This window comes from Microchirus variegatus, assembly GCF_963457635.1.
Source record: "Microchirus variegatus genome assembly, chromosome: 12".
In the NCBI taxonomy this organism is placed as follows: Eukaryota; Metazoa; Chordata; class Actinopteri; order Pleuronectiformes; family Soleidae; genus Microchirus; species Microchirus variegatus.
In genome coordinates this window covers 27,755,124-27,827,212 of record NC_139813.1, presented here as the reverse complement: position 1 = coordinate 27,827,212, position 72,089 = coordinate 27,755,124, and the positions used below count along the sequence as shown (strand labels likewise).

The following is a 72,089-nucleotide window of genomic DNA, read 5'->3' as shown; positions in this document are numbered from 1 at the left end:
AGTGATTGAATGAATGAGTGAATGATTACCCTGTCAAACCCTAAACCTTATATTCTTTTAAACCCTGTCTTCTGTGAGTAAACCTCTGTCTCTAACTCACTCTGACTGACGACCTCCTTCTTACAGATATTGTCTTTCCAGACGCGGTCGCCCTGAGGTGAAATGTGGTAGTGGAAAAACTCTCTTCTCCTCCTCCTCTCCTCCTCCTCTCCTCCTCCTCTCCCCCTCCTCTCCTCCTCCTCCTCCTCTCCCCCTCCTCTCCTCCTCCTCCTCCTCCTCCTCCTCCTCCTCCCCTCATCTGTTCTGCTGCTGCTGCCTGTTCATAGAGACTGATGGAAAATGATATCACCCTGGACTGTGACCCATCAGCCCCTTCACCGCCAACACTGCCTCACTCTGCACTCAGAGAGCTCCACTGCCCCCTGGTGGCCACTGTGTCCCAGATCTTCAGTTTTCTATAAAAACTGTCGTCTCAACACTATTTTATTGTATTTATTACTAATGTTTTTGTTTACATTAGTGTTTGCAGATGATTTTTTAACATTTTAACATAGTTTTTTGTGATATTGTTGCCGATATTGTGGAGTTATTTCATTAACTGCCTGCAGTTTTGGCTAAAAACGAGAAAAGCTACATAGATTCTAGTCACAACGAAAACTAGCTACTATTTGCTAGCTAGTTTTAACTTGCTAAGAAGCTAAGACACAAGCTGCTATTTGCTGAAAAGGTAGAATCTGGTCGTTAAGAAACTAGGTACTACTTGGTACAGAGCTAGCTTTAACCAGCTAAGAAGCTAAGACACAAGCTGCAAGTTGCTGAAAAGCTAGATTCTAGTTGCTAACAAACTAGGTACTATTTGATACAGAGCTAGCTTTAGCCTGCTAAGAAGCAAAGAAACAACCCGCTAGGTGCTAAAGCTGGATTCTGGTCGTTAAGAAGCTACTAAACTAGCTACCATTTGCTACGGAGCTACCTTTAACCTGCTAAGAAGCTAAGACACAAGCTGCGAGTTGCTGAAAAGCTAGATTCTAGTTGCTAACAAACTAGGTACTATTTGATGCAGAGCTAGCTTTAACTTGCTAAGAAGCCAAGAAACTTCTGGTCGCTTAGAAGCTAAGAATCAAAGAGGCTGAGAAACTAACTGCTATTTGCTAAGAAGCTAGCTGCTAGTTGCTGCTAGCCTGAATTAATTAATTCAAAGACTGTTTATATAGATGTAATGATCCATGTATTTGTTGTTGTGTTTCTTGTTTTATAACTGATTAATACTTTATATATTTTTTGTTGTTGCTAACACCGCTAACAGACGGCGAAGCTAATAAAGCTGCAGTGTGTTTGTCTGTGGCCTGAAGCTGGAAACATGGGAGTTAGTGGGATCAGTGACCTTTGACCTTTTGTTTACTCGGCAGACGTGTGTGTGTGTGTGTGTGTGTGTGTATTTCTTTTACTTGCGGCATACTGAGGACCAGTGAGGGTTTTTAACCAACAAAGTGAGGCCCTTTTTGCTCTGGGGCTCCACCTGCAGACATTTTATGGTACTGCAACAAGTAGATATTTGTAATTGTGCTGATTCATAAATGCTGGTCCTCACTTTGTCAGCAACCCAGTCCTCAGTATGCAGCAAGTACAAGAATGTGTGTGCGTGTGTGACCTGCAGGTCTTAAAAATATCCTCCTTCTTTTTTTAACCTTTGACCTCGAGGACAAGTTGAGGCAAATGGACCTGAAACAGGTTAAAAAATTCTCTTTTTTACACTTTTCTAGAGGATTGAAGCGTTTTATTAGTATTTTAATCTAAAATTAGAGTCAATAAAAGTCAATAAAGTCAATTTTAGTGTATTTTTTGGGTGTTTTTTTGTCCGTAACGTTGCGTCGCTGCCTCGTCTCTTCTCTCCATTCCAGATCTTGTCCCTTGTTTAACCCAGAAGCGAAAATGAAATCATGATTCCTGTTGATTTGTGTCTGTTGACGGTTTAGACTCGTGACCAGATCAGAGGCGTCGGGATCTTCGCGGAGCGCATGAAACCTCACGGAAACCACTTCCAGAAGCACAAGGTTAAGTTAAGTACATGTTTACGTGCTCTTGAGGAAAATGAACGTCTTCAATCTCCTCCAGCTGAATATGAACAACAGCAGTGAGTGAATGATGTGAAGAACCACACACTTCATCAGAGTCAGATTATCTCTCACTGTTTCACTGTAATGGATGCGTCGTGTTGAGTAACATCGTGGTTCACGATGACGTCCGTGTTTCTCAGCCACTTTCTCTCCTCGTACGTTTCTACGAAACCACAGAAACGCGAGTTCGCGAGTTTCACCGGAAAAAACATTTGTGATTTAGTTTCTCGTCGCATCGTAACATAATTTGCATAAAAACACAACAAAGACGACGTTTGGTTTTGCTGCTCCTCTGCCGTTATCATAACAACCTGTGTTAATCCCGTTCAGTTAAACTAAGAATAATCTGAGAATCCTCACTGTAATCTCAGAGTTCTGACTTTCTTTAATCTCCAAGTTCTGACTTTCTCTAACTTCCGAGTTCTGACTGTAATCTCAGAGTTCTGTTTTTAATCTCAGAATTCTCCCTTTAATCTCAGAGTTCGACTTTCTTTAATCTCAGTCAGAACTAATCTCACAGTTCTGACTGTAAACTCACAGTTCTGACATAAAAAGAAAAATCTGAATATTTACATGAGATAATAATAATAATATAATTATACGTTTGAAAATATAACACTTTTCACATTTTAATGACGTTTTAATTAGGATTTTGATGATTTACATAATAATGAAAAGGAGATTGTTGTTATTATTTTATCAATAACAACAGATATGTTACATGTCGTCTACTTCAGCTTTAAGAGTCGAGTCAGTTTCTCAGGATGAAAACAAAGCAGTTTCACATGAGTTATTATGGTATATTATATCATTATATCACACTTGTGTTCACTCTGTGGCTTTGACTCTTTAACTGTTTCAGACTGTGCGTAATTATACTTTACAACAGTTTAAGTGATTACAGTTCGACATTTAACTGTTTTATTACACTGCAAAAATCTGCCTCGTACAAACAGGACAAAATAATCTGAGAAAAAGAATCTGACAGTGAGTTCAGGGAAGTTTACCTGGTTAGAATTATTATTATTATTATTATTATAATAAACTTTTACACGGTAAAGTTGTAATCTTTTGAGAATAAAGACTTAATCTTTTGTGAATAAAGTCGTAATCTTTCGTGAGAATAAAGTCGTAATCTTTTGTGAATAAAGACTTAATCTTTTGTGAATAAAGTCGTAATCTTTCGAGAATAAAGTCGTAATCTGGTGAGAATAAAGTCATAATCTTTCGAGAATAGTCGTAATCTTTTGAGAATTAAGTTGTAATCTTTCCTAATAAAGTCGTAATCTGGTGAGAATAAAGTCGTAATCTTTCGTGAATAAAGTCGTAATCTTTCCTAATAAAGTCGTAATCTTGTGAGAATAAAGTCGTAATCTTTTGAGAATTAAGTCTTAATCTTTTCTAATAAAGTCGTAATCTTGTGAGAATAAAGTCGTTATCTTTCGTGAATAAAGTTGTAATCCTTCGAGAATAAAGTCGTAATCTTTCGTGAATAAAGTCGTAATCTGATGAGCATAAAGTCGTAAACTGATGAGAATAAAGTTGTAATCTGATGAGAATAAAGTCGTAATCTTTCGTGAATAAAGTCGTAATCTGATGAGAATAAAGTCGTAAACTGATGAGAATAAAGTCGTAATCTTTCGTGAATAAAGTCGTAATCTTTCCTAATAAAGTCGTAATCTTGTGAGAATAAAGTCGTAATCTTTCGTGAATAGTCGTAATCTTTTGAGAATTAAGTCTTAATCTTTTCTAATAAAGTCGTAATCTTGTGAGAATAAAGTCGTAATCTTTCGTGAATAAAGTCGTAATCTTGTGAGAATAAAGTCGTAATCTTTCGTGAATAAAGTTGTAATCCTTCGAGAATAAAGTCGTAATCTTTCGTGAATAAAGTCGTAATCTTTCGTGAATAAAGTCGTAATCTGATGAGAATAAAGTTGTAATCTGATGAGAATAAAGTCGTAATCTTTTGTGATTAAAGTCGTAATCTTTCGAGAGTAAAGTCGTAATCTTTCGAGAGTAAAGTCGTAATCTTTCGAGAATAAAGTCGTAATCTGATGAGAATAAAGTCGTAATCTTTCGTGAATAATGTCGTAATCTTTCGTGAATAATGTCGTAATCTTTCGTGAATAAAGTCGTAATCTGGTGAGGTTTAAAGAGTTTAAAAACATAAGTCAAAAACAAACCGTCTGAACTGATTTTTAAAGGAGTTTAAGCTAAAGTTTGAATTCCAAACGCTGATCGTAACCAAACCCACAAACATCCCATAAACTAAATGGAGCGTTGATGATCGTGAACACTCACTCACACGCTTCACTCTCGCTTCACTTACACATTTATTGTTTGGATATTTGTCGGTTAATTATCGCAGAGGGCGATGAAGACGAGGATCATGTGTGGACTCAGAGGGCGTCGCTGGAATCAGACGCTCGACGTGTCGCTGAACCACCGCGGTGACGCTCATCCCACCCACGTCTAAGCAGAAGTTACAGAGTTACAGCGTGACACGAGTGACATCTAACTTTTTATCGCAATAAAACACAATTACAGACAATTTATTCACTTTAGTTTACGTGAGGTGGACCGTAGATACGATCGCAACAGAGAAAAGCATTCTGGGAATTTAACATTCGGTCGATTTTAGGCATAAATTATTTTAGAATGAAACAAATTTAAAGATGTAAAACTTAATATAAATTAACAAAATAACAAATTATCTGCCGTGGAATATTACGGCCAAAAAGTCGTAATCTTATGAGAATGAAGTCGTAATATTGGGAGAAAAAAGTCGTAATCGTTCTCATCAGATTACGACATGATTATCAAAAGGTTACAATTTAATTTTCGAAAAATTACGCCTGTATTTTGGTATTATTACGACTTTATTCTCATAAGATTACGATTTTATTATCAAAATATTCCGACTTTATTCTCACAATATTACGACTTTATTCTCACAATATTACGACTTAATTCTCGAAAGATTACGACTTCATTCTCATAATATTGCAACTTTGTTTTCGAAAAATTACGACTTTATTTTTGTATTATTACGACTTTATTCTCGAAAGATAACGACTTTATTCTCGAAAGATTACGACTTTATTCACGAAAGATTACGACTTTATTCACGAAAGATTACAACTTTATTCTCGAAAGATTACGACTTAATTCTCGAAAGATTACGACTTCATTCTCGAAAGATTACGATTTTATTCTTCAAAGATTACGACTTTATTCATCATATTGCGACTTTATTCTCGAAAGATTACGACTTTATTCTTGAAAGATTACGACTTTATTCTCGAAAGATAACGACTTTATTCTCGAAAGATTACGACTTTATTCTCGAAAGATTACGACTTTATTCACGAAAGATTACGACTTTATTCACGAAAGATTACAACTTTATTCTCGAAAGATTACGACTTAATTCTCGAAAGATTACGACTTCATTCTCGAAAGATTACGATTTTATTCTTCAAAGATTACGACTTTATTCATCATATTGCGACTTTATTCTCGAAAGATTACGACTTTATTCTTGAAAGATTACGACTTTATTCTCGAAAGATTACGACTTTATTCTTGAAAGATTACGACTTTATTCACGAAAGATTACGACTTTATTCACGAAAGATTACAACTTTATTCTCGAAAGATTACGACTTCATTCTCAAAAGATTACGACTTTATTCTCGAAAGATTACGACTTTATTCTCAAAATATTACGACTTTATTCTCAAAATATTACGACTTTATTCTTCAAAGATTACGACTTTATTCTCAAAATATTACGACTTTATTCTTCAAAGATTACGATTGCTTATTAGTCTTTTTGTCAATCAAACCTCATAATTCAGACTCGCAGATTAAATCTTCTCTGTGAGATTACACACTCTTTATTCTGAAAGGATTCTCTGGACGCAGACATGTACGAGGCTCAGGAGACGTTGATCTGTTAAAACTGTGATTCTGGGAAAACGGTCGTACTTTTTCCTTCTCCTGTCTCTTTTGGACCAGTCTGACTATGAATCACACGATCCGGGTACGTTAGTCCGACTAAGACTGGCTGGATTACAGTCAGACTAAGGTGTTTAACGTCACTCTGTGTGACATCGGTACTTGAAGTGTTTCTCTGTGACAGGACAAAGGGAAACTACAGTAAGACGTTGTCATGACTTTAAGCTCTGACTCATTCACCTCAGACCATGACTCAGCAGTTTTACAGGCAGAGAGAGAGAGAGAGAGAGAGAGAGAGAGACTTTTCCATGACTCGTCGTCTTCTTCTGAGAAGCCATATTTCTGCCGTGTCAGATCAGCGGTGATCCACGACTCATACTTGGTCTGTTGAGCTTAAAGGAAGACTTTTCCACGGTGGATGTTTATCGCCGCGTCATCGTCTCCTCGCACGACTCTGGAAACTTTTGGTTTGAAAAATGTTTCTGTGATAGAACGTCATGAAAGGAAAATGTGTTTGTGGCCACGAGACGAAAACATTTTGTCTACAGGATTACGTTTCACTGCGTTTTAAAAAATCCTTCATTTTGATTGACCTCAGTGACACAAAGTGACCACACGAGGCAGCCGTAGACCAGCAGCTCCTGTGAACTCCTGTGAGCTAAAATCACTGATTTTCTCTATGGGCTTTGGTGTGGGAGAGTGACAAAGTCTATGTCCGTTTAAGTCTACGATTAGCGCTGTGCAATAGGTTAACGCACGATGCGTTTCCATGACGCGCATGACGTCATGTTTACGTGCCGCGACACCGGAGTCCAGGCACCGTTTACCGGCTAGCTCCGTTAGCTGCATTAGCTCCTTTTAGCGCCGGTTAGCGTTAGCCTACAGTGGAACTGGAGCGGTCGGTTTAACTAGCATATCCGTGTACTGCGTCTGTATGTCTCTGTTTTTAAAGATTAGCGCTTCTTACGTAAACATGACGTCACACGCGTCTTTTTCCGGTCAGTCGTCATGGAGAACGCGCCGACGCCGTTTAACGCCGTTGACGCGTTAACGTTTGACAGCGCTATCTACGATGTTTTTAAGAAACTGAAGTTTGTAAACCGCTCACTCTACCACACGAAACCCCATAGAGAAAAACAGGGATTTTAGCTCACGGGGACACAGGAGCTGCTGGTCTACTGCTGCCTCGTGTGGTCACTTTGTGTCACTGAATGTTAGCAGCTAGTGTAGCATCTACATTTGTCATTAACTGCAACTGGAGCCAATAAAACCCTGACATTAGCATTAAATGTTAGCAGCTACTGTAGCATCTGCATTTGACGTTTCCAGCTACTACTTTAGCATTGGCACTGAATGTCCTGTGAGCTAAAATCACTGATTTTCTCTATGGGCTTTGGTGTGGGAGAGTGAGTGACTTTGGTGTGAGAGAGTGAGTGACTTTGGTGTGGGAGAGTGAGTGACTTTGGTGTGGGAGAGTGAGTGGTTTACAAACTTCAGTTTTTAGCCACTTAGCGGAAATATATCAAATTAAATCTACGTCGGTTTTAGTTCTACATTAGTTGTTAGGTTTAGTGTGTCTCAGGGTGGTCCTCGGTGCAGCAGGGGGCGCTCACAGCACAGTCCGTGTACCTCGTCCTGGTTTTCCGAGCTCGAGCTCCAACAAAGTGACATAAATGGCGGCGCTCGTGTCTTCTGCAGCCTCTGGAGCGGCCGTTTACGTCTGCTGCCACATGTCAGAACCATTGATCACCTCAGACGTTCTCAGAAGACCAGACTCTGCAGAAATCATAAAAAATGTTTCATGTAACAGAGAGAAGGGGGGGGGGGGGGGGTGTAGCGTAGCGTAGCGTGCTTTCTATCACAGTGATGTACTAAAGCAGCGCAGTAATCCGCTGCTGCTCTGTTGTGGTTACAGTCTCTGTGGTGGTGGTGGTGGTGGTGGTGGTTTTGCACTCAGTATCAGGAGATCAGCCAACTTTTTTCAAACTCAAACATGAGTTTTCAGTCTGTCTGAAGTGATTCTTACAAAGTGCTTTTACACACACACAGGAAACGCTGACAATTGGCTCTTTAGTTTAACCCAGAGCAGCCAGAAACACCAGCAACACTTCCTGTTCTGTCACGGCTCACTGGAGGTCAACGCCGTGACAGAGAAAACATCTTCAGACCATTACGCTCATGTATGTAGGGGTTCAGGATCGAGAGGAGACCGAGAACCAGACCGAGAACCAGACCCTCACAGTGTTCAAGGAACAGATAAATGGAACGGGCTAACAAGTTTTGTATTTAGCATTAGACGTTAGCTTCTACTGAAGCTATAAGATGATGTAGCATCAGCAATTTTAAACTAACTGCGACTGGAGCCAATAAAACCCCGACATTAGCATGTAATGTTAGAAGCTAATCTAGCATCTACACTTGTCATTAACTGCAACTGGAGCCAATAAAATCCTGACTATTAGCATTAAATGTTAGCAGCTACTGTAGCATCTGCATTTGACGTTAGCAGTTACTACCTTAGCATTGGCACTGAATGTTAGCTGCGAGTATAGCATCTACATTTGTCATTAACTGCGACTTGAGCCAATAAAATCCTGACATTAGCATTTAATGTTAGCAGCTACTGTAGCATCTGCATTTGACGTTAGCAGTTACTACCTTAGCATTGGCACTGAATGTTAGCTGCAAGTATAGCGTCTACATTTGTACACTGCGACTGGAGCCAATAAAATCCTGACATTAGCATTTAATGTTAGCAGCTACTGTAGCATCTGCGTTTGACGTTTGCAGTTACTACCTTAGCATTGGCACTGAATGTTAGCTGCGAGTATAGCATCTACATTTGTCATTAACTGCAACTGGAGCCAATAAAATCCTGACTATTAGCATTAAATGTAAGCAGCTACTGTAGCACCTGCATTTGACGTTTGCAACTACTACCTTAGCATTGGCACTGAATGTTAGCAGCTAGTTAAGCATCAACATTTGACATTAGTAGCTAGTGTCGCATTTCCATTTGAAATTAGCAGGTAATGCAGCAGCTACAACCTTAGCACTGACATTCAATGTTAGAAGCTAGTGTAGCATCTCCATTTGACATTCGCAGCTCATGTCACGTCTACATTTGAGGTTAGCAGCTAGTGTAACCAGAAAAAACAGCATTGGCATATCATGTTAGCAGCTAGTGCAGCATCTGCATTTGAGGTTAGCAGCTAGTCTAGCCAGAAAAACTTAGCATTGGCATTTAATCTTGGCAGCTACTCTGGCGAGACTCTGTGGCATCTGTGTTTGATGTTAGCAGATACCATAGCCAGATGCCGTGGCATTGGATTTTACTTTACTTGCAGCTACTATAGCATCTGTGTTTGATGTTAGCAGCCAGAAAAACATAGCATTGGCATTTAATGTAGTCGCTACCATAGCATCTGCGTTTGATTTTAGCAGCTTGTGTAGGCACAAAAGCATAGCACGGGCATTTTAATGTTAACGGCTAGTGTAGCAAGACTGTGGCATCCCTGTTTGACGTTAGCAGCTAGTACCTTAGCAGTGGCATATAATTTAGCAGCTAGTGTAGCATCTGCATTTGACGTTGGCCACGCGTGGAGCCAGAAAATGCTAACTAGTGATGTCGGCTAACAAACATGGGAATTACAGCTTAAGTTAGCGGTTATATTCATATGAAACGTATGATGTTAGAGCTTCACGTGCTTTCTCGCTTCATATTTATTGAGGTTTTCCGTGACAGCGCCCCCCAGAGGCTCGCTCAGTGTCTCAGCTGTGAAAACCCTGCGCTGTGCCTTTAATGCTGTGTGAATGCAGGGTGTGGCTCTGCTTTGGTGCTGATGCCAGATCAGCGCTCAGGCCAAAAACCTATCGATTGTGACTGCGTCGTATTTATTTCAGAATAATGATGATGAATCGCTGAGAGCTTCTTGTTTTGACGCTCGCATCATTTGATTGATTAGAGTTCGTGGTGTTTTTGGACCTCCTCCTTCACCGTCGTTTAAACGCAGGTGTGTGTGTGTGTGTGTGTGTGTGTGTGTGTGTGTGTGTGTGTGTGTGTGTGCGACCCCCGCGCCTCGCCGTCGTAAACACAAATCTGTCGGGCTTGTGTAACGAGTTTCTGTGACCTTTGACCTCGCCCTCTGCGGCCGTCTGATTTATGGAGCGCTGCCGTAAAAATCCACGTTTAAAGCTGCAACGTCGAGTCGGCCGTAAAACTGCAGCTCGTGTGTGAACCACGTGAAGACTCGGCCACTTTGTATCCTCTTAAATATTCACATTATAAAAGGTTTTCCATTTATAGGCGATACTCGGAATTTCCAAAATCATGGGACTCGGATTTCCAACCCCGACACCGGACTCTGAAATGTCTTCCAGCGTACAAACGCTGCTACTTTTGACATTTGACATTAGCAGCTAATGTAGCATCTACATCTGACATTAACTGCAACTGGAGCCAATAAAACCCTGACATTAGCCTTTAATATTAGCAGCTACTGTAGCATCTGCATTTGACGTTAGCAGCTAGTTTAGCATCTACATTTGACATTGGCAGCTAGTGTAGCATTGCCATTTGACATTAGCAGCTAATGTAGCATCTACATTTGACATTAACTGCAACCGGAGCCAATAAAACCCTGACATTAGCATTAAATGTTAGCAGCTACTGTAGCATCTGCATTTGACGTTAGCAGCTACTACCTAAGCATTGGCACTGAATGTTAGCAGCTAGTTTAGCATCTAATTTGACATTGGCAGCTAGTGTCGCATTTCCATTTGACATTAGCAGCTAATGTAGCATCTACATTTGACATTAACAGCAACCGGAGCCAATAAAACCCTGACATTAGCATTTAATGTTAGCAGCTACTGAAGAATCTGCATTTGACTTTGGCCGCTACTACCTTAGCATCGGCACTGAATGTTAGCAGCTAGTTTAGCATCTACATTTGGCATTAGCAGCTCGTGTCGCATTTCCATTTGACATTAGCAGCTAATGTAGCATCTACATCTGACATTAACTGCAACTGGAGCCAATAAAACCCTGACATTAGCATTTAATGTTAGCAGCTACTGTAGCATCTGCATTTGATGTTAGCAGCTACTACCTTAGCATTGGCACTGAATGTTAGCAGCTAGTTTAGCATCTACATTTGACATTGGCAGCTAGTGTCGCATTTTCATTTGACATTAGCAGTTAATGTAGCATCTACATTTGACATTAACTGCAACCGGAGCCAATAAAACCCTGACATTAGCATTTAATGTTAGCAGCTACTGAAGAATCTGCATTTGACTTTGGCCGCTACTACCTTAGCATCGGCACTGAATGTTAGCAGCTAGTTTAGCATCTACATTTGGCATTAGCATCTAGTGTCGCATTTCCATTTGACATTAGCAGCTAATGTAGCATCGACATCTGACATTAACTGGAGCCAATAAAACCCTGACATACAAACGCTGCTACTTTTACCGTTAATTTCACTTTCCTCGCATTTGTTTCACGGTAAATCAGTCGTACACATAGTACAGTTTGATTTTAACAGTATAAAACGTCTTTATTTCATTGTTAGACTGACTTTTCCTGATGATTGTAAACCACTCACTCTCCCACACCAAACTCCATAGAGAAAATCAGCGATGTTAGCTTGTTTTAAACATCACAGTTCACAGGAGTTGTTGATCCACTGCTGCCTCCATCGCTAACTTCAAAAGCCTTATTTTGTCAATTCGGCTTTTGAAAACCTTAATTTAGATTTATTTCAGTGACAGTGACACAAAGTGACCACACGAGGCAGCAGTAGACCAGCAGCTCCTGTGTCCCCCGTGAGCTAAAATCACTGATTTTCTCTATGGACTTTGGTGTGGGAGAGATTGTTTTTTCTTTTTATCGAACAGTGAGATAAAGCAGGTTAACACAGTCTTTCGTGTCTCAGCAGCAGCAGCAGCAGCAGGGGGCGCTCATACACTCACACTTTATACAATATACAGTCGGCCTGGCTTGGCCTGGCTCGGCCTGCTTGTGTGAAACCTTCACTGATTCCATATTTCCCTCATTAACGCTCGGCTGCTCCATCTGACTCACATTAACAGTTGCAGCCAGAGCGACTCGGTGTATTCTGACTGCAGCTCGTGTGAAAGGCGTCGATAAAAAGTTTCCCCTTGTTAACCTTAGTGTGTCGTGGAAAGTCGTCTCTCTGTCCCTGAAGCGACACTGCCACCCGGTGGTGCGACTGGGAACAGCAGGCGGAGGATGGGAAACTCCACCTGTGTGATTAAAATCAACAAATATACACATTTTTTATCCTTTACAAGGAATTCTTTGTCATATTCAACTTGATACATCAAATATTGAGCAGGTAAATATATATGTAGTTGTTTCATTTTCTTCTCTTTCATTGATTTTAGTCATTTAACTAAAGACAGTTTAAGTCTACGACGTCTTAAGAACATGTTCACGTCTTTATTTCACTGTTAGACAGACTTTAACAACAGGAAACTGATGTTTATAAACCACTCACTCTCCCACACCAAAGCCGACTGAAACGTACTAAACTACTACTAAAAGTACTGCTTAAGTACTACTAAAACTACTACTGAACTACGACTAAAATTACTCCTTAAGTACTACTAAAACTACTACTAAAATTACTACAAAAACTACGACTGAACTACAACGAAGATTACTAAGTACTACCTAAAGTACTGCTTAAGTTCTACTAAAACTACTACTAAAATTACTACTAAAACTACTACTGAACTACGACTAAAAGTACTAATTAAGTACGACTAAAAGTACTACTAAACTACTACTAAAATTATTCCTTAAGTAGTACTAAAAGTACTACTAAACTACTACTAAAAGTACTCCTTAAGTACTACTAAACTACTTAAATTATTCCTTAAGTAATTGTAAACTACTACTAAAATTACTCCTTAAGTACTACTAAAAGTACTACTAAAATTTCTCCTTAAGTACTACTAAAAGTACTACCAAACTACTATTAAAAGTACTACTAAACTACTACTAAAAGTACTACTGAACTACGACTAAAAGTACTACTAAACTACTACTAAAAGTACTACTAAACTACTACTAAAAGTACTAATTAAGTACTACTAAAAGTACTACTAAACTACTACTAAAAGTACTACTGAACTACGACTAAAAGTACTAATTAAGTACTACTAAAAGTACTACTAAAAGTACTACTGAACTACGACTAAAAGTACTAATTAAGTACTACTAAAAGTACTACTAAAAGTACTACTGAACTACGACTAAAAGTACTAATTAAGTACTACTAAAAGTACTACTAAACTACTACTAAAAGTACTACTGAACTACGACTAAAAGTACTACTAAACTACTATTAAAAGTAGTGAATTCAGCTTTTTAAAACCTTCACTCAGATTGACATCAGTGACACAAAGTGACCACACGAGGCAGCAGAGGACCAGTAGCTCCTGTGTCCCTGTGAGCTAAAATCACTGGTTTTCTCTATGGACTCTGGTGTGGGGGAGTGAGTGGTTAACTTAAGCGCAGGTTAACCAGTCTAACTTTAACTGAACAGTGATAGTCGTCTTACCTCACATGTGACAGTGTTCCATCATCACCATCACCATCATCATCATCATCATCATCATCATTTTGCTGAGTCATGGTCAGAGGAAACAAAGACATGATGAGACAAACTTGTGAGGAAGAGTCCAATCAGAGTCAGAGTGAAAACATGTGTGAGAGGATGATTCTGATGATGACCTTTGACCTTGTTTTCATCATGTTTTCATCATGTTTTCATAAGAATCCTTTTCCTCCGGTAACAATAAGTTGGTCTGGACTTCATTATGAAGAGGTTTTTATTCTCATGTTTTTATCAGCACAGTCCACCTTCGTCTAGTGGGAAGGGAACTTGACTTGTAACAGAGCGATGGTGGTTTGAATCCCTATGACGGGGAGTTCTAAATCCTGGTCCTGGTCCTGGTCCTGGTCCCCAGTGTCCTCCATGTTTGAGATGTTTCACTGCTCCAACACACCTGACTCACATGGTCCGCAAGTTAGGTGTATGGAAGTCTAAAAGTTTTAAAGTCTAAAAGTTAAAAAGTCTCAAAGTTAAAAAGTCTTAAAGTAAAAGGTCTAAAAGTCTAAAAGTCTTAAAGTCTAAAGGTAAAAAGTGTTCAAGTCATAAAGTAAAAAGTCTAAAAGTAAAAAGTCTTCAAGTCATAAAGTAAAAAGTCTCAAAGTAAAAAGTCTAAAAGTCTTAAAGTAAAAAGTCTAAAAGTAAAAAGTCTAAAAGTCTTAAAGTTAAAAAGTGTTCAAGTCATAAAGTAAAAAGTCTAAAGGTAAAAAGTCTTAAAGTAAAAAGTCTAAAAGTAAGAAGTCTTAAAAAAAATCTTAGGGCCTTAAAGTGTAAAAGTATAAAGTCTTAAAGTAAAAAGTCTTAAAGTGCTAACCTCATACCTGCTAGCCTCAGCTCTGCTAGCCTCAGCTCTGCTAACCTCATACCTGCTAACCTTACTTCTGCTAACCTCAGCTCTGCTAGCCTCATACCTGCTAACTTCATACCTGCTTACCTCATACCTGCTAACCTTACTTCTGCTAACCTCATACCTGCTAACATCAGCTCTGCTAGCCTCAGCTCTGCTAACCTTATACCTGCTAACCTCAGCTCTGCTAACCTTATACCTGCTAACCTCAGCTCTGCTAACCTCATACCTGCTAACCTCAGTCTGCTAACCTCATACCTGCTAACCTCAGTCTGCTAACCTCATACCTGCTAACCTCAGTCTGCTAACCTCATACCTGCTAACCTCATACCTGCTAACATCAGCTCTGCTAACCTCAGCTCAGCTAACCTCTGAAGCCACCGCGGCGCGTCGTTAGCGTTTACCCCCTTCGTGACTTTGATTGTGTCGTGGATTTATGGCGTTCCCGCTCCACGAGGACTCAGATTTATGGGAATCTTTCGTGTTCCCGCTCGTCTTCTCCGGACGTTTCCCTCGTTAAAGCCACTCTGAGCGAGTTTATGTTTCGCAGAGTTGAATGTTTCACGTCGATCGTGTGCAGTTTCACCCTCCGTCATTAATCTGATGAGGTCAGGGGTAAAGCTGCACGGCTGCTGCAGATTTCCGTCACAGCTGGTTTTCCAACAGTGAGGTCACGACCTCTTCATGGATCAAAGGACGGATTCAAAGATGGATTCACGAGAAAGAAAAAGGGATATTTATTCTCTTTGTGAGGAAGAGACTTAAGCTTCAACATCAGCTATAGATATACTGTATATGTTTATATATACCCTTTAATATATGAGCATTAAAGGGATTGTTTTAGAGTGAGGTACTGACACGACTGAGCTGTGAGCGCCCCCTGCTGCTGACTCTCTGACAACATGGACAGAGAAACAGAACATGTTTCACGACTTTTAACGACTTTTCCAACGGGAAACTGAAGTGTGTAAACCGCTCACTCTCCCACACCAAAGCCCATAGAGAAAACCAGTGATTTTAGCTCACAGGGACACAGGAGCTGCTGGTCCTCTGCTGCCTCATGTGGTCATTTTGTGTCACTGAGGTTAATCGGAGTGAAGATTTTCTAAAGCCGAATTGACAAAATAAGACATTTAAACTTGTGGCAGTTAAGTTACTGTTCTAACGGTTATTTAACAGCTCCTGTGTCCCTGTGATGTTAAAATCACTGGTTTTCTCTATGGACTTTGGTGTGGGAGAGTGAGTGGTTTACAAACTTCAGTTTTTAGCCACTTAGCGGAAATATATCAAATTAAATCTATGTCAGTTTAAGTCTACGATGTCTTAAAGACACGTTCACGTCTTTATCTTCAACTGTTAGACAGACTTTAACAACAGGAAACTGAAGTTTGTAAACCACTCACTCTCCCACACCAAAGTCCATAGAGAAAATCAGTGATTTTAGCTCACAGGGACACAGGAGCTGCTGGTCCTCTGCTGCCTCGTGTGGTCACTTTGTGTCACTGATGTAAATCTGAGTGAAGATTTTCAAAAGCCAAATTGACAAAATAAGACATTTAAACTTGTGGTAGTTATGGGCTTTGGTGTGGGAGAGTGAGTGGTCTGTCTGTCTAACAGTAAGATAACATGTTCTCAAAGATATCGTAGACTTAACATTAAAAGCGGTTGAAAATGAATGAATTAATAATAATAATAAAATAGGACATAATAAATACCTTCCTGACGCGCTCCGCGTCTCAGCGGTGTAGTTGTACATCCTCTCCGACAGGGGGCGCTGCTCAGCTCATCTTCCCCCGTCTCTTCCTGTCGGAGGTAACCGGAAACTCGGCTGCAGTCCAAAAATGACGACGTTACGACAGTTTAACTGCGACGATTTGTTTAAATTCAACAACATGTGAGTGTCGTCGCGTTTATTTTTTAAAATTATTATCGTCCGGTGTTTATTTCACGTCACTGTCGCGATGTTTGTCGTTTGTTTGTCTGTTATTTTGTCCGTAGTCGCTGTTTTTTGGGGGGACAGAGAGGCGTTAGCATGCTAGCTAGTAGCATCACAAAACTGCGACTTCCGTTCAAAACAACGTGCTGTTTAGCTAGTTTAGTTTAGCGCGTTTTCACGCGTTTGGTTGCGCTTTGATTTAAAACGCAATCAATAACAGTTTATGTACTTTAAAGGTGTTTTACAGTTGTCTGTTATTGCACTTTAAACGCGTGTTTTCTTAGAGAACGAGTGGGTTTAGTTTGGTCACAGCTGCGCCGAATATGAACACAAGCACAAATGAATGAAGATAATTTATCAGCTTTTAGAAATGGACTGTACCATTATATCATCTACGTTTAACCTTAAAACCTTTATTTATTGAATGGAGTTTTGAATGAACTATAGAGCTGGGGTATGATTTTCAAAATAAAAGTTAACTATTTTGTTTTTTTTGTTGTTCAACAGAAACTTGGATCCTTTGACAGAAACCGTATCCTTCATTTTCATCCTCTCGTTTAAAAATATCCACATGACTAAGATTATTCTGGTGTTATTTCTCTTTAACCTTTGACCTTCAGTATGGAATCCCGTTCTACCTTCAGTACTTGGCTCACTGGCCCGAGTACTTTGTCGTAGCAGAGGCTCCTGGTGGTGAACTCATGGGCTACAGTGAGTTTTTCACACGTATATTTGGATTTATGACAATAATCATGACATAAACTGTGGTTTTCTGCCAAAATACAGTTAAACATGTGGTTAAATTTCTATTTAATTAACTTGTCAACTGCGATAAAATCAGGATTGACCTAAATCAAAGAATACATTTTTTTGTTCTCCCTCCACGGAATTTAAAGGTTTATTCTTTATTTTCGCACATGTTCACTTTTACCTGTTTCATAGTATTTTTTGTCTTGTACATGCAGCAGAAGTGACAATAAAGTTGACTTTTTTGACTCGGGCTCCTCACAAACAAACTTTTTAAAAATAATTTAGTCAATTTTCTGTGGTTTTTCAGTTAAATCCAACCCCTGCTTTAAGTGACCTGCTGATCCATGAACCGCGGTCCTCTGTTATAATGTAATAATAATGTTAAGAGCTTTGTTTGTTTGTTTGCAGTCATGGGGAAGGCGGAGGGATCCGTGGCGCGTGAGGAGTGGCACGGTCACGTCACGGCTCTGTCCGTCGCTCCAGAGTTCAGACGACTCGGCCTCGCCGCCAAACTCATGGAGATGCTGGAGGAGATTTCAGAGAGGTTTGTACCAGAAAGTCTTAAAGTCTCAAAGTAAAAAAGTCTTAGTCTCGTGTTAAAGTCTCAAAATAGAAAGTCTTAAAGTCTAGTGTAAAAGTCTCAAAATAAAAAGTCTTAAAGTATCAGTTAAGTCTTAAAGTCTTGTATAAAAGACTCAAATTCTAGTGTAAAAGTCTCACAGTAAAATGTCTTAAAGTCTTTAAGTTAAGTCTTAAAGTCTAGTGTAAAAGTGTCAAAGTAAAAAGTCTTAAAGTCTAGCGTAAAAGTCTCAAAGTTAAGTCTTAAAGTCTTGTGTAAAAGTAGAAAGGTCTCAAAGTGTAAAAGTCTTAAAGTCTCGTGTAAAAGACTCAAAGTAAAACGTCTTAAAGTCTTGTGTAAAAGTGTCAAAGTAAAAAGTCTTAGTCTAGTGTAAAAGTTAAGTCTCAAAGTAAAAAGTCTTAAAGTCTAGTGTAAAAGTCTCAAAGTAAAAAGTCTTAAAGTATCAAAGTTAAGTCTTGAAGCATAGTGTAAACAGTCTCACAGTATAGTGTAAAAGTCTTAAAGTCTTAAAGTATCAAAGTTAAGTCTTAAAGTCTAGTGTAAAAGTCTCACAGTATAGTGTAAAAGTCTTAAAGTCACAAATTAAAAAGTCTTAAAGTCGATGTAATAAGTCTTATAGTCTCTAAATGTTGACATTTCCTGTTAAAGCGTCAGAGTCTCTGTGAAAACGGCATCTGACTGAAATCTCTCCCTGAACGCGACATTGTGTGTGAATTTTTGCAGGAAAGGCGGATTCTTCGTGGATCTGTTTGTGCGAGTGTCGAACCAGGTCGCCGTCAACATGTACAAGCGTCTGGGCTACAGCGTCTACAGGACCGTCATCGAGTATTACTCTGCTAGCAACGGAGAACCGGACGAGGACGCCTACGGTAAAAAAGACAGAGATTTACGTGAAGTTTCCCCTCGTACAAACGCAAAGATGTGGTCTAAAATCCTGTTTCACCTTTTTATTATGAACAAAACATTTGGACAAAAGAACAGTGTGTCTTGTGTGTGTGTGTGAGAGAGCCGACTCGACCACAGGATGGCGCTGTTGTTCCCTCTGATGCTGTTGTTGTTGTCTCTCCGATGCAGACATGAGGAAAGCTCTGTCCAGAGACACAGAGAAGAAGTCCATCGTCCCTCTGCCTCATCCTGTCAGACCTGAGGACATCGAATAACAGCGGCGTGTGGCTCTCTGATGACATCATCATCATCAAATAACACTAAACTGACATGATGAAATCTGCCGAGTCGCCTGTTCGTCGGCGGATTGACGACGACATCATCGCGCGGTCAGAGAGCCACCGTTTGTACAAATGTTCATTTTCTTCGAATCCTGTAAATTTACCAATCGAGACAAAAACACCAGAGACGAAAGAAAAAACGTGGAATAAAAACAACGTGTAGAAAAACAAACGTTTAATCTGAGTTTAATCTTTGTCGTCTCCGCCGCTCCTGCTCTCCTCTTTCTTCTTCTTCTTCTCTTCGTCCTCTTCCTCACTCTCGCTGCTGCTGCTGCTGCTGCTGCTGTCGTCGTCATCGCGCACGTTTTCCCGCTCCGATTCCGTGGCCGTGTTTCCGTTGGATTCGTTCTGCGGCGGCTTTTCAGGAGCAGACTCCGGTTCCTCAGAGGAGGAGGAGGAGGAGGATGATGGTGACGACCTTGTGGTCTCCATGGGTTCTTCAGCCTCTGGATCGTCCTGGTTCTCCTGATCGTCCCGTTTCTCTGGACCGTCCCGGTTCTCCGGATCGTCCCGGTTCCCCTGATTGTCCCGGTTCTCCGGATCGTCCCGGTTCTCCGGATCGTCCCGGTCCTCCGGATCGCCCCGGTCCTCCGGATCGCCGTCCCGGTCCTCCGGATCGCCGTCCCGGTCCTCCGGATCGTCCGTGTCCACCTGCTTCTTCTTCCACATGCGAGCCATGGCCAGCAGCTTGAGGTTGGGCTGGTTGGCGGCGTCTTCGGGGAAGATGTAGTCGAAGTATTCCTCCCATCCTGCGTCCGACTGGAGGTGGAATCAGAGCAGAGATGAATCTCACACAAACATCGTTTAACGACCACAGAAGAAGAAGAAGTTAAAGTCAAAGTTCTCACCCCGTCCTCGGCCGTCAGCTTCCTCCTCTTCTTCACCTTCTCGGGCAGCAGCTTCCTCACCCTCTCTCTGGAGGCGTCGGCGCCAAACTCCCTCTCAAACTCCCTCCAGGACTCCAGCAGCATGAGGCGCTCCTCCTTCTCCTCGCAGCTCCTCATGCCCTTGTTGGCCTCCTCGTAGATCTGGCGACACTTCTGCAGACGCTCCCCGCTCTCGACGGACAGCTCGAACTTGGCGAAGCTGATCCAGACCTTGACGTGCTGCGTCCTCTGCAGCAGGCGCTTGTAAAGGTTCCTCGTGTTGCCGAACTCTTCCTGCTCGATCTCGAAGTCGATGTAGGACTTCCACAGAACCTGGAAGAAGAACCGGACGTTTTCGTTTAGAAGGAAAAACAAAAGTCCCACGTCTATGGAAGTAAATCTGTGCCATCGGAGTTGAATTCGAATTTCTAACACTGAATTTTTTTTGCATCGAAATTAGACTGAATTTTAAAAACCATCAAATTTCAAGCACTGTTTTTTTTTTTTGCCATTCATTTTTTTTTTCAACGTTGAAATAAATTCAGTGTAAAAAAAATTTGATGTCTCAAAAAATTCAGTTGCAAAAAATTCAATGTCTCAAAAAATTCAGTTGCAAAATATTCGATGTCTCAAAAAATTCACTTGCAAAAATTCTTGCTTCTCTCTGGTGACCTGGATATTAGCTGACGGTTTTGCAAGTGAATATTTTTAGACTGAATTTTTTGAGACATCGAATTTTTTGCAACTGAATTTTTCGAGACATCGATTTTTTTGCAACTGAATTTTTTGAGACATTGAATTTTTTGCAACTGAATTTTTTGAGACGTTGAAAAAAAATCAATGGCAAAACAAAACAGTGCTTGAAATTTGATGGTTTTTAAAATTCAAAGTCTAATTTTGATGCAAAAAAATTCAGTGTTAGAAATTCTAATTCAAACTCAGATGTCACAGATTTACTTCCATACACGTCTTCCTTCGGGACGCCGAAGCCCCCCCCCCGTCGCTCACCTCGGGCATGTCGAGTCGCGGTTGTCCGATGGCGAGCTCAAAGATGGCGCGCGCTCGGTCCACGTCGCCCAGGATGGTCTCCAGCTCGGCGAACTTGATCCAGGTGGAGCAGTTCTCCGGCGTGAACTCCAGATATTTCTCGTAGAGTTTCCTGCAGCGGTCGAACTCTCGCAGCTGCAGCTCCAGCTCGATGTAGCCTTTCAGGAGCTTGTTCTTCGGACATTTGCCGATCGCCGTCCCCTGAGGACGGAGACGCGAGGGAACGTCCGGTTAATCTTCACGACCATTCACTGATTTACCGTGTCGTAGCGGTAACTATTTAAACCGTTGTTTCCTTAAGTATGGGTCGGGACCCACAGACGGGACAAGGAGACTTTATTTGGGTCCCAACTTTTTAAATGAAAGATTTGTGTACGTTTTTAAAACCAGGCCTGAAATTAAGTTTTAACGGAGTTAAAACCTTATAACCCATTACCAAAAGAGGTAATTGGTCAAAAATTTAAATTACAGAACGTTATTTTTTTGATATATTTGCATCAGTGTTGAATCTCACCATGATTTTTCTCGCTCCCTGCAGATTCTTCTGTCGGATCTCAAACTGACCGTAAAGCAGCCAAATCTTGGCGAACGTGAACTGAAAGAAAAACAGATTTATTCGTTTAAGAACGTCCCATTTTTACACATTAATATCATCTTATATTAATGTGGAATCTTGTATAAACAATGATTCAGGAGGTAAAAATGACCTTTTTATGAGGGATGAGGTCCAGACAGGCTTTATACACCTGCCTCGTTCTCTCTGGATCCTGAGAAAACACAAAACAAGTGGGCTTTTATTTTGAAACAGGGACAGAAGGAGTCGGCTATGACTAAAGAAGATTTAAGAAGCTGAAAAATGAGAGAAACGTGAAAATATTCACATTTAAGAAGCTGAAAAATGACAAAATTTAAAATATTCACATTTAAGACGCTGAAAAATGACAGAAACACAAAATTATTCACATTTAAGAAGCTGAAAAATGACAGAAACGTGAAAATATTCACATTTAAGAAGCTGAAAAATGACAGAAACATGAAAATATTCACATTTAAGAAGCTGAAAAATGACAGAAACATGAAAATATTCACATTTAAGAAGCTGAAAACCTGACAGTGAAGACGGTTGAGAGGCTGACACTGACTGACCTTGACCTCCAGCTCCTCGTACAGAGCGTAGTTGATCCACAGGTAGATGTATCGTCTCCAGTGTCTCTTCTCTTGGATCGGGGGAATGTTAGCGATCGCTCTCTCGTAAACCTCCCTCACCGTGTCGGCCTCGGCGTCGCTCTCCACCAGACGCAGGTAATCGAACCACGCGTCGTAGTTGTGTGGATTCGCCTGAGAGACACAAACAGGAAGTTGATTTATTTATTTCCCGACTGCTGCGTGACTGCGGCTCTTTTATTTTGAAAGGGTTCCTAACCTTGACTTCCTCTTCGTACTGGAACCTGCGCTTGCTGACGATGACGTCCTCGATGCCTCTGCGGTCGCCGAACTTCTTCTCAAACATGGTGTAGTTTTTAAAGAGCTCCTGCGCCTGGTGTTTGGGGATTCTGTCCAGAGCATATTTATAGATCACACGGACACGTTCAAACTGTGGAGAGAGACGGAAGAAATTATTATTATTATCACACTGACGTAGGAGAGGGGGGAAAAAACCTCCACAATGTGAATAAATCAAAGATAAAACTGTGGAACCTCCTTCTGCGTCTCCTCAAACCTAGCGAAGGCCACAAAGAGGTTCTCCTCCACGTATTCCTCTCCGAAGAACTCCACCGCTCGCTCGAAAACCTTCCTGCTGTGAGCGATGTAGCCGTGTTTGTCCTCGAAGCGAGCGTATTTGATCCAGTTCTTCACCTCGGGGTGAACGATGACGAGTGCAAACGCAGTCAAGGACAAACAAAACCAGAACCAGGTCAGGTCTACGGTCCGCGTACCTTCTGTTGAAGTTCGTTTTTTTTTTCAAAATAAGACCAAAAAATAAGTTGTTTTCGCAATATTCATTTACAAAATCAAAATGAAAAAAAAAAACGGATAATAATCGTTTCCCGTTTAACCCAATTTTGACGAATGTAAGTATCCGCTCTGGAGGGGAGACGGTGGTCAGTGTCCCCGCTGTGGAGCTCCAGGGTGTGGGGCAGGAGATGGTGGTTGTTGTTGTCCCCGCTCTGGAGCTCCAGAGGAGCAAATCAGTTCATATTAATCTAAATAGTGTGTTTAATGTGTAAGAATGTGAAAAAAGTATAAACGTGGAGCTCCGGGGGGGGGGGGGGGATGTGTGTGGTGCTTGTTGTATCCGCTCTGGGGCTCCAGGGTGTGGGGCAGGAGATGGTGGTAGTTGTCCCCACTCTGGAGCTCCAGAGGAGCACGGAGTTTAGTGAAAATGAATAAAATAGAATCGTGAAAACACTGCAAATCAGTTAATATTAATCTAAATAGTGTGTTTAACGTGTAAGAATGTGAAAAAAGTATAAATGTGGAGCTTCAGGGGGGGGTGTGTGTGGTGCTTGTTGTATCCGCTCTGGGGCTCCAGGAAGGCGGGGTGGATGTGGTGGTCAGTGTCCCTGCTCTGGAGCTCCAGAGGAGCACGGAGTTTTGCGAAAATACTAAAATAGAATTGTGAAAACACTGCAAATCAGTTCATATTAATCTAAATAGTGTGTTTAATGTGTAATAATGTGAAAAAAGTGTAAACATGTAGCTCCAGTGGGGGGTGTGTGTGGTGCTTGTTGTATCCGCTTTGGGGCTCAAGGGTGTGGGGCAGGAGACGGTGGTAGTTGTCCCCACTCTGGAGCTCCAGTAGGGCACGGAGTCTTGTGAAAATGAATAAAATAGATTCATGAAAACACTGCAAATCAGTTCATATTAATCTAAATTGTGTGTTTAATGTGTAAGAATGTGAAAAAAGTATAAACGTGGAGCTCCGGGGGGGGGGGGGGGCAGGAGACGGTGGTAGTTGTCCGCGCCATGGAGCTCCAGGACGGGGACAACCCCCTCCACCACCACCCGTCCACTGCCTCCCTGGAGCCCCAGAGCAGATACTTGCATTTATCAAAATTGGATTAAACGGGAAACGCTCGTTATTTCTGGTTTTATTTTGAAAAACCAATGAACGGAAAGGTACGCGGAGCGTCTACGATATCTTTAAGAACACGTTCGTGTCTGAAACCGACGTCTCTAAACCTGTTTTTGCTGTTTTCCCAGCGGTTTAATGAAAGGATATATCTCTCGTAGATGGTGCGAGCTTTGTCCACCTCCTTGTAGCGCAGCTCAAAGTTGATGTACGAGTGCCACGCCTGCTCCTCGGGCTCCCACTCCATCCAGCGCTCGAACACCAGCCTGCAGCCGGCCACGTTGCCCAGCATCTCCTCCATGTACGTGTACTTGTACCAGAACTGGTTGACGCGCGGCAGGATGGTGATGGCTCGGTCCCAGATGTTCCTGGCGTGGTTCACCTGGCGACTCTTCATCTCCATCTCGGCGTATTTCAGCCACAGCGTGATGTTGCGGTGGTCCACGTCCAGCGCTCGCTCGTAGATGGAGCGCGCTCTGAAAGGACGACGGTAAACACAAGGTTTTTTTTAAAGTTTTATCCAAAAGAAATCACGTATTCTAAACAAACGAGAGGACTTTACCTCTGGATCTCCTTCAGACTTTCTTCCCATTGTGCGTATTTAATCCAGTTGCTGATGACCGTGCGGTTTTTTCTGATGTTGTCCTCAAAACTCTGCACAAGGAACACACAAACGAGTGATAAACATGAACTAAAAGTGCAGATGTTTTTTTGACTCAGAGAAGACGTCAGTGAAGAACTCACCTTCCTCTTCCTCAGCTTGTAGTCGTTCAGCTCCTCCTGGTCGGTGATCTTCTGTTTCGGAGGCGGCGGCAGAAGCTCGAGCTCCCTCTCTTTGGCTTCTCTGAGCAGCTGCTCAGCCGTGATCTGAACCTCAGCAGGAGCTTTGTTCTTCACCTGAGGAACAACACACACACACACACACACAAGGTCAGTGTCGGCGTTTGTTACACGCCGTTAATCTGGGGATTATTTACTCCATTCGTCGTCAAGTAGCTGTTAAAATATTGATGAGTGTTTTTCCAAACCTGGAAATAATGTTGATGATATTCTCAAATGTACACAAACCAGTACATGTTAAGTAGTTTACTTTGAGTTTATTGTTTATATAAACTGTTTATATATAGTTTATTATTATGTAAAGAATAACGACAACGAAAAAGAAAAAACAGAAGAGAAAAACGAATAATAATATGATAAGAATTTTTTTTTTTTTACAAAATATAGCAACAGTACAAGTACAACTACTTAATTACTTATAAATAATAATATAATATATATATATAATCCTGTTACAGGCCTCATATTGACTGTAGACAAACATATTGCTACAGTTTAAACACGTACAGTTTATTTTTAATGTAAAACATTTAACATTTGACATTTAAAATAATTTAATAAAAGAAAATAAATCAGTATTCCAGCTTTTATTCTCAGGCCTAAACAATGGGATTAAATACGTTATTTCTTCCCTTTGTTGTTAGTTTGTTTTTCATCATTTTCAGCGTATTATTTTCACATGTTCGAAATAAAACCATCACTGATTAAATTACGAAGTAAAATAAATACACTATTTAGTAAATGTAGTGCAGTAAAAGGGTGTTTTTTATGTTCTCTGTGAGTAAATGTTTGCTCTGTTCAACTTTTACCGCTGTTTGTTAGCATTAGCTTAGCACGCGTCCCGGTCCGGGCTCTCGTGTTTCGCGGCTCTTACCTTCGCCACCTTCGGTATCCGCTGTTTCCCGGCAGCGGTGGACGCCATCGCGACCGCGGGCGAAACACAAAAAAAAGAGCAGGGAAAAAATCACACGAAACGCGGAAGGAAAAAAAGCGCGTAAACGGCGCGTTTTTAACAGAGTTTCCTCAACGTTTCAGGCTCCGCCAGCGACGGCCGCCATTACAGTACCCAGAAGGCCTTGCGCGGTGGGTCCTCCGCGTCATCCTGCGCGACAGCGTCGTGTCACCATGGTGACGGAGTTTGTGTTTATCAGACCGTTTACGTTAGTAAAACAGAGGGTTTTTGTCATTTAACGACGAAAAACTTCATTTTTAATTTAATCCGAAGAAAACGTGAGTGAATTCAAACATTTAATCTGAGATTTTGTTTGTTTTGATCCTGTTTTTTTTTTCTCGTTTAACCACATTTTTGACGTCATTTTCAGTCCAGATGATGAGTTCACTGACTGTGAGAAGAAGTGAATCAGCTGATGCTGAAAACATCAATAATCTCATCACACACACGACTGTGAAGGTGTTTGGAAGAGTCAACGTCCTCCAGCTGCTGTAAGATTAAACATAATCTGGATAATCTGAACCCCTGTTTGACGGAGATGATGCTTTAAACCTCTTCTCTTTCTTCTGACTCTCAGAGAAAAAGCTAATCTGGCCGTGACGGTGGCCGACGACAGCGACGCCGTCGTGGCTCACGCTTCGTTCCTGGATTATCCTGCTGCAGATCTGGTGGATCCGGCTCAATCTGAACTAATCCTGAAGAAACTCTTCACAGCAGAGGACTGCTACACGGTAATCTGATCAGTAATCTGTAATCTGTAATCCTGTGGCATCACATTGTTCAATAATCTGCAATCCTGTGTCATCACAGTGTTCAGTAATCTGTAATCCCGTGACATCACATTGTTCAGTAATCTTTAATCCTGTGTCATCACAGTGTTCAGTAATCTGTAATCCCGTGTCATCTCAGTGCTCAGTAATCTGTAATCCTGTGTCATCACAGTGTTCAGTAATCTGTAATCCTGTGTCATCACAGTATTCAGTAATCTGTAATCATGTGTCATCACAGTGTTCAGTAATCTGTAATCCTGTGTCATCACAGTGCTCAGTAATCTGTAATCCTGTGTCATCACAGTGTTCAGTAATCTGTAATCCCGTGTCATCACAGTGTTCAGTAATCTGTAATCCTGTGTCATCACAGTGTTCAGTAATCTGTAATCCTGTGTCATCACAGTGTTCAGTAATCTGTAATCCCGTGTCATCACAGTGTTCAGTAATCTGTAATCCTGTGTCATCACAGTGTTCAGTAATCTGTAATCCTGTGACAGCGTGTTATTCAGTAATCTGTAATCCTGTGGTACCACAGTGTTCAGTAATCTGTAATCCTGTGACATCACAGTGTTCAGTAATCTGTAATCCCGTGCCATCGCATTGTTCAGTAATCTGTAATCCTGTGACATCACAGTGTTCAGTAATCTGTAATCCCGTGCCATCACAGTGTTCAGTAATCTGTAATCCTGTGACATCACAGTGTTCAGTAATCTGTAATCCCGTGCCATCACAGTGTTCAGTAATCTGTAATCCTGTGTCATCACAGTGTTCAGTAATCTGTAATCCTGTGTCATCACAGTGTTCAGTAATCTGTAATCCCGTGTCATCACAGTGTTCAGTAATCTGTAATCCTGTGTCATCACAGTGTTCAGTAATCTGTAATCCTGTGACAGCGTGTTATTCAGTAATCTGTAATCCTGTGGTACCACAGTGTTCAGTAATCTGTAATCCTGTGACATCACAGTGTTCAGTAATCTGTAATCCCGTGCCATCGCATTGTTCAGTAATCTGTAATCCTGTGACATCACAGTGTTCAGTAATCTGTAATCCCGTGCCATCACAGTGTTCAGTAATCTGTAATCCTGTGACATCACAGTGTTCAGTAATCTGTAATCCTGTGACATCACAGTGTTCAGTAATCTGTAATCCCGTGCCATCACAGTGTTCAGTAATCTGTAATCCCGTGCCATCGCATTGTTCAGTAATCTGTAATCCTGTGACAGCGTGTTATTCAGTAATCTGTAATCCTGTGACAGCGTGTTATTCAGTAATCTGTAATCCTGTGGTACCACAGTGTTCAGTAATCTGTAATCAATCCTGTGACATCACAGTGTTCAGTAATCTGTAATCCCATGTCATCAAAGAGCCTAATCTGAGATTATCTCCTCCTCAGACACTGAACACTCTCTTCCTGCACCTGTTTGTGTCTCAGCCTGAGTTTGCTGCTGAGAGTTTAAAGGAGATTATGACGTAAGAACAGATTTAAACTTTCTCTCAAACTCACTGTAGAGATGATATATATATATATATATATATATATATAACGTTGTTGTTGTTGTTGTTGTTGTTGTTGTTGTTGTTGTTGTCCTCTCCACACAGAGCTGTGTTTAACTCGGTCTCAGAGTTGGACGTCGTGTGTCTCATCAGCTCCAACGTCAGTGATTTAGGTGAAGACTCTGCGTCACGTTCACGTCTCACTCTGTCATCATCTGCACATTCATGACGTCATCGATGACATCATCATTGACGTCATGTGACGTTTGTTTGTTTGTTTGTTTCCAGAGTTGACGCTGAAGGACACGTTTGAGCCTCTGAAGACAGTGAGAGACACTGAACTGTCCTCAGTCTTTGTCTGCTACAGACATCACCTCTGTCCCAGGATTCATGTCCGTCCTGCCAGGTCTGTATTCACCTGTCCACATCTGTCCACATCTGTCCACACCTGTATTCACCTGTCCACACCTGTCTTCACCTGTCTTCACCTGTCCACACCTGTCCACATCTGTCCACACCTGTCTTCACCTGTCCACATCTGTCCACATCTGTCCACACCTGTCCTCCCCTGTCCACTCCACACCTGTCCACACCTGTCCTCACCTGTCCACATCTGTCCACACCTGTATTCACCTGTCCACACCTGTCCTCCCCTGTCCACTCCACATCTGTCCACACCTGTCCTCCCCGTCCACTCCACATCTGTCCACACCTGTCCTCCCCTGTCCACTCCACACCTGTCCACACCTGTCCACACCTGTCCACATCTGTCCACACCTGTCCTCCCCGTCCACTCCACATCTGTCCACACCTGTCCTCCCCTGTCCACTCCACATCTGTCCACACCTGTCCACACCTGTCCTCCCCTGTCCACTCCACACCTGTCCACACCTGTCCACACCTGTCCTCACCTGTCCACATCTGTCCACACCTGTATTCACCTGTCCACATCTGTCCTCCCCTGTCCACTCCACATCTGTCCACATCTGTCCACACCTGTCCTCCCCTGTCCACTCCACATCTGTCCACATCTGTCCACACCTGTCCTCCCCTGTCCTCCCCTGTCCACTCCACACCTGTCCACATCTGTCCACATCTGTCCACACCTGTCCACACCTGTCCTCCCCTGTCCTCCCCTGTCCACTCCACACCTGTCCACACCTGTCCACATCTGTCCTCACCTGTCCACATCTGTCCACACCTGTATTCACCTGTCCACATCTGTCCACACCTGTCCTCCCCTGTCCACTCCACATCTGTCCACATCTGTCCACACCTGTCCACACCTGTCCACACCTGTCCACTCCACACCTGTCCACATCCTGTCCATCTTATCTTTGTGTGTGTGTGTGTGTGTGTGTGTGTGTGTGTGTGTGTGTGTGTGTGTGAACAGGTTGGAGGACCACGATGACGTCATGTCCCTGTTTGACCAGCAGAGGAGGCTGTTGTCAGTCTTTGGTCGTCCTCAGTCTCTGACTGAAGTCATTGAGGTTCAGGATGAGGATAATCTGTCAGCTGTTTGTGAGGTTTGTCTCAGATTATCTCTTTTAATCTGTCAATGTTTTCATATCATGTTTTAAAAACATTATTCACTCACTCACTCACTCACTCACTCACTCACTTAGCTTATCTTACATCATCTGAGCTTAACTTAACAAATGTTTAGCTTAGCTTTTCAAATTGTATCTTATCTTATCTTGGTATCTATCTTTTTCGTATTTTTCCAAGACAAAAAAATCCTTTGCAAATCACAATAACTCACACACACACACACACACACACACACACACACACACACACACACACACACACACACACACACACACACACACACACACACACACACACACACACACACAGTGTGAGGATGACATGTGTTCACAGCAGCATATGGCAGACAGGAGCTGATCATGGGCCAGTGTTCTGTCTCTCTGTGAACACATGAACATATGAACACATGAAAACATGAACATATGAACGTATGAACTAATTAACTTGTGAACACATGAACTCATGAACACATGCACATATGAACGTATGAACTAATTAACTTGTGAACTCATGAACTCATGAACACATGCACATATGAACGTATGAACTAATTAGCTTGTGAACACATGAACTCATGAACACATGCACATATGAACGTATGAACTAATTAACTTGTGAACTCATGAACACATGCACATATGAATGTATGAACTAATTAACTTGTGAACACATTAACTCATGAACACATGCACATATGAACGTATGAACTAATTACCTTGTGAACTCATGAACACATGCACATATGAACGTATGAACTAATTAACTTGTGAACACATGAACACACAAACACATGAACACATGAACTCATGAACACATGAACACAGGAACGTATAAAACATGAACCTATGAACACATGAACATATGAACACATGAACTTATGAACAAGTGAACACATGAACACATGAACACATGAACATATGAACTTCTGAACACATGAACTTATGAACTCATGAACAAGTGAACACATGAACATATGAACACGTGAACATGTGAACACATGAACTCATGAACACATGAACTCATTAACACATGAACAAGTGAACACAGGAACGTATAAAACATGAACATATGAACACATGAACATATGAACACATGAACTTATGAACACATGAACTTATGAACTCATGAACATATGAACACATGAACATATGAACACATGAACTTATGAACACATGAACTTATGAACTCATGAACATATGAACATATGAACTTATGAACACATGAACATATGAACACATGAACTTATGAACTCATGAACATATGAACTTATGAACACGTGAACATGTGAACATGTGAACATGTGAACATGTGAACATATGAACATATGAACACATGAACGTAGAAAACATGAACATATGAACACATGAATGTAGAAAACATGAACACATGAACACATGAACATATGAACACATGAACACATGAACACAAACACATGAACATATGAACACATGCACATATGAACACATGAACACGTGAACATATGAACACATGAACACATGAGTAACAGTGTGTTTTCTCCTCCTCAGATTAACAGAGTCCTCGTTGGTTTCATCAGAATCACAGCAGACGTTAATCTGAAGGAATTAAGAGACAGTTTTCAGCTTCAAGACTTTAAACATTTATTCAAACAGCAGCCAATGAAACCTGGAGAAGCTGCTGCTTCAGACCTGAGAGGAGGTGGAGGAGGAGGAGGTGGAGGAGAAGGAGGAGGTGAAGGAGGTGAAGGAGGAGGAGGAGGAGAAGAACAGGAGAAACAGAAAAACGTTTTCTGGATCCAGTTTTTCGTCATCGACAGCAAATATGAAACAAGGTTAATTTCTTTTTTTGTCTCCAGCCTCAAACATAGATGAATAATCCCTGACAGATTATCACAGGTCTTTGGTGAAAGCTGCTGCTCTGGTGGCTGTAATCCAGATGAACACTGACAGATCTCTGGCTGTGATCTGAGGCTCTCACAGCTCACAGCTGTCCACACTTCCTGTCACTTCCTGTCACTTCCTGTCGTCAATGCGAGCTGAAGATTCTCTGGCACAAACTTCACTTTCTCTTCTTCTTCTTCCAGATCAACAGACGTTCTTCCATATGTGTTCAAACACTTTCCCGTGAGTATCGTCTTCATCGTCTGTACGGAAGAGTGTTAGGGCCAAAAAGAAACTTTAAAGAAAGAAAAGCAACATGAATTTTGATTATTTCATATTCCTGATTTTTTCTCAGAATTCCGACATTAATCTCAGAATTCCGACTTTATCTCAGAATTCCTACTTCCCGACTTTAATCTCAGAAGACTGACTTTAAACACGGAATTCCGACCGTCTGACTTTAATCTCAGTTTTCTGACTATGAATTTAATCTTAGAATTACGACTTTATCTCAGAATTCCGACTTTAATCTCAGAATTCCAACCGTCTGACTTTAATCTCAGAATTCTGACTTTATGACTTTAATCTCAGAATTACGATTTATTTCAGAATTTTGACTTTAATCTCAGAATTCCTAATTTCTGACTTTAATCTCAGAATTCCGACTTCTACCAAAGTCATTTTCCGGTAACATACGTGTACTTTTACTGAAGTAACCCTTTATGGTACTTTTTATGGACTGTTTGTGTGTGTTGTGTGTAAATATATATATATATATTTATGTACTGTATTGTGCGTCACACAGTATAAACACAGGTCATACACACAGTTACTTGTTGGTCATGTTGTTGTTGTTGTTGTTGTTGTTGTTGTTGTTGTGTGTTTTTCAGGACTTGGACTTCTGCCTCATCACTTCTCCGACTCTTAGTCCAGACTTTCAGCTCAGACAGAGTTTCCTCAGGATGAAGCGTCGCACCGGCAACTCTCTGCCCTATGAACTTTACATTCTTCACCGTGATGGACTGAGGTGACACACACACACACACACACATTCTTGTACTTGCTGCATACTGAGGACTGGGTTGCTGACAAAGTGAGGACCAGCATTTCCACTTTATAAATCAACACAATTGCAAATATCTACTTCATGAATGACATCTACAAAGAACTACTGGTTGCAGTACCATTTTTTTCTTTTTCACTTTTGGTCCAAAATTTTACAAAAACCTCATACTATACTATGTCCAAAATTTGAAAAAAAAATGGACGCAAAATTTTTGGTCCAAAATTTGAAAAAGAAATTTGACGAAAAAAAATTGACCCAAAATTTGACAAAAACGTCATACTATATTATGTCATCCAGAATTTGAAAAAAAAATTGACCCAAAATTTTTGGTCCAAAATTTGACGAAAAATCATACTATAATATGTCGTCAAAAATTTGAAAACAAATTTGAAAAAAAAAATTTGGTCCAAAATTTAAAAAAAAAAATTTGGTCCAAAATTTAAAAAAAAAAATTTGGTCCAAAATCTGTAAAAAAAAGTTTGGTCCAAAATTTAAAAAAAAAAATGTACCCAAAATTTTTGGTCCAAAATTATACGAAAACGTCATACTATAATATGTCGTCCAAAATTTGAAAACAAATTTGAAAAAAAAAATTTGGTCCAAAATTTAAAAAAAAAAATTTGGTCCAAAATTTAAAATAAAAACATTTGGTCCAAAATTTAAAAAAAAAAAATTTGGTCCAAAATTTGAAAAAAAAATTTGGTCCAAAATTTGAAAAAAAAAATTTGGTCCAAAATTTGAAAAAGAAAATGTACCCAAAATTTTTGGTCCAAAATTTGACAAAAACGTCATACTATAATATGTCGTCCAAAATTTGAAAACAAAAATTTGGTCCAAAATTTGACAAAAAAGTCATACTATACTATGTCGTCCAAAAAAAAATGTTTCTTGACAAATTGAGTATAGCATGTTATAGCAACCTAAGGAAGTGATTTCAATGAAAACAAAGTGAGGACCGGCCAAAATGTCCTCACTCCGTAAAAATTACCTCATTTTGTTGGTTAAAAACCCTCACTGGTCCTCAGTATGCTGTAAGTACAAGAACACACACAACACACACACACACACACACACACACACACACACACACACACACACACACACACACACACACACACACACACAAGTTCTCTCTCAGGTGCAGTTCCTCAACCGCCCACCAGGTGTCCTCAGACTTTCCTGTTATCATGTGACATTTCCCGTCACTCACTCAGACCTACACCTGTTCATAAGCCCCGCCCCCTCCCCCTTTCCTGCTCGCTTGGAGGGAACAATGATGTTAGCTTGAGTTAGCATGATTTAGCATAGTTCTGGACTGAAGAAACACAAAGGTGAGACTTTATTTACGACGTTGTTTACGTTAAAGTGTGTGTTTTCAGTCACGTGACCACATGTTTGAGTCAAGTTTGGTCGGAGTGAGAAAAAGAAGAAAATAAATCTCTTTGCTGCTGTTAGCATGAAGCTAACACTGTGTAGAAAGCTGCTTTGTGTTAGTGTTGACATGAACATGTGTGAACAGTTCAGTAAGTAAGTCCTGAGGTTCTGAACTGAACCAGGACCAGGACTCAGGTTTTAGGACCCAAACGAGTCCATCATTAATCCTGAAAATAATCTGAGATTATTGTTGTTGTTGTTTCAGGTCAGTGGAGGTCCGAGCGTCTGTAGCTGCAGACCGAGCCTCAATCTCAGACCTGATCCAGGATCTGACCCTGAGTGAGTCCCTGCTGCAGGACCTGGACCGGTTCTACCAGAGCCGCTGTGACCCGGTCAGTCCACAACACTCACAATATAACAATACAGTAGAGGTCAGAGGTCAGAGCAAAACACTCACATCAACAAGAAGACGAAGTTTTCAGCTTCTTAAATGTGAATATTTTCACGTTTCTGTCATTTTTCAGCTTCTTAAATGTGAATATTTTCATGTTTCTGTCATTTTTCAGCTTCTTAAATGTGAAAATTTTCACGTTTCCGTCATTTTTCAGTTTCTTAAATGTGAATATTTTCATGTTTCTGTCATTTTTCAGCTTCTTAAATGTGAAAATTTTCACGTTTCCGTCATTTTTCAGTTTCTTAAATGTGAATATTTTCACGTTTCTGTCATTTTTCGGCTTCTTAAATGTGAATATTTTCACGTTTCTGTCATTTTTCAGCTTCTTAAATGTGAATATTTTCACGTTTCTGTCATTTTTCAGCTTCTTAAATGTGAATATTTTCACGTTTCTGTCATTTTTCAGCTTCTTAAATGTGAATATTTTCACGTTTCTGTCATTTTTCAGCTTCTTAAATGTGAATATTTTCATGTTTCTGTCATTTTTCAGCTTCTTAAATGTGAACATTTTCACGTTTCCGTCATTTTTCAGCTTCTTAAATGTGAACATTTTCACGTTTCTGTCATTTTTCAGCTTCTTAAATGTGAATATTTTCATGTTTCTGTCATTTTTCAGCTTCTTAAATGTGAATATTTTCATGTTTCTGTCATTTTTCAGCTTCTTAAATGTGAATATTTTCACGTTTCTGTCATTTTTCAGCTTCTTAAATGTGAAAATTTTCACGCTTCCGTCATTTTTCAGTTTCTTAAATGTGAATATTTTCACGTTTCTGTCATTTTTCGGCTTCTTAAATGTGAAAATGTTCACGTTTCCGTCATTTTTCGGCTTTTTAAATGTGAATATTTTCACGTTTCTGTCATTTTTCAGCTTCTTAAATGTGAATATTTTCACGTTTCTGTCATTTTTCAGCTTCTTAAATGTGAATATTTTCATGTTTCTGTCATTTTTCAGCTTCTTAAATGTGAATATTTTCATGTTTCTGTCATTTTTCAGCTTCTTAAATGTGAATATTTTCATGTTTCAGTCATTTTTCAGCTTCTTTAATGTGAATATTTTCACGTTTCTGTCATTTTTCAGCTTCTTAAATGTGAATATTTTCACGTTTCCGTCATTTTTCGGCTTCTTAAATGTGAAAATGTTCACGTTTCTGTCATTTTTCGGCTTCTTAAATGTGAATATTTTCATGTTTCTGTCATTTTTTAGCTTCTTAAATGTGAAAATTTTCACGTTTCCGTCTTTTTTCGGCTTCTTAAATGTGAATATTTTCACGTTTCTGTCATTTTTCGGCTTCTTAAATGTGAAAATTTTCAGGTTTCCGTCTTTTTTCGGCTTCTTAAATGTGAATATTTTCACGTTTCTGTCATTTTTCGGCTTCTTAAATGTGAATATTTTCACGTTTCAGTCATTTTTCAGCTTCTTTAATGTGAATATTTAGACTTGTGTGGTTCTCTCTTGTTAAATTAAAGCAGAAACGGTGATTGTTTTGGTGCGTGGGGCGTGAGTGCAGCCGCTGTAATGATGATTGTCTTGGAATAAACCAGGAACACGGCTCTGATGCCAGAGAACAGATTGGTGAGAAGTCAGTCGGTTTGAACGGCTTCTGCTCTCTGACGCCCCAGCTGTCGCCGCCGCCGCTCCAAAACTGATAATTACTTAGAGAGGCAGCCACTGCATGTGTATTCATGGACACACACACACACACACACACACACACACACACACACACACACACACACACCCCCCACACACACACACACACACACACTCACATGTCACTGACCGTGTCCTCAGGACGGCGTGCAGCTGCAGGCCTTCGTGGCTCAGGTGGACGGTGACGTGGTCGGGGTGGTGGTCATCGCGGACGAGCAGGTGGGTGACGCTCACTGAAGACTCCACACCTCACTGTTCACGATGAAGTTTGTAAACTCACTCACTCTCCCGCACCAAAGTCCATAGAGTAAACCAGTGATTTTAACATCACAGAGACACAGGAGTTCACAGGAGTTGTTGATCCACTGCTGCCTCCATCACTAACTTCTGTCTGACTTTATGTTCTTCTGTCCTCCGCTCTCTCTCCGTCAGGACGTGGATTACGTCCGCGCTCGCTACAACATCGAGAACTTCGTCTACTTCAGTCTCCACCGTTACGATGAGCACGCTCGCCTTCGCCACTTTGTCCTGCGGCCGCCGTTCCATCACTGCAGCAGACGTCTGTTCAAGGAGACGCTGAGGCTTTCTGATAGATCCTGTGTTTACCTGAGGATACACCACAGACCTGAGGTACACACACACACACACACACACACACACACACACACATTATGAGTTTGTGATATTATTATAGACTAATTTCACTCAATTTTTAAAAATTATTTTCTAAATTTTATTAGTTTATTGAGCAAAAACTGGAGTTTGTAAACCACTCACTCTCCCACACCAAACCCCATAGAGAAAATCAGTGATTTTACCTCACAGGGACACAGGAGCTGCTGGTCCTCTGCTGCCTCGTGTGGTCATTTTGTGTCACTGAGGTAAATCTAAATTAAATATTTTAAAAGCTGAATTCACTAAAATCAGTCATTGTAAGTTAGTGATGGAGGCAGCAGTGGATCAACAACTCCTGTGAACTCCTGTGTGCTGTGATGTTAAAATCACTGGTTTACTCTATGGACTTTGGTGTGGGAGAGTGAGTGACTTTGGTGTGTGAGAGTGAGTGACTTTGGTGCGGTAGAGTGAGTGACTTTGGTGCGTGAGAGTGAGTGACTTTGGTGCGTGAGAGTGAGTGACTTTGGTGTGGGAGAGTGAGTGACTTTGGTGTGTGAGAGTGAGTGACTTTGGTGTGGGAGAGTGAGTGACTTTGGTGTGTGAGAGTGAGTGACTTTGGTGCGGTAGAGTGAGTGACTTTGGTGCGTGAGAGTGAGTGACTTTGGTGCGTGAGAGTGAGTGACTTTGGTGTGGGAGAGTGAGTGACTTTGGTGTGTGAGAGTGAGTGACTTTGGTGTGGGAGAGTGAGCGACTTTGGTGCGGGAGAGGGAGTGACTTTGGTGCGGGAGAGTGAGTGACTTTGGTGCGGGAGAGTGAGTGACTTTGGTGTGGGAGAGTGAGTGGTTTACAAACTTCAGTTTTCACAAGGAAAAGTCTGTCTAACAGTGAGAAAAGTTGTTCTAAAGATGTCGTAAACTTAATCTGAAGTAGATTTTTTCACTTGAGTCTTTTATTCAGTGGCTAAAGTCAGGTTTTTTTCACTCAAAAACGCCCACACCAAAGTCACTCACTCTACCACACCAAAGCCCATAGAATAGTTCACAGTAGTTGTTGATCCACTGCTGCCTCCATCACTAACTTACTATGACTTGTTTTAGTGAATTCGGCTTTTAAAATATTTAATTTAGACATAATTTAGTGACGCAAAGTGACCACACGAGGCAGCAGAGGACCAGCAGCTCCTGTGTCCCTGTGATGCTAAAATCACTGTTTTTCTCTATGGACTTTGGTGTAGGGAGAGTGAGTGGTTTACAAAAGTCTGTCTCACAGTGAAGATAAAGACTAGATTTTAAGGATTAAATCTCAGCTGACTGTTGTGTGACCTCATCACAAACCCTCCCCTTAAAAAAAAACCCTTAAGTGAGGCACTTTGTGCAGAGCTCGTCCCTCGGGGGGCGCTGCAGTCTCCGGGGATGGAGGGGGGGGGGGGGGGGAGCGGGGCAGCAGGTGCTGACGGCGTTGCCAGCTCCACCTCCTCCTCCTCCACACCAGCACAAGACACTTCCTCCACATGTAGAGGCCTCCACTTCCTCCTCTGCTCTAATTAGCTTCCACTAACGAGCAAATGGAATAATGGTGGAGGAGAATGAGGGAGTTTGGCTCAGGAAGTGGATGAAGCCGCGATCAGTGACCTTTTTAACCACAGCTCATTATCTCTGTGTGTCTGAGCTCAGTGACATCATCGCCCTCTCTGTCTTTTTCCCAGAATTCCTGCGTCCACCACCTGGACGCCGTCCTCCTCCGCTGCGGCGTTCCCGTCCGGCCGCGGCGCCAGATCGTCTACCCGCCGGAGAGGCTGGGCATCGCCGGGCCGAGCGCGAGGATCATCGAGGAGCAGGTGGGCAAGGCAGCAGCAGCTGCCGGCCGCCTCGTCTCGCCACCAGAGGGCGCCGTTCCAACATGGAACACACACACAGAGACGCACACACACACGTCATTTAAATGAGTGAAAGAGCAGAAAGGAAAAAGTCTTTATTTGTCTCTGTGACGAATAAAGACTTTGTTTTTATTCACTTCTGTTGTTTATACTTTAAAAAAAACATACTTTTAATTCACTTTTAATCTGAAAAAACAACCTGGTGTGTGTGTGTGTGTGTGTGTGTGTGTGTGTGTGTGTGTGTGTGTGTGTGTGTGTGTGTGTGTGTGTGTGTGTGTGCTGTGATTTATTTTAATGTCCTCTACTTCAAATATTTACTGTGCGCTCGCCGCTCGGTCAAACTGGCTCCGCCCCCTTCGCCTTGGTAACGCAGCAGGTCGTGATTCACAGATAAGAGTTTGTGTGACGTTGAGATTTAATCTGATTTAAAAAGCACCTGTTCACCGTGTGTGTGTGTGTGTGTGTGTGTGTGTGCGCGTGTGTGTGTGTGTGTGTGTTGGAAAGGTGCAGCATCTGTCTCCAGTGAGATGAGTGCTGCACCTGCTTCACCACACACACACACACACACACACACACAGATGATCTGGTTAATTCCTACAGCTCCTTCACATGGAGCTGTTTTAATATGTTTTTACCTGATGATGATGAACCGCTCACTCTCCCACACCAAAGTCGCTCACTCTCCCACACCAAAGTCGCTCACTCTCCCACACCAAAGTCGCTCACTCTCCCACACCAACGTCGCTCACTCTCCCACACCAAAGTCGCTCACTCTCCCACACCAAAGTCGCTCACTCTCCCACACCAAAGTCACTCACTCTCCCACACCAGTCACTCACTCTCCCACACCAAAGTCGCTCACTCTCCCACACCAAAGTCGCTCACTCTCCCACACCAAAGTCGCTCACTCTCCCACACCAAAGTCGCTCACTCTCCCACACCAAAGTCGCTCACTCTCCCACACCAAAGTCGCTCACTCTCCCACACCAAAGTCGCTCACTCTCCCACACCAAAGTCGCTCACTCTCCCACACCAAAGTCGCTCACTCTCCCACACCAAAGTCGCTCACTCTCTCACACCAAAGTCACTCACTCTCCCACACCAAAGTCACTCACTCTCCCACACCAAAGTCACTCACTCTCTCACACCAAAGTCACTCACTCTCCCACACCAAAGTCACTCACTCTCTCACACCAAAGTCACTCACTCTCCCACACCAAAGTCCATAGAGAAAATCAGTGATTTTAGCTCACAGGGACACAGGAGCTGCTGGTCCTCTGCTGCCTCGTGTGGTCACTTTGTGTCACTGAGGGAAGTCTAAATTAAGTTTTTTAATAGCCGAATTCATAAAAATCAGTCATTGTAAGTTAGTGATGGAGGCAGCAGTGACTTTGGTGTGGGAGAGTGAGTGACTTTGGTGTGAGAGAGTGAATGGTTTACAAACTTCACTCATACAACATACACGTGAGAGTGGACGTTAATAATTTGTTGGTATCTCGTGTGTCAACATGTTTACGCAGTGAATAATTAAAGCTTGAACCTAAACACACACACACACACACACACACACACACACACACACACACACACACACACACACACACACACACTCACACCCCTCACACACACACACACAGTCTCTCAGGCAAATTACAGGTTTTATAAAATAATCCAAAACTGAAGGACGAGTCGATGCTAAATTACGACGTGCTTTTGTTTCACGTCCGTGTTTAAAAAACAAAAAAAGGACATAATTGTGCGACACACACACACACACACATGCACACGTCTGTCTCTCTGTGTGTGTGTGTGTGTGTGTGGCAGATGTTGGGCGTTCAGGCCCCTGATGGAAATGATGTGAATTTTACACAAAGGTTAATTCCGCCCTCGGGTAACCTGCCCCCCCCATACACACACACACACACACACACACACACACACACACACACACACACACACACACACACACCCACACACACACACACACACACACACACCGTTTGTCTCGCTCGACGCTGTTTTGATCCAGCAAGGTGCATTGTGGGACAATCTGCCTAATTATAGATGATGAAGGAGCCATTAGCTGCAGGAGCAGAGACGCTGTGTTCCTCTCTTTCCTCTGGGGATTGTTTTTAAAGCGTTTCCTTAACCGTCAGGTCACGTGACCGAGGCGTTACCTTAACACTGATGTAGTTTGTTTGTTTGTTTGTTTGTTTGTTTGTTTGTTTCCTGTCCGTCACAGGAAGCGTTCGCTCTCTTCCTCATCAGCAGGAAGTTGACCCTGGAGCCAAAGGTCAACGTTAACAGGCGTGTGGTCGTGGTCGGAGCGTCGGACACATCGATGTCTTTCCTTCAGGTTCTGTGTCTGTGGTGAGTTTGTCTCACTGTCTGTAAACCACTCACTCTCCTCACACCAAAGTCCATAGAGAAAACCAGTGATTTTAGCTCACAGAGAGAGAGGAGCTTCTTGTCCTCTGCTGCCTCGTGTGGTCACTTTGTGTCACTGAAAGAAATCTAAATTAAATATTTTAAAAGCGGAATTGTACAAAATCAGTCATTGTAAGTTAGTGATGGAGGCAGCAGTGGATCAACTTGGTGACTTTGGTGTGGGAGAGTGAGTGACTTTGGTGTGGGAGAGTGAGTGACTTTGGTGTGGGAGAGTGAGTGACTTTGGTGTGGGAGAGTGAGTGACTTTGGTGTGAGAGAGTGAGTGACTTTGGTGTGGCAGAGTGAGTGACTTTGGTGTGGGAGAGTGAGCGACTTTGGTGTTGGAGAGTGAGTGACTTTGGTGTGAGAGTGAGTGACTTTGGTGTGGGAGAGTGAGTGACTTTGATGTGGGAGAGTGAGTGACTTTGGTGTGAGAGAGTGAGTGACTTTGGTGTGGGAGAGTGAGTGACTTTGGTGTGGGAGAGTGAGTGAGTGACTTTGGTTTTAGAGAGTGAGTGACTTTGGTTTGAGAGAGTGAGTGACTTTGGTTTGAGAGAGTGAGTGACTTTGGTTTTGGAGAGTGAGTGACTTTGGTGTGAGAGAGTGAGTGACTTTGGTTTTGGAGAGTGAGTGACTTTGGTGTGAGAGAGTGAGTGACTTTGGTGTGAGAGAGTGAGAGAGTGAGTGACTTTGGTGTGGGAGAGTGAGTGACTTTGGTGTGAGAGAGTGAGTGACTTTGGTGTGGGAGAGTGAGTGACTTTGGTGTGGGAGAGTGAGTGACTTTGGTGTGGGAGAGTGAGTGACTTTGGTGTGTCTAACAGTGAAGATAAAGACGTGAACATGTTCTGCAGACATCGTAGACTTAAACTGATGTAGATTTTATTTGATATATTTTCGCTAAGTGGCTAAAAACTGAGGTTTGTAAACCACTCACTCTCCCACACCAAAGTCACTCACTCTCCCACACCAAAGTCCATAGAGTAAACCAGTGATTTTAACATCACAGCACACAGGAGTTCACAGGAGTTGTTGATCCACTGCTGCCTCCATCACTAACTTACAATGTCTTCATTTATGAGTTCGGCTTTTGAAATCCTTCATTTAGATCCAAAACAGTGACACAAAGTGACCACACGAGGCAGCAGAGGACCAGCAGCTCCTGTGTCCCTGTGATGTTAAAACCACTGATTTTCCCTGTGGACTTTGGTGTGGGAGAGTGAGTGACTTTCCCCGTCTCTACGATAAAGATCCTCTCTCTCTCTCTTTCTCTTTCTCTTTATCGTCTTTCATTCCAACAATTCAATCTGTGGAAATGTCACTTGACTCCAGGTCGGGGGGCGTCTGCTGTGAGATTAACCGCTGCGGCAAATAATCAGCGTCGGCTGCTGCTGCTGCTGCTGCTGCTGATGCTGCTGCTGATTCAGAGTCTGCTCGGCGATAGCTGCTAGGCAACCAGAGGTGGCTGATGTGTGCGAGCTGGCGCGGCACGGCACGGCACTGGTGCACACAGCTGTCTGAGGCCTGGCATTCTGGGTATTCCATTAATTAGCTGCTGCTGCTGCTGCTGCTGCTGCTGCTGCTGCTGCTGCTGCTGCTGCTGCTGCTGCTGCTGCTGCTGCTGCTGCTGCTGCTCAGTGTTTGCCGTCACTAAAGACAGGGTCAGTGTGGTGTCAGTGAGACGCTGAGTGATGGCTCACTTTTCCTTCTTATCAGCTCGGCCCAAACACCTCAACGTTTATGACTAACCAGGACGAGGTCAGGCAGATAAGGAGCAGCAGCAGCAGCAGAAACAGCAACAACAGCAGCAGCAGCAGCGTTGTTGTTGTTGTTGGTGACTCTGTCATCAGCTGATAACAAACACAAACCCAGAGCCGCTGGTTGAATCCGGTCCAGACCTCGTCTGCTCTGTTTAAATCATGAAATCATCAGATCTGGCTCAGATTAACACGTTCAGATTCTGCTTCTGATGATGACTTTTCTGGGTTTGTTGTCGTGGGCGTGGCTTTGTACATGTCCATCAAAAGTTTGGTCAGACTCCGCCCCCCTGATGACGTCACAACCCAGGATTAAACTATGAGCTAATCCTATTGAAAACTGTAATAAATATATATCAAATATCTGTCTAATCGGATTAGAATTAGATTTGTTATGTGTGTGTGTGTGTGTGTGTGTGTGTGTGTGTGTGTGGGATCAGATTATCTACCATCAGATTAAATCTGTTCCACATGACAGAATTTGGCGGTAATTTAAATTTGTGACACACACACACACACACACCCCGTGTTGTCCACTCTTTGTGTGTGTGTGTGTGTGCGTGTGTGTGCGTGTGTGTCAGCGCCATCTGTTGTGATGTAAATGAGCTGCTCTGTTGTTGTCGTCCTGTGGGACATGACACAGCTGATAACACGCACACACACACACTGTTTGCTCAACACCTGTGTGTGTGTGCGTGCTTATGCGTGTGTGTGTGTGTTTGCTCTTCTCTCTCACACACACACACACACACACACACACACACACACACACACACACGCACACGCCTCCATCACCTGCTGCTGCTCTTATCTGAGCTTTCTGCTAAATTAACGTCCCATGGACAAGCAACACACACACACACACACACACGCTCTCTTCACCTGAGCTGTTGGCAGGTGCATTGTGGGAAATGTAGGAATATTATCAACGTATAATTATACAAACTCTATCTGAGGTTCTGATGAAATTGCTGTGTTTTTCTCTCAGTCCTCACCTGAGCTTCAACAACCTGACGCTCGTCTCCACGCACGGTTTCCCCGGAGACCACGACCACGACCACGACCACGACGACCACGATGCTGCGTTTCTGTCCACGAGGCGAGTCGCACACTGACCGCCATCGATAAATAATACCCAGTTTAGATCAAACGTGTGATTGAATCCTCTTCATTCAGCTGTGAACTGGAGGGAAATCTAAATAATGTAGTAACTCACCTTCACTCCTCAGACACAGGAAATAAACCATAATAATAGAGTTGTTGTTGTTGTTGTTGTTGTTGTTGTGTTGTTTCCTGCAGTCACGCCTTCAGCAGCAGAGACTTAGCGATGCTGCCTCTGCGTCCCTGCGTCGCCGTGGTGACGGGAAAGATGGTGGCCATCGACAGGAAGTCCAGACACGTGCTGGTGAGCGGCGGCGGCGAGGAGGAGGAGAAGGTGCCGTACGACCACCTGGTCATCTGTACAGGACTGCAGTACCAGGTCAGTACCAGGACCAGAACCAGGTCAGTACCAGGTCAGGACCAGGACCAGAACCAGGTCAGTACCAGGTCAGAACCAGTACCAGGTCAGAACCAGGACCAGGTCAGAGCCAGGTCAGGACCAGGTCAGAACCAGGACCAGAACCAGGTCAGAACCAGGACCAGGTCAGTACCAGGTCAGAACCAGGTCAGAACCAGAACCATGACCAGGTCAGTACCAGGTCAGAACCAGGTCAGAACCAGAACCAGGTCAGAACCAGGACCAGGTCAGTAACAGGTCAGAACCAGGTCATAACCAGGTCAGTATCAGGACCAGGTCAGAACCAGGACCAGGTCAGGACCAGGACCAGGTCAGAACCAGGACCAGGTCAGAACCAGGTCAGTACCAGGACCAGGTCAGTAACAGGTCAGAACCAGGTCAGAACCAGGACCAGGTCAGAACCAGGTCAGTACCAAGACCAGGTCAGAACCAGGTCAGAACCAGGTCAGAACCAGGTCAGTACCAGGACCAGAACCAGTTTAGGACCAGTTCAGAGAGTCACTCTTGTCCTAAAGTTCAGAAGAGGATTAAAGCCTCATGTGAAGGTTTTTGGTTTGGGAACAAAACAAATACAAAATTCAGATTTTTTTTTGTACATGGAAATCTGAAATCTGACTAATCTCAGATTTCAGAATTTTTTCCCTGATAAATCCTCAGATTAAAGACGTCTGATTGAGTCTGTGTTTGCGCATCGTTGTTATTCCCACGCTGCACACAGGAAGTGGATTTTTTAATGTGGTGACGGCAGCAAAAAAACACACACAAAAAAAAAAGACAAACTCCGCCCGCCTCTGCTCTGCTGCTGTATACACACAAACGCTCCCTCAGTCGTTTCTGATCACGACGACACAAACAACAGATAGGTACTGTGCCTTTAACTCATAACTTCTCATAATAATTTTTTTTTTTTTCACCCACAGGTGCCCCGCCCCGCCGGCAGGCCGCTAACTCCGCCCACTCGCCGCAGACGCTCCTCCCCTGAGCCCGCCCCCTCCAACCTCCTCACCCTCAACGACCTCCACGACTGCACGGCTGCTCGCCGCTGGATCAGAGCCAACTTTGTGGAGCGGGAGGGTGAGTGTGACTGACACACACACACACACACACAGACATGAGTGTGTGTGTGTGTGTGTGTATGTGTAGTATCATGTCATAGCTGAAGTGGTCTGGTATAATTAGCGGTTAATTAGCAGCAGAGACATCTTTCATGTTGCGTGAATCAGCGCCGGCCTCTTCATGATCAGGCCTGTGAACACACACACACGCACACATGCACACACACGCACACACACACACACACGCCGTCATTCACTGAAGGAATTGTGCAGACGTGACAGAGTGTGTGAGGCTTTTCCAGACTAATTAGTGAATCTCTCTCTGATAAAAGAAGTCCATTAATAAATGCTAATGTAGCAGCAGCAGATACTGACTTTATTTACATATTCTAATAAACAACAGAAGGGAAACAGGGCGTGTGTATGTCTGTGTGTGTGTGTGTGTGTGTGTGTGTGTGTGTGTGTGTGTGTGTGTGTGTGTGTGTGTGTGTGTGTGTGTGTGTGTGTGTGTTTTGTTCCTGTTAAATGATGATGTGGAGAAAGCGTCTGTGTGTAAGTGCGGCTCTTTGTTTCAGCACCATGGACAGAGACGGTGAAAACGGCTGATGATGAAGAATCACATGACCAGTTTTTATGTAAAAGATGATGATTAGTTTAAAAAAAATCAGTGAATAAAGTCTACGACAAACTTTTAACAACAGGAAACTGAAGTTTGTAAACCACTCACTCTCCCACACAAAAGCCCATAGAAAAAATCACTGATTTGATTAGCACATAAATCTAATGCTAAGACGTGAACATGTTCTTCTGGTCGTCCAGATGACGCAGTCGTGTACGGGAACAACGTGGACGTCTTCACCACCGTGGAGACGTTGCTCAGCCTCGGCGTTCGCGGCTCTCGCGTCCACGTCGTCCTCCCTCCTCCTGAGGCCGGCGTCGTCTGCTTCGCCGATCCGTCTGTGGAGAGAGCCGTGGCTGCAGCTCTGGAGAAGAACCAGGTCCAGGTCCACCGTCACTGTCTGCTGACTCAGATGGACCTCGATGGACACCAGGACCTTCTCACATCAGTGTCCTTCACCACTGACACCACCGAGACTCTGCGTCTGCTCTGTGGGGTAAGTCTGAATTAATTATTTGATGGTAAATTTCAAGTCATTCCGAGATACTTTTTATTTTTTGGACTAAACTCAGCTCACTGTCAAAGTGCATCAGAGCAAATGGACCTAAAAAAATTTCCTTAAGAGATATGCAAATATTTTCAACAGATCCTTGTTCAGGGCGATGCCGACTATTATGATGGTAAATTTCAAGTCATTCCAAGATACTTTTTTTTTTTGGACTAAACTCAGCTCACTGTCAAAGTGCATCAGAGCAAATGGATCATTTCCTGAATTTCAAAAATTCATAAAAAAAATTCCTTAAGAGATATGCAAATATTTTCAACAGATCCTTGTTCAGGGCGATGCCGACTATTATGATGGTAAATTTCAAGTCATTCCGAGATACTTTTTGTTTTTGAGAAGAAAGTCAGCTCACTGTCAAAGTGCATCAGAGCAAATGGATCATTTCCTGAATTTCAAAAATTCATAAAAAAATTTCCTTAAGAGATATGCAAATATTTTCAACAGATCCTTGTTCAGGGCGATGCCGACTATTATGATGGTAAATTTCAAGTCATTCCGAGAAACTTTTTGTTTTTGAGAAGAAAGTCAGCTCACTGTCAAAGTGCATCAGAGAAAATGGATCATTTCCTGAATTTCAAAAATTCATAAAAAAATTTCTTTAAGAGATATGCAAATATTTTCAACAGATCCTTGTTCAGGGCGATGCCGACGATTATGATGGTAAATTTCAAGTCATTCCAAGATACTTTTTTTTTCTGGACTAAACTCAGCTCACTGTCAAAGTGCATCAGGGCAAATGGATCTTTTCCTGAATTTCAAAAATTCATAAAAAATTTTCCTTAAGAGATATGAAAATATTTTCAACAGATCATTGTTCAGGGCGATGCCGACTATTATGATGGTAAATTTCAAGTCATTCCGAGAAACTTTTTGTTTTTGAGAAGAAAGTCAGCTCACTGTCAAAGTGCATCAGAGCAAATGGATCTTTTCCTGAATTTCAAAAATTCATAAAAAAATTTCCTTAAGAGATATGCAAATATTTTCAACAGATCCTTGTTCAGGGCGATGCCGACTATTATGATGGTAAATTTCAAGTCATTCCAAGATACTTTTTGTTTTTGAGAAGAAAGTCAGCTCACTGTCAAAGTGCATCAGAGCAAATGGATCATTTCCTGAATTTCAAAAATTCATAAAAAAATTTCTTTAAGAGATATGCAAATATTTTCAACAGATCCTTGTTCAGGGCGATGCCGACTATTATGATGGTAAATTTCAAGTCATTCCGAGAAACTTTTTGTTTTTGAGAAGAAAGTCAGCTCACTGTCAAAGTGCATCAGAGCAAATGGATCATTTCCTGAATTTCAAAAATTCATAAAAAAATTTCCTTAAGAGATATGCAAATATTTTCAACAGATCCTTGTTCAGGGCGATGCCGACTATTATGATGGTAAATTTCAAGTCATTCCGAGAAACTTTTTGTTTTTGAGAAGAAAGTCAGCTCACTGTCAAAGTGCATCAGAGCAAATGGATCATTTCCTGAATTTCAAAAATTCATGAAAAAATTTCCTTAAGAGATATGCAAATATTTTCAACAGATCCTTGTTCAGGGCGATGCCGACTATTATGATGGTAAATTTCAAGTCATTCCGAGATACTATTTATTTTTTGGACTAAACTCAGCTCACTGTCAAAGTGCATCAGAGAAAATGGATCATTTCCTGAATTTCAAAAATTCATAAAAAAATTTCCTTAAGAGATATGCAAATATTTTCAACAGATCCTTGTTCAGGGCGATGCCGACTATTATGATGGTAAATTTCAAGTCATTCCGAGATACTTTTTGTTTTTGAGAAGAAAGTCAGCTCACTGTCAAAGTGCATCAGAGCAAATGGATCATTTCCTGAATTTCAAAAATTCATAAAAAAATTTCCTTAAGAGATATGCAAATATTTTCAACAGATCCTTGTTCAGGGCGATGCCGACTATTATGATGGTAAATTTCAAGTCATTCCGAGAAACTTTTTGTTTTTGAGAAGAAAGTCAGCTCACTGTCAAAGTGCATCAGAGCAAATGGATCATTTCCTGAATTTCAAAAATTCATGAAAAAATTTCCTTAAGAGATATGCAAATATTTTCAACAGATCCTTGTTCAGGGCGATGCCGACTATTATGATGGTAAATTTCAAGTCATTCCGAGATACTTTTTATTTTTTGGACTAAACTCAGCTCACTGTCAAAGTGCATCAGAGAAAATGGATCATTTCCTGAATTTCAAAAATTCATAAAAAAATTTCCTTAAGAGATATGCAAATATTTTCAACAGATCCTTGTTCAGGGCGATGCCGACTATTATGATGGTAAATTTCAAGTCATTCCAAGATACTTTTTTTTTTTGGACTAAACTCAGCTCACTGTCAAAGTGCATCAGAGCAAATGGATCATTTCCTGAATTTCAAAAATTCATAAAAAAATTTCCTTAAGAGATATGCAAATATTTTCAACAGATCCTTGTTCAGGGCGATGCCGACTATTATGATGGTAAATTTCAAGTCATTCCGAGATACTTTTTGTTTTTGAGAAGAAAGTCAGCTCACTGTCAAAGTGCATCAGAGCAAATGGATCATTTCCTGAATTTCAAAAATTCATGAAAAAATTTCCTTAAGAGATATGCAAATATTTTCAACAGATCCTTGTTCAGGGCGATGCCGACTATTATGATGGTAAATTTCAAGTCATTCCGAGAAACTTTTTGTTTTTGAGAAGAAAGTCAGCTCACTGTCAAAGTGCATCAGAGCAAGTGGATCTTTTCCTGAATTTCAAAAATTCATAAAAAAATTTCCTTAAGAGATATGCAAATATTTTCAACAGATCCTTGTTCAGGGCGATGCCGACTATTATGATGGTAAATTTCAAGTCATTCCGAGATACTTTTTATTTTTTGGACTAAACTCAGCTCACTGTCAAAGTGCATTCAGGAAATGGATCATTTCCTGAATTTCAAAAATTCATAAAAAAATTTCCTTAAGAGATATGCAAATATTTTCAACAGATCCTTGTTCAGGGCGATGCCGACTATTATGATGGTAAATTTCAAGTCATTCCAAGATACTATTTTTTTTGGACTAAACTCAGCTCACTGTCAAAGTGCATCAGAGCAAATGGATCTTTTCCTGAATTTCAAAAATTCATAAAAAAATTTCCTTAAGAGATATGCAAATATTTTCAACAGATCCTTGTTCAGGGCGATGCCGACTATTATGATGGTAAATTTCAAGTCATTCCAAGATACTATTTTTTTTGGACTAAACTCAGCTCACTGTCAAAGTGCATCAGAGCAAATGGATCTTTTCCTGAATTTCAAAAATTCATAAAAAAATTTCCTTAAGAGATATGCAAATATTTTCAACAGATCCTTGTTCAGGGCGATGCCGACTATTATGATGGTAAATTTCAAGTCATTCCGAGAAACTTTTTGTTTTTGAGAAGAAAGTCAGCTCACTGTCAAAGTGCATCAGAGCAAATGGATCATTTCCTGAATTTCAAAAATTCATGAAAAAATTTCCTTAAGAGATATGCAAATATTTTCAACAGATCCTTGTTCAGGGCGATGCCGACTATTATGATGGTAAATTTCAAGTCATTCCGAGATACTTTTTATTTTTTGGACTAAACTCAGCTCACTGTCAAAGTGCATCAGAGAAAATGGATCATTTCCTGAATTTCAAAAATTCATAAAAAAATTTCCTTAAGAGATATGCAAATATTTTCAACAGATCCTTGTTCAGGGCGATGCCGACTATTATGATGGTAAATTTCAAGTCATTCCAAGATACTTTTTTTTTTTGGACTAAACTCAGCTCACTGTCAAAGTGCATCAGAGCAAATGGATCATTTCCTGAATTTCAAAAATTCATAAAAAAATTTCCTTAAGAGATATGCAAATATTTTCAACAGATCCTTGTTCAGGGCGATGCCGACTATTATGATGGTAAATTTCAAGTCATTCCGAGATACTTTTTGTTTTTGAGAAGAAAGTCAGCTCACTGTCAAAGTGCATCAGAGCAAATGGATCATTTCCTGAATTTCAAAAATTCATGAAAAAATTTCCTTAAGAGATATGCAAATATTTTCAACAGATCCTTGTTCAGGGCGATGCCGACTATTATGATGGTAAATTTCAAGTCATTCCGAGATACTTTTTGTTTTTGAGAAGAAAGTCAGCTCACTGTCAAAGTGCATCAGAGCAAGTGGATCTTTTCCTGAATTTCAAAAATTCATAAAAAAATTTCCTTAAGAGATATGCAAATATTTTCAACAGATCCTTGTTCAGGGCGATGCCGACTATTATGATGGTAAATTTCAAGTCATTCCGAGATACTTTTTATTTTTTGGACTAAACTCAGCTCACTGTCAAAGTGCATTCAGGAAATGGATCATTTCCTGAATTTCAAAAATTCATAAAAAAATTTCCTTAAGAGATATGCAAATATTTTCAACAGATCCTTGTTCAGGGCGATGCCGACTATTATGATGGTAAATTTCAAGTCATTCCAAGATACTATTTTTTTTGGACTAAACTCAGCTCACTGTCAAAGTGCATCAGAGCAAATGGATCTTTTCCTGAATTTCAAAAATTCATAAAAAAATTTCCTTAAGAGATATGCAAATATTTTCAACAGATCCTTGTTCAGGGCGATGCCGACTATTATGATGGTAAATTTCAAGTCATTCCGAGATACTTTTTATTTTTTTGACTAAACAGCTCACTGTCAAAGTGCATCAGAGCAAATGGATCATTTCCTGAATTTCAAAAATTCATAAAAAAATTTCCTTAAGAGATATGCAAATATTTTCAACAGATCCTTGTTCAGGGCGATGCCGACTATTATGATGGTAAATTTCAAGTCATTCCGAGAAACTTTTTGTTTTTGAGAAGAAACTCAGCTCACTGTCAAAGTGCATCAGAGCAAATGGATCATTTCCTGAATTTCAAAAATTCATGAAAAAATTTCCTTAAGAGATATGCAAATATTTTCAACAGATCCTTGTTCAGGGCGATGCCGACTATTATGATGGTAAATTTCAAGTCATTCCGAGATACTTTTTATTTTTTGGACTAAACTCAGCTCACTGTCAAAGTGCATCAGAGAAAATGGATCATTTCCTGAATTTCAAAAATTCATAAAAAATATTCCTTAAGGGATATGAAAATATTTTCAACTGATCCTTGTTCAGGGCGATGCCGACTATTATGATGATAAATTTCAAGTCATTCTGAGATACTTTTTTTTTGGACTAAACTCAGCTCACTGTCAAAGTGCATCAGAGCAAATGGATCATTTCCTGAATTTCAAAAATTCATAAAAAATATTCCTTAAGGGATATGAAAATATTTTCAACTGATCCTTGTTCCGGGCGATGCCGACTATTATGATGGTAAATTTCAAGTCATTCCGAGATACTTTTTTTTTTTGGACTAAACTCAGCTCACTGTCAAAGTGCATCAGAGAAAATGGATCATTTCCTGAATTTCAAAAATTCATAAAAAAATTTCCTTAAGAGATATGCAAATATTTTCAACAGATCCTTGTTCAGGGCGATGCCGACTATTATGATGGTAAATTTCAAGTCATTCCGAGATACTTTTTGTTTTTGAGAAGAAAGTCAGCTCACTGTCAAAGTGCATCAGAGCAAATGGATCTTTTCCTGAATTTCAAAAATTCATAAAAAATTTTCCTTAAGAGATATGCAAATATTTTCAACTGATCCTTGTTCAGGGCGATGCCGACTATTATGATGATAAATTTCAAGTCATTCTGAGATACTTTTTTTTTGGACTAAACTCAGCTCACTGTCAAAGTGCATCAGAGCAAATGGATCATTTCCTGAATTTCAAAAATTCATAAAAAATATTCCTTAAGGGATATGAAAATATTTTCAACTGATCCTTGTTCCGGGCGATGCCGACTATTATGATGGTAAATTTCAAGTCATTCCGAGATACTTTTTTTTTTTGGACTAAACTCAGCTCACTGTCAAAGTGCATCAGAGAAAATGGATCATTTCCTGAATTTCAAAAATTCATAAAAAAATTTCCTTAAGAGATATGCAAATATTTTCAACAGATCCTTGTTCAGGGCGATGCCGACTATTATGATGGTAAATTTCAAGTCATTCCGAGATACTTTTTGTTTTTGAGAAGAAAGTCAGCTCACTGTCAAAGTGCATCAGAGCAAATGGATCTTTTCCTGAATTTCAAAAATTCATAAAAAATTTTCCTTAAGAGATATGCAAATATTTTCAACAGATCCTTGTTCAGGGCGATGCCGACTATTATGATGGTAAATTTCAAGTCATTCCGAGAAACTTTTTATTTTTTGGACTAAACTCAGCTCACTGTCAAAGTGCATCAGAGAAAATGGATCATTTCCTGAATTTCAAAAATTCATAAAAAAATTTCCTTAAGAGATATGCAAATATTTTCAACAGATCCTTGTTCAGGGCGATGCCGACTATTATGATGGTAAATTTCAAGTCATTCCAAGATACTATTTTTTTTGGACTAAACTCAGCTCACTGTCAAAGTGCATCAGAGCAAATGGATCTTTTCCTGAATTTCAAAAATTCATAAAAAAATTTCCTTAAGAGATATGCAAATATTTTCAACAGATCCTTGTTCAGGGCGATGCCGACTATTATGATGGTAAATTTCAAGTCATTCCGAGATACTTTTTATTTTTTTGACTAAACTCAGCTCACTGTCAAAGTGCATCAGAGCAAATGGATCATTTCCTGAATTTCAAAAATTCATAAAAAAATTTCCTTAAGAGATATGCAAATATTTTCAACAGATCCTTGTTCAGGGCGATGCCGACTATTATGATGGTAAATTTCAAGTCATTCCGAGAAACTTTTTGTTTTTGAGAAGAAACTCAGCTCACTGTCAAAGTGCATCAGAGCAAATGGATCATTTCCTGAATTTCAAAAATTCATGAAAAAATTTCCTTAAGAGATATGCAAATATTTTCAACAGATCCTTGTTCAGGGCGATGCCGACTATTATGATGGTAAATTTCAAGTCATTCCGAGATACTTTTTATTTTTTGGACTAAACTCAGCTCACTGTCAAAGTGCATCAGAGAAAATGGATCATTTCCTGAATTTCAAAAATTCATAAAAAATATTCCTTAAGGGATATGAAAATATTTTCAACTGATCCTTGTTCAGGGCGATGCCGACTATTATGATGATAAATTTCAAGTCATTCTGAGATACTTTTTTTTTGGACTAAACTCAGCTCACTGTCAAAGTGCATCAGAGCAAATGGATCATTTCCTGAATTTCAAAAATTCATAAAAAATATTCCTTAAGGGATATGAAAATATTTTCAACTGATCCTTGTTCCGGGCGATGCCGACTATTATGATGGTAAATTTCAAGTCATTCCGAGATACTTTTTTTTTTTGGACTAAACTCAGCTCACTGTCAAAGTGCATCAGAGAAAATGGATCATTTCCTGAATTTCAAAAATTCATAAAAAAATTTCCTTAAGAGATATGCAAATATTTTCAACAGATCCTTGTTCAGGGCGATGCCGACTATTATGATGGTAAATTTCAAGTCATTCCGAGATACTTTTTGTTTTTGAGAAGAAAGTCAGCTCACTGTCAAAGTGCATCAGAGCAAATGGATCTTTTCCTGAATTTCAAAAATTCATAAAAAATTTTCCTTAAGAGATATGCAAATATTTTCAACTGATCCTTGTTCAGGGCGATGCCGACTATTATGATGATAAATTTCAAGTCATTCTGAGATACTTTTTTTTTGGACTAAACTCAGCTCACTGTCAAAGTGCATCAGAGCAAATGGATCATTTCCTGAATTTCAAAAATTCATAAAAAATATTCCTTAAGGGATATGAAAATATTTTCAACTGATCCTTGTTCCGGGCGATGCCGACTATTATGATGGTAAATTTCAAGTCATTCCGAGATACTTTTTTTTTTTGGACTAAACTCAGCTCACTGTCAAAGTGCATCAGAGAAAATGGATCATTTCCTGAATTTCAAAAATTCATAAAAAAATTTCCTTAAGAGATATGCAAATATTTTCAACAGATCCTTGTTCAGGGCGATGCCGACTATTATGATGGTAAATTTCAAGTCATTCCGAGATACTTTTTGTTTTTGAGAAGAAAGTCAGCTCACTGTCAAAGTGCATCAGAGCAAATGGATCTTTTCCTGAATTTCAAAAATTCATAAAAAATTTTCCTTAAGAGATATGCAAATATTTTCAACAGATCCTTGTTCAGGGCGATGCCGACTATTATGATGGTAAATTTCAAGTCATTCCGAGAAACTTTTTATTTTTTGGACTAAACTCAGCTCACTGTCAAAGTGCATCAGAGAAAATGGATCATTTCCTGAATTTCAAAAATTCATAAAAAAATTTCCTTAAGAGATATGCAAATATTTTCAACAGATCCTTGTTCAGGGCGATGCCGACTATTATGATGGTAAATTTCAAGTCATTCCAAGATACTATTTTTTTTGGACTAAACTCAGCTCACTGTCAAAGTGCATCAGAGCAAATGGATCTTTTCCTGAATTTCAAAAATTCATAAAAAAATTTCCTTAAGAGATATGCAAATATTTTCAACAGATCCTTGTTCAGGGCGATGCCGACTATTATGATGGTAAATTTCAAGTCATTCCGAGATACTTTTTATTTTTTTGACTAAACTCAGCTCACTGTCAAAGTGCATCAGAGCAAATGGATCATTTCCTGAATTTCAAAAATTCATAAAAAAATTTCCTTAAGAGATATGCAAATATTTTCAACAGATCCTTGTTCAGGGCGATGCCGACTATTATGATGGTAAATTTCAAGTCATTCCGAGAAACTTTTTATTTTTTGGACTAAACTCAGCTCACTGTCAAAGTGCATCAGAGAAAATGGATCATTTCCTGAATTTCAAAAATTCATAAAAAAATTTCCTTAAGAGATATGCAAATATTTTCAACAGATCCTTGTTCAGGGCGATGCCGACTATTATGATGGTAAATTTCAAGTCATTCCGAGATACTTTTTGTTTTTGAGAAGAAAGTCAGCTCACTGTCAAAGTGCATCAGAGCAAATGGATCTTTTCCTGAATTTCAAAAATTCATAAAAAAATTTCCTTAAGAGATATGCAAATATTTTCAACAGATCCTTGTTCAGGGCGATGCCGACTATTATGATGGTAAATTTCAAGTCATTCCGAGATACTTTTTATTTTTTTGACTAAACTCAGCTCACTGTCAAAGTGCATCAGAGCAAATGGATCATTTCCTGAATTTCAAAAATTCATAAAAAAATTTCCTTAAGAGATATGCAAATATTTTCAACAGATCCTTGTTCAGGGCGATGCCGACTATTATGATGGTAAATTTCAAGTCATTCCGAGAAACTTTTTGTTTTTGAGAAGAAACTCAGCTCACTGTCAAAGTGCATCAGAGCAAATGGATCATTTCCTGAATTTCAAAAATTCATGAAAAAATTTCCTTAAGAGATATGCAAATATTTTCAACAGATCCTTGTTCAGGGCGATGCCGACTATTATGATGGTAAATTTCAAGTCATTCCGAGATACTTTTTATTTTTTGGACTAAACTCAGCTCACTGTCAAAGTGCATCAGAGAAAATGGATCATTTCCTGAATTTCAAAAATTCATAAAAAATATTCCTTAAGGGATATGAAAATATTTTCAACTGATCCTTGTTCAGGGCGATGCCGACTATTATGATGATAAATTTCAAGTCATTCTGAGATACTTTTTTTTTGGACTAAACTCAGCTCACTGTCAAAGTGCATCAGAGCAAATGGATCATTTCCTGAATTTCAAAAATTCATAAAAAATATTCCTTAAGGGATATGAAAATATTTTCAACTGATCCTTGTTCAGGGCGATGCCGACTATTATGATGGTAAATTTCAAGTCATTCCGAGATACTTTTTTTTTTTGGACTAAACTCAGCTCACTGTCAAAGTGCATCAGAGCAAATGGATCATTTCCTGAATTTCAAAAATTCATAAAAAAAATTCCTTAAGAGATTTGCAAATATTTTCAACTGATCCTTGTTCAGGGCGATGCCGACTATTATGATGATAAATTTCAAGTCATTCCGAGATACTTTTTTTTTTTGGACTAAACTCAGCTCACTGTCAAAGTGCATCAGAGAAAATGGATCATTTCCTGAATTTCAAAAATTCATAAAAAAATTTCCTTAAGAGATATGCAAATATTTTCAACAGTTCCTTGTTCAGGGCGATGCCGACTATTATGATGGTAAATTTCAAGTCATTCCGAGATACTTTTTATTTTTTGGACTAAACTCAGCTCACTGTCAAAGTGCATCAGAGCAAATGGATCATTTCCTGAATTTCAAAAATTCATAAAAAAAATTCCTTAAGAGATATGCAAATATTTTCAACAGATCCTTGTTCAGGGCGATGCCGACTATTATGATGGTAAATTTCAAGTCATTCCGAGAAACTTTTTGTTTTTGAGAAGAAACTCAGCTCACTGTCAAAGTGCATCAGAGCAAATGGATCATTTCCTGAATTTCAAAAATTCATGAAAAAATTTCCTTAAGAGATATGCAAATATTTTCAACAGATCCTTGTTCAGGGCGATGCCGACTATTATGATGGTAAATTTCAAGTCATTCCGAGATACTTTTTATTTTTTGGACTAAACTCAGCTCACTGTCAAAGTGCATCAGAGAAAATGGATCATTTCCTGAATTTCAAAAATTCATAAAAAATATTCCTTAAGGGATATGAAAATATTTTCAACTGATCCTTGTTCAGGGCGATGCCGACTATTATGATGATAAATTTCAAGTCATTCTGAGATACTTTTTTTTTGGACTAAACTCAGCTCACTGTCAAAGTGCATCAGAGCAAATGGATCATTTCCTGAATTTCAAAAATTCATAAAAAATATTCCTTAAGGGATATGAAAATATTTTCAACTGATCCTTGTTCCGGGCGATGCCGACTATTATGATGGTAAATTTCAAGTCATTCCGAGATACTTTTTTTTTTTGGACTAAACTCAGCTCACTGTCAAAGTGCATCAGAGAAAATGGATCATTTCCTGAATTTCAAAAATTCATAAAAAAATTTCCTTAAGAGATATGCAAATATTTTCAACAGATCCTTGTTCAGGGCGATGCCGACTATTATGATGGTAAATTTCAAGTCATTCCGAGATACTTTTTGTTTTTGAGAAGAAAGTCAGCTCACTGTCAAAGTGCATCAGAGCAAATGGATCTTTTCCTGAATTTCAAAAATTCATAAAAAATTTTCCTTAAGAGATATGCAAATATTTTCAACAGATCCTTGTTCAGGGCGATGCCGACTATTATGATGGTAAATTTCAAGTCATTCCGAGAAACTTTTTATTTTTTGGACTAAACTCAGCTCACTGTCAAAGTGCATCAGAGAAAATGGATCATTTCCTGAATTTCAAAAATTCATAAAAAAATTTCCTTAAGAGATATGCAAATATTTTCAACAGATCCTTGTTCAGGGCGATGCCGACTATTATGATGGTAAATTTCAAGTCATTCCAAGATACTATTTTTTTTGGACTAAACTCAGCTCACTGTCAAAGTGCATCAGAGCAAATGGATCTTTTCCTGAATTTCAAAAATTCATAAAAAAATTTCCTTAAGAGATATGCAAATATTTTCAACAGATCCTTGTTCAGGGCGATGCCGACTATTATGATGGTAAATTTCAAGTCATTCCGAGATACTTTTTATTTTTTTGACTAAACTCAGCTCACTGTCAAAGTGCATCAGAGCAAATGGATCATTTCCTGAATTTCAAAAATTCATAAAAAAATTTCCTTAAGAGATATGCAAATATTTTCAACAGATCCTTGTTCAGGGCGATGCCGACTATTATGATGGTAAATTTCAAGTCATTCCGAGAAACTTTTTGTTTTTGAGAAGAAACTCAGCTCACTGTCAAAGTGCATCAGAGCAAATGGATCATTTCCTGAATTTCAAAAATTCATGAAAAAATTTCCTTAAGAGATATGCAAATATTTTCAACAGATCCTTGTTCAGGGCGATGCCGACTATTATGATGGTAAATTTCAAGTCATTCCGAGATACTTTTTATTTTTTGGACTAAACTCAGCTCACTGTCAAAGTGCATCAGAGAAAATGGATCATTTCCTGAATTTCAAAAATTCATAAAAAATATTCCTTAAGGGATATGAAAATATTTTCAACTGATCCTTGTTCAGGGCGATGCCGACTATTATGATGATAAATTTCAAGTCATTCTGAGATACTTTTTTTTTGGACTAAACTCAGCTCACTGTCAAAGTGCATCAGAGCAAATGGATCATTTCCTGAATTTCAAAAATTCATAAAAAATATTCCTTAAGGGATATGAAAATATTTTCAACTGATCCTTGTTCAGGGCGATGCCGACTATTATGATGGTAAATTTCAAGTCATTCCGAGATACTTTTTTTTTTTGGACTAAACTCAGCTCACTGTCAAAGTGCATCAGAGCAAATGGATCATTTCCTGAATTTCAAAAATTCATAAAAAAAATTCCTTAAGAGATATGCAAATATTTTCAACAGATCCTTGTTCAGGGCGATGCCGACTATTATGATGATAAATTTCAAGTCATTCTGAGATACTTTTTTTTTTGACTAAACTCAGCTCACTGTCAAAGTGCATCAGAGCAAATGGATCATTTCCTGAATTTCAAAAATTCATAAAAAATATTCCTTAAGAGATTTGCAAATATTTTCAACTGATCCTTGTTCAGGGCGATGCCGACTATTATGATGATAAATTTCAAGTCATTCCGAGATACTTTTTTTTTTTGGACTAAACTCAGCTCACTGTCAAAGTGCATCAGAGAAAATGGATCATTTCCTGAATTTCAAAAATTCATAAAAAAATTTCCTTAAGAGATATGCAAATATTTTCAACAGATCCTTGTTCAGGGCGATGCCGACTATTATGATGGTAAATTTCAAGTCATTCCGAGATACTTTTTATTTTTTGGACTAAACTCAGCTCACTGTCAAAGTGCATCAGAGCAAATGGATCATTTCCTGAATTTCAAAAATTCATAAAAAAAATTCCTTAAGAGATATGCAAATATTTTCAACAGATCCTTGTTCAGGGCAATGCCGACTATTATGATGATAAATTTCAAGTCATTCTGAGATACTTTTTTTTTGGACTACACTCAGCTCACTGTCAAAGTGCATCAGAGCAAATGGATCATTTCCTGAATTTCAAAAATTCATAAAAAATATTCCTTAAGAGATATGCAAATATTTTCAACAGATCCTTGTTCAGGGCAATGCCGACTATTATGATGATAAATTTCAAGTCATTCTGAGATACTTTTTTTTTGGACTACACTCAGCTCACTGTCAAAGTGCATCAGAGCAAATGGATCATTTCCTGAATTTCAAAAATTCATAAAAAATATTCCTTAAGGGATATGAAAATATTTTCAACTGATCCTTGTACAGGGCGATGCCGACTATTATGATGATAAATTTCAAGTCATTCCGAGATACTTTTTATTTTTTGGACTAAACTCAGCTCACTGTCAAAGTGCATCAGAGAAAATGGATCATTTCCTGAATTTCAAAAATTCATAAAAAAAATTCCTTAAGAGATTTGCAAATATTTTCAACAGATCCTTGTTCAGGGCAATGCCGACTATTATGATGATAAATTTCAAGTCATTCTGAGATACTTTTTTTTTGGACTACACTCAGCTCACTGTCAAAGTGCATCAGAGCAAATGGATCATTTCCTGAATTTCAAAAATTCATAAAAAATATTCCTTAAGAGATATGCAAATATTTTCAACAGATCCTTGTTCAGGGCAATGCCGACTATTATGATGATAAATTTCAAGTCATTCTGAGATACTTTTTTTTTGGACTACACTCAGCTCACTGTCAAAGTGCATCAGAGCAAATGGATCATTTCCTGAATTTCAAAAATTCATAAAAAATATTCCTTAAGGGATATGAAAATATTTTCAACTGATCCTTGTACAGGGCGATGCCGACTATTATGATGATAAATTTCAAGTCATTCTGAGATACTTTTTTTTTTGACTAAACTCAGCTCACTGTCAAAGTGCATCAGAGCAAATGGATCATTTCCTGAATTTCAAAAATTCATAAAAAATATTCCTTAAGAGATTTGCAAATATTTTCAACTGATCCTTGTTCAGGGCGATGTCGACTATTATGATGATAAATTTCAAGTCATTCCGAGATACTTTTTTTTTTGGACTAAACTCAGCTCACTGTCAAAGTGCATCAGAGCAAATGGATCATTTCCTGAATTTCAAAAATTCATAAAAAAATTTCCTTAAGGGATATGAAAATATTTTCAACTGATCCTTGTTCAGGGCGATGCCGACTATTATGATGATAAATTTCAAGTCATTCTGAGATACTTTTTTTTTTGACTAAACTCAGCTCATTGTCAACGTGCATCAGAGCAAATGGATCATTTCCTGAATTTCAAAAATTCATAAAAAAATTTCCTTAAGAGATATGCAAATATCATAACAATGAGCGAGTAAAGCTAAAACAAGAGCGAGCAAATGACGACGTGGAAATTCAAAAATCTCTGGAGGAAGTTGAGACATTAAACCTATGGCGTCGTGTTCCTCCCTCAGGTTTTCATCAACCTCTCCAGCAGAGGAGTGGACAGCGACGCCTTCAGGTCCATCAACGACTCCTTCCTGGTCTTCGACGGCAGACTGGTCATAAACGCCTCGTTCCGGACCAGCGACCCAAACATCTTCGCCGCCGGACCCGTCACCAAGTTCTCCCGCCGCTACCACGCCGACGAGTGGTCGCACGCCAACTTCAACTCCAAGGAGGTGGGAGAGGAGCTGGCAGCGGCGATGCTGAGCGTCCTCGACCCCACGCACCAACCAAAGGACGAGGGATCTGCGTCCGATCCGGATCTGGATCTGGATCTGGATCGTCTGGTGCCGCTGTACAAAAGGGCCAAGATTCAAGGTGTGGTTCAGTTTTAGCAAACATTTTAACCACTAACAACAGGAAAGTGAAGTTTGTAAACCACTCACTCTCCCACACCAAAGTCACTCACTCATAGAGAAAACCGGTGATTTTAGCTCACAGGGACACAGGAGCTGCTGGTCCTCTGCTGCCTCGTGTGGTCACTTTGTGTCACTGAGTTTAGTCGAAAGTAAATATTTTAAAAGCTGAATTCACTAAAATCAGTCATTGTAAGTTAGTGATGGAGGCAGCAGTGGATCAACAACTCCTGTGAACTCCTGTGTGCTGTGATGTTAAAATCACTGGTTTACTCTATGGACTTTGGTGTGGGAGAGTGAGTGGTTATCTGACACACTGGCTCGTCCTGTATCTCGTTTATTTCATGTTTTTCCTGAAGACTAAATTCCATGACGGTCGTTCACCTCCACGTCTGTGACGTCCTCAGCGTTTATCTGACACAATATCGTTTATTTGGTTTTGCTGTAATGAAACCTTCTCCTTGGACAATGCTGCTGTTATTCAGCGCACGACCAAGGCCACTGCACAGGTTACACAAACACAACAACAGCCACTCACAGGCCACACACACACACACACACACACACACACACACACACACACACACACACACACACACACACATGAACTTTTCAGAGCGAGGTCGGTGTTTGCGTCTGTGAGCCCACGCTCGTGATGCTGTGGTTTATCTGCTGCTCACTTTCACTGCTGATGATAATGAGTTCTCCTCCTGACACTGACCACATCTGTCCATCATCATCAGATTATTCTGGATTATTGTGAAGCAGAGCTGGAGCTGAGGCCTTTATCCTGTTAAAATAAAGTACAAAATATATCTTTAGATTCACGTTTTTCTCCAACATCATCGGTTAAAACCCAAACATTCTCCATATGTTTGGAATATTTTCATTTTTCAGCTTCTTAAATGTGAATATTTTCACGTTTCTGTCATTTTTCAGCTTCTTAAATGTGAATATTTTTGTGTTTCTGTCATTTTTCAGCTTCTTAAATGTGAATATTTTCACGTTTTTGTCATTTTTCAGCTTCTTAAATGTGAATATTTTCACGTTTCTGTCATTTTTCAGCTTCTTAAATGTGAATATTTTCACGTTTCTGTCATTTTTCAGCTTCTTAAATGTGAATATTTTTGTGTTTCTGTCATTTTTCAGCTTCTTAAATGTGAATATTTTTGTGTTTCTGTCATTTTTCAGCTTCTTAAATGTGAATATTTTCATGTTTCTGTCATTTTTCAGCTTCTTAAATGTGAATATTTTCAAGTTTCTGTCATTTTTCAGCTTCTTAAATGTGAATATTTTCACGTTTCTGTCATTTTTCAGCTTCTTAAATGTGAATATTTTCACGTTTCTGTCATTTTTCAGCTTCTTAAATGTGAATATTTTTGTGTTTCTGTCATTTTTCAGCTTCTTAAATGTGAATATTTTCACGTTTTTGTCATTTTTCAGCTTCTTAAATGTGAATATTTTCACGTTTCTGTCATTTTTCAGCTTCTTAAATGTGAATATTTTCACGTTTCTGTCATTTTTCAGCTTCTTAAATGTGAATATTTTTGTGTTTCTGTCATTTTTCAGCTTCTTAAATGTGAATATTTTTGTGTTTCTGTCATTTTTCAGCTTCTTAAATGTGAATATTTTCATGTTTCTGTCATTTTTCAGCTTCTTAAATGTGAATATTTTCAAGTTTCTGTCATTTTTCAGCTTCTTAAATGTGAATATTTTCACGTTTCTGTCATTTTTCAGCTTCTTAAATGTGAATATTTTCATGTTTCTGTCATTTTTCAGCTTCTCAAATGTGAATATTTTTGTGTTTCTGTCATTTTTCAGCTTCTTAAATGTGAATATTTTCATGTTTCTGTCATTTTTCAGCTTCTTAAATGTGAATATTTTTGTGTTTCTGTCATTTTTCAGCTTCTTAAATGTGAATATTTTCACGTTTCTGTCATTTTTCAGCTTCTTAAATGTGAATATTTTCACGTTTCTGTCATTTTTCAGCTTCTTAAGTTGAATATTTTCACGTTTCTGTCATTTTTCAGCTTCTTAAATGTGAATATTTTTGTGTTTCTGTCATTTTTCAGCTTCTGAAATGTGAATATTTTCACGTTTCTGTCATTTTTCAGCTTCTTAAATGTGAATATTTTCATGTTTCTGTCATTTTTCAGCTTCTTAAATGTGAATATTTTTGTGTTTCTGTCATTTTTCAGCTTCTCAAATGTGAATATTTTTGTGTTTCTGTCATTTTTCAACTTCTTAAATGTGAATATTTTCATGTTTCTGTCATTTTTCAGCTTCTTAAATGTGAATATTTTCATGTTTCTGTCATTTTTCAGCTTCTTAAATGTGAATATTTTCATGTTTCTGTCATTTTTCAGCTTCTTAAATGTGAATATTTTCATGTTTCTGTCATTTTTCAGCTTCTTAAATGTGAATATTTTCATGTTTCTGTCATTTTTCAGCTTCTTAAATGTGAATATTTTCATGTTTCTGTCATTTTTCAGCTTCTTAAATGTGAATATTTTTGTGTTTCTGTCATTTTTCAGCTTCTTAAATGTGAATATTTTCACGTTTCTGTCATTTTTCAGCTTCTTAAATGTGAATATTTTCACGTTTCTGTCATTTTTCAGCTTCTTAAATGTGAATATTTTCACGTTTCTGTCATTTTTCAGCTTCTTAAATGTGAATATTTTCACGTTTCTGTCATTTTTCAGCTTCTTAAATGTGAATATTTTCACGTTTCTGTCATTTTTCAGCTTCTTAAATGTGAATATTTTCACGTTTCTGTCATTTTTCAGCTTCTTAAATGTGAATATTTTCACGTTTCTGTCATTTTTCAGCTTCTTAAATGTGAATATTTTCACGTTTCTGTCATTTTTCAGCTTCTTAAATGTGAATATTTTCACGTTTCTGTCATTTTTCAGCTTCTTAAATGTGAATATTTTCACGTTTCTGTCATTTTTCAGCTTCTTAAATGTGAATATTTTCACGTTTCTGTCATTTTTCAGCTTCTTAAATGTGAATATTTTCACGTTTCTGTCATTTTTCAGCTTCTTAAATGTGAATATTTTCACGTTTAAACTCCTCCCTCTTTCTCTCCTCAGGAGGGAAACTTCCTGGCGGTTACAACTACCTGCACGTGACCACGCCCACTCCCACTGACCTGACTCCTCCCCCTCCTGTTCCACAGGTGAGTGACAGGAGTTTGGTGGTTAAAGGTCAAAGGTCAAGGTGTGAATGAATGTGTGATATTGAGTCAGATTGAGACTCTTTTCTGTTGCAGGACAGACGTTTGGTGACTGGACACGTGGAGACGGGCGATTACTTCAGTTTACACCTGGACTGTTATGAACGTGTGCAGACGATCACCTGCTTCTCCCTGAAGCTCCTCCCTGTCTCTAATTACCTGAGTCTGTACGGGAAACACCAGCAGCTGCTGGGACAACTGCTGACCCACTACCACCAGGACCTGATCCATGACCTGTACAGGTGAGACCAGAACTCACTCTCCCACACCAAAGTCCATAGAGTAAACCAGTGATTTTAACATCACAGCACACAGGAGTTCACAGGAGTTGTTGATCCAATGCTGCCTCCATCACTAACTTCAATTGTCTGATTTTAGTGAATTTGGCTTTTAAAAATCTTCATTTAGACTTATTTCAGTGACACAAAGTGACCACACGAGGCAGCAGAGGACCAGCAGCTCCTGTGTCCCTGTGAGCTAAAAATCACTGGTTTTCTCTATGGACTTTGGTGTGGGAGAGTGAGTGGTTTGCACAGATATTGTAGACTTTAGCTGAATTAGACAAAATAAACCTTAAAAATAACTGTTTTCATCACAAAGTTCTGAGAAAAATAAAATTTTAAAAAGTCATTTATTTTCCGCTGATGATTTTCTAAAACTGTCACAGAAAGACGCTCAGAGTGAGACCTCCTGTCTGCTGATGACCTGAGACACAGAGACGGAGGACGCAGTGTCCTTTGTCCTCACAGTGTGTGTGTGTGTGTGTGTGTGTGTGTGTGTGTGTGAGTGTGTGTGTGTGTGTGACCTGCTTCACTAAATGACCTCAGACGTCTATTGTCCTTCACCTCCTCCTAATCTGTTTATGCAGCTCCTCAATCTGTCGCTTCAGAGGAGGAGGAGACAAAGCTCCTCACCACGGCGTCCGCTCAGCTGACTCATAAAGTCACTGTGTGTGTGTGTGTGTGCGTGTGATATTTAAAGGGACAGTTCACCCAGATTATCATCATGTTTCCTCTTGAGTGAGTGACTTTGGTGTGGGAGAGTGAGTGACTTTGGTGTGAGAGAGTGAGTGACTTTGGTGCGGGAGAGTGAGTGACTTTGGTGCGAGAGTGAGTGACTTTGGTGCGGGAGAGTGAGTGACTTTGGTGTGGGAGAGTGAGTGACTTTGGTGTGAGAGAGTGAGTGACTTTGGTGCGGGAGAGTGAGTGACTTTGGTGCGGGAGAGTGAGTGACTTTGGTGTGAGAGAGTGAGTGACTTTGGTGCGGGAGAGTGAGTGACTTTGGTGCGAGAGTGAGTGACTTTGGTGTGGGAGAGTGAGTGACTTTGGTGTGAGAGAGTGAGTGACTTTGGTGCGGGAGAGTGAGTGACTTTGGTGCGAGAGTGAGTGACTTTGGTGCGGGAGAGTGAGTGACTTTGGTGTGGGAGAGTGAGTGACTTTGGTGTGAGAGAGTGAGTGACTTTGGTGCGGGAGAGTGAGTGACTTTGGTGCGGGAGAGTGAGTGACTTTGGTGTGAGAGAGTGAGTGACTTTGGTGTGAGAGAGTGAGTGACTTTGGTGTGGGAGAGTGAGTGACTTTGGTGTGGGAGAGTGAGTGACTTTGGTGTGGGAGTGTGAGTGACTTTGGTGTGAGAGTGAGTGACTTTGGTGTGGGAGAGTGAGTGACTTTGGTGTGGGAGAGTGAGTGACTTTGGTGCGGGAGAGTGAGTGACTTTGGTGTGGGAGTGTGAGTGATTTTGGTGCGAGAGTGAGTGACTTTGGTGCGGGAGAGTGAGCGACTTTGGTGTGGGAGAGTGAGTGACTTTGGTGTGGGAGAGTGAGTGACTTTGGTGTGGGAGACTGAGTGACTTTGGTGTGGGAGAGTGAGCGACATATTCTCATAATAATTAAGATCGTGTGACGTATTTTATGAGTTTTTAAAACTGTTTTGTGTGTGTGTGTGTGTGTGTGTGTGTGTGTGTGTGTGTGTGTCTCAGCTTCTTCACACAGAGTTCCTGTTTGGTCGTTTTTCACGACAGATTCTCTGACTTTGAGCAGGAGCTTCAGCACAAACTCCAGGTTTGTTTCTCTTCTTTCTTCCTGTTTCTTTGTTTGTTTGTTTCTTACTTTCTTAGGATAAGATTTACTCTGAATTATTTGAAATAGATTTGAATTAAAAACACTATAAATACATGTTTGTGGGTCAGCAGCAGCAGCAGACGGCGGTGGACGACGGTGCGTTCAAAGACAACGGTGCGTTCAAGGACACAGAGAGTGGTGGAGCGGCTCTGAGAAACAGAGCAGTGAAATATCTGAGTTACAACAGGAACCTGCTGCCTATGTTCAGCTGCCCGGGTCAACTGTGACATCATCATCATCATCATCATCTGTGACATCATCATCATCATCATCTGTGACATCATCATCATCATCGACCACAGGTTTCTAACACAGTAACGTTTACACGACTCCAAACTTCCTCCAAAGACTTAAAGGTTTTTGTCCTTAACTTTGATCAAAGTCACAGAATTTTCTCATGAATTACAGAAAACAGTCTAAATTCTGAGGAAAAAAGTCTGAAATCTCAGGAAGGTCTGAATTCTGTCAGATTAAAGAATTCAGAATTTATATCTTGAAATCTCAAAATCCTCTGAATTGTGTAGATTAAAGTCAGAATTCTGTCTTGAGATCTCACAATTCTGCCAGATCAAAATCACAATTATGTATGATCCAAATCAGAATTCTGACTTTATAATCTCGAAATCTCAAAATTGTCTGAATTGTGTAGATTGAGGTGAGAATTCTGTCTTTTAAAGTCTTGAAATCTCAGAATTTTGTCAGATTAAAACCACAATACTCTCAGATTAAAGTCATAATTGTGTCAGATTAAAATCACAATTCTATCAGATTAAGATCACAGTTTTGTCAGATTAACATCATAATTCTATCAGATTAAAGTCTTGAAATTTCACACTTTCAAATTTCACACTTTCAAATTCTGGGAAAGTTGTGGAATCTCAGAAAAGTCAGAATTCAGAAATATAAATCAAAATTCTTTGTTTTTCTCAGAAAGTCTGACTTAAATCTCAGAAACGTCAGAATTCTCTTTTTAAACTTAATCTCTTCTAATCTCCACACTTGTCACTGGTGTAAATCTCCTCACATCCCATAATAAGTGTGTGTGTGTGTGTGTGTAACTGTAACTGAGCGTGACCTTTGCCCTCTGTGACTCTGCAGCAGCCTGACCAATCACAGCGCGGCTGCTGCACATGAAAGAGGAGGAGGCGGAGTCACTCTACAGCTGTATGCTAATGAGGCTGTCTGTCAGGAAAATAACACCACACACACACACACACACACCCCTGCACACACTCACACACACACACACACTCTCACACACACACATTCACTCACACACACGCACTCACTCACACACACACACACTCACTCACTCACCCACTCACACACACACACACACACACACACACACACACACACACACACGCGCACTCACTCACACACGCACACACACACACACACACACACTCGCTCACACACACACACACACACCCCTGCACACACTCACACACACACACACACTCTCACACACACACATTCACTCACACACACACGCACTCACTCACTCACTCACACACACACACACTCACTCACTCACTCACACACACACACACACACACACACACACGCGCACTCACACACACACACGCACACACACCGACTCACTCACACACTCGCTCACACACTCACACACACACACACACACACACACACACACACACACACACACACACACACACACACACACACACACACACACACACACACACACACACACACACTCACACACACACACACACACACAGATTCCTGAGTCATTTATTCAGTGTTTATTCAGCTGTAAATGTTTTATGTTAATTTTCAATAATCTGACTTCCTGAACAGATATAATCTCCTGTTTGTTTGGATATTTATTATTGATCGTTTATCAATGAAGAATGTGACCGGATCAGATTAAACTGGACCGGATCAGACCATGTGCTGGAATTGGGTTTGGTGTTTGTTTTCTTTTTTTTTTTTTTTTAAATAATCTTGGTTTGGCCCGTTTTGTCAGACACACGTCGACACCCGGGGGGGTCAGATTATGTCTGAGGCTCCGCCCACCAGCCGTCTGTTTCCTGTCCAATCACAGGCCTCTCTGTGTCTTTGTGATGCAAAGCAGCAAAAATCCTCCTCTCCAGATTAATTATGTACGAGTCACATGACAGTTTCATATGTTCAGAGTTAACTGACACACACACACACACACACACACACACACACACACACACACACACACACACACACACACACACACACACACACACACACACACACACACACACACACACGTCTTCACTGTTATTTGTATCAGTTTTATTTTGAAAGTGTTGAATGAAGAGATTTAATCTGTGTTTTCAGTTTACCCTTGAGATTAAAAAAAACAAAAAAAAACTATTTTTAAATTTTCTCTAGAATTCATAAAATCTGAAATAATCTGACTGAAATATTTGAATGAAGAGATTGAATCTGGTTTGTTGCAGCTGCTGAAACCAGATTACCTGGTTTAATCTCTGCAGGTGTAATCTGTCACAGCTGGATTAAAAACCAGAAAATGTCTTTCAATCCGAAATCCGAGCCAAATTCACTGAAATCGTTTCCATCTCATCAGATTATTTCACGTCTGGATCTTGAACGTCTTTGCTCCCTTGAAACACTTCAAATTAGGGGATTAAATGGGATTAGAAGCTGCTGAATTTTCACTTTAATTTCAAAGACAACATAATCCTGGATCCTCGTGTGCGTGTGGATTCCACGTTTTCCTGGAAATGTTCCAGGAATGTCAGAGATCAGCGGGTTAATCCGGTTAATCTGATCTGATTCAGGTTTTTTTTTTAGGTTTTTTTTTAATCCAGGACAAAAGAAAAGCGCCAGGATTTCAGTTGAAACTCTGACATAAGCCCAGTCTGCGTTTGCAGATTATTGTGCTGCTGATCTGGCAACCCGTTTAAAAAAACCTCAGGATTTTCTTCAGCTGTTTTAGTTTTTAAATTCACACAGATTATAATCTTATTTATTCATGTTCATCAACCCTTGGATTATTGAAGCATCAGTTTAGTTTGTACTGCCCTTTAAAGTCAAGTTTAAAGACATAACAATGAATAAATAACTACAGGAATAAATAAATAAATACATAAAAACAGGAATAAACAAATGCTTTAAATGTATTTCTGTATTTATTTATGTATTGATATGTATTGATATGTATTGATGTGTATTGATATGTATTGATATGTATTGATATGTATTGATATGTATTGATGTGTATTGATATGTATTGATGTGCCACTTTTAAAAAAACTGATAAAATACGACATATTGATATTTTCTTTTTTTGCTTTTTTTTTAGGTTAAATTTGATCAAACATTGAATCATTAATATGATTTTTAACCCTTTAAACGTCAGTTTGATCACATGTTCAGTCTGATGTGAGGAAAACAAACTAAACTTCATATATTTATATATATTTAATGTTATTGCATGAGTTTTGTTATGGATTATTAGTGGATTATTTTCATCATCATCATCATCATCATCATCATCAGCTCCTGCACAGACACATAAAGATGAGGCACGTGCACATTTCTATACAAAGTCATCAGACCGTGAAAGTGTGTGTGTGTGTGTGTGCGCGTGCGTGTGTGCGCGTGCGTGTGTGGAGGGTGAACACAATAAACCCCTCAGGTTCATCTGCTTTGCAATCTGCAAACGCTCCTCCTCCTCCTCCATTAACCCCTCCTCTCTCCATCCTCTCCTCTCCTCCCTCTCTCTCTCTCTCTCTCTCTCTCTCTCTCCATCCTCCCACACCCACTCTCCTCCAAATCCACGGGGAGCTCGCGCCTCCTCCTGATTGGCCGAGGATGAGGCAACGAGGGGCACGAGAACAATGTCATCGCGTGGCCCTTAAAAAGAGTGCAGCTATGTTTGAGCTGAAGACTCCAGAGCAGGAGGTGAAGAAGAAGAAGAAGAGGAGCAGAGGAGCAGCACCTCCTCCATCATCATCATCATCATCATCATCATCATCTTCATCAGGAGGAGAAGAGGAGCAGAGTCAGATGTTTGTCACATTCTTCTTCTTCTAAGTCCGTCCTCGCGCAGCCTCCATCATGCCCAGAGGATTTTTGGTCAAAAGGAACAAAAAAACCAATCCGGTTTCTTACCGGGTCAGGTCTGAGGAGGACCCGGATCAGACTGTAGCGGACTCCTCTTCATCATCATCATCATCATCATCCTCCTCTTTCTCCGCGTCTGTCCCGTGCGTCCCGGCGCGCGCCCAGACGCCGACGCCCTCGTGCGGAGCAGCGGCCCCGGAGCGCGAGCGCAGACCGGTCCAGTTCGGGAACCCGGAGGCGGTTTGCCACGCGCTCTACAGCCCCACGCGCCCCGCGAGCCGCGAGCACGAGCGCGCGTACTTCGACAGACGCTTCCGCCTCGGCTCCCCGGTGTCCGCGGCGTCCTTCCCCACCGCGGCGGCGGCGCTGCTCGCCGGCCTGGATCACGGGTTCGCCCCGGTGGACCTGAAGATCGGCTCCAGCAACAGCAGCCGCACCGGGACCGGAACCGGAACCAGCACCGGAACGTGCGCCGCCGCCGCCGCCGCCGCTGCGCGCGCGGTGACGCACCACAGCGCCGGCACCAAGCGGCAGAGCGGCGACGCGGCGGAGCGCAAACACAAACCCGCGGCGAAGAAAACCAAAGCGACCCGGAAGCTGCACTTTGAGGATGACGTCACCACGTCCCCGGTCCTCGGGCTGAAGATCAAAGAGCTGGCGCCGGTGGAGCGGAGCGGCGCGGGCGCGCAGTGCGCGAGCGGCGGCGGCGGCGGCTTCGTGTGTCAGCTGTGCCGCGAGGCGTACGCGGACCCGCTCGCCCTCGCGCAGCACAAGTGCTCCCGCATCATCCGGGTCGAGTACCGGTGTCCCGAGTGCGACAAGGTCTTCAGCTGCCCCGCGAACCTCGCGTCGCACCGGCGCTGGCACAAACCCAAGCCGCCGCAGCAGCCGAGCGGAACCGAGGGCGACAAAGCGGCGAGCGCTTCCGCCGCCGACGCGGCAGGTAAAAGCGCGCACGAGGAAGCCACGAAGGACTGCAGCGACAGAGACTCACCGAGTCCCGGACCGTCCGAGTCCGGATCAGACGAAGGTCTGCACGAGTGTCATCACTGCGGCAAGAGGTTTAAGCGCCAGGCGTACCTGCGCAAACACGTGACGT

At 40.5% G+C, this 72,089-nt stretch overlaps 4 protein-coding genes across 4 annotated transcripts in view; 3 read left to right on the top strand and 1 right to left on the bottom strand.

Annotated features, from left to right (window-relative positions):
* The first annotated feature begins 16,378 nt into the window (after positions 1-16,378).
* On the top strand, positions 16,379-19,190 carry naa20 (N-alpha-acetyltransferase 20, NatB catalytic subunit). Its single transcript, XM_083898942.1, has 6 exons — positions 16,379-16,461; positions 17,011-17,035; positions 17,124-17,214; positions 17,662-17,797; positions 18,557-18,702; positions 18,908-19,190. Exons 1-6 carry the CDS (start codon positions 16,409-16,411, stop codon positions 18,991-18,993), a joined length of 537 nt encoding a protein of 178 aa, XP_083755068.1. The 5' UTR covers positions 16,379-16,408; the 3' UTR covers positions 18,994-19,190.
* Positions 19,191-19,222: 32 nt separating this feature from the next.
* crnkl1 (crooked neck pre-mRNA splicing factor 1) lies at positions 19,223-25,942 on the bottom strand. The gene is made up of 12 exons (XM_083898941.1): positions 25,760-25,942; positions 24,790-24,942; positions 24,608-24,699; positions 24,196-24,521; positions 22,671-22,849; positions 22,396-22,566; positions 22,119-22,310; positions 21,680-21,739; positions 21,487-21,567; positions 20,934-21,173; positions 19,908-20,258; positions 19,223-19,818 (listed from the first exon to the last, which is right to left on the bottom strand). Exons 1-12 carry the CDS (start codon positions 25,805-25,807, stop codon positions 19,246-19,248), a joined length of 2,466 nt encoding a protein of 821 aa, XP_083755067.1. The 5' UTR covers positions 25,808-25,942; the 3' UTR covers positions 19,223-19,245.
* A 270-nt stretch (positions 25,943-26,212) lies between these two features.
* On the top strand, positions 26,213-67,125 carry cfap61 (cilia and flagella associated protein 61; the record flags this gene model as incomplete). Its single annotated transcript, XM_083898676.1, has 20 exons — positions 26,213-26,328; positions 26,415-26,568; positions 28,001-28,077; positions 28,207-28,274; positions 28,390-28,427; positions 32,402-32,538; positions 34,217-34,343; positions 36,210-36,275; positions 36,489-36,686; positions 38,377-38,508; positions 40,790-40,917; positions 43,717-43,827; positions 44,028-44,439; positions 45,168-45,321; positions 46,122-46,417; positions 61,161-61,509; positions 64,640-64,768; positions 64,802-65,024; positions 66,757-66,838; positions 66,967-67,125. 20 exons carry the CDS (start codon positions 26,213-26,215, stop codon positions 67,123-67,125), a joined length of 3,156 nt encoding a protein of 1,051 aa, XP_083754802.1.
* A 3,859-nt stretch (positions 67,126-70,984) lies between these two features.
* insm1a (insulinoma-associated 1a) overlaps positions 70,985-72,089 on the top strand; it is a gene marked incomplete at both ends in the record, with an annotated part of 1,431 nt that continues 326 nt past the window's right edge. The window contains one exon of the mRNA XM_083898344.1: positions 70,985-72,089. This exon is cut by the window's right edge and continues 326 nt beyond it. Within this exon, the coding sequence (XP_083754470.1) occupies positions 70,985-72,089 (1,105 nt within the window).

Excerpts from the sequence above, each read along its gene's own strand:
- naa20 (XM_083898942.1), top strand. The coding sequence starts at position 16,409 with ATGACGACGTTACGACAGTTTAACTGCGACGATTTGTTTAAATTCAAC. Across the intron at positions 17,798-18,556 it reads CTGGAGGAGATTTCAGAGAG|GAAAGGCGGATTCTTCGTGG; the intron begins GTTTGTACCAGA and ends GAATTTTTGCAG. Across the intron at positions 18,703-18,907 it reads ACCGGACGAGGACGCCTACG|ACATGAGGAAAGCTCTGTCC; the intron begins GTAAAAAAGACA and ends TCTCCGATGCAG.
- crnkl1 (XM_083898941.1), bottom strand. The coding sequence starts at position 25,807 with ATGGCGTCCACCGCTGCCGGGAAACAGCGGATACCGAAGGTGGCGAAG. Across the intron at positions 22,850-24,195 it reads TCGCACCATCTACGAGAGAT|TCGTCATCGTTCACCCCGAG; the intron begins ATATCCTTTCAT and ends CTGCGTTTGCAC. Across the intron at positions 19,819-19,907 it reads AGCTGACGGCCGAGGACGGG|TCGGACGCAGGATGGGAGGA; the intron begins GTGAGAACTTTG and ends TTCCACCTCCAG.